Below are 72089 nucleotides of genomic sequence, written 5' to 3'. Positions count from 1 at the left end.
TGCAGTGGGTAGAGCACCGGCCCTGGAGTCAGGAGGGCCTGAGTTCAAATCTGGCCTCAGACACTTGACACTTACTAGCTGTGTGACCCTGGGCAAGTCACTTAACCCCAATTGCCTCACCAAAAAAAAAAAAAAAGGAAGGAAGGAAGGAAGGAAGGAAGGAAGGAAGGAAGGAAGGAAGGAAGGAAGGAAGGAAGGAAGGAAGGAAGGAAGGAAGGAAGAAAGAAAACAATCACTGCATAAGATCCCTGAACTTTAAGGGTTTACACTCGAAGCCAAAGAACAGTCAGTTCCTTCTTTCCTTGCTCTGTCCCCACCCCTTCCAGTCCAGTTACCATGTCATCTCTGAGATTATTTTATGCCTTTCCTTGGGAGGGAGGCACTGATCTGTACCAGGTGCAAGGGTCATTGGGGGAGGGGGCCTTCCCTCAAGCCTAGGGGGTGGGGTTGCCTATTAACTGAAGATATTATCATTCCTCCTTCTTCCCTACCCCCCCCCACCTCTCGTTCTCATTGGTCAGGAGGAGAAATCTAGGGTAGGTGACTCAGGCCTGCTTAGTGTCATTGGAGGAATTGGGAGAGTATCCCATGAGAGCCTGTTTGGAGATGGGGGAGGGATAAAAGTTCTGTGTTTGACCCTTGAGTCCTGGAGTGTAGGCCTGAAGGCTGGGCCCGGGACTGAAGTTAAGACACAGAGTTAACTGAACTTTTACCTACTTCTTTTTTGTATCCCCAGACAATACTTAAATAGAACCTAGACATGGACAGAGAAGGCAGGGGTTCTCAACTTTTTTGTGTGTCATAGATACTTTTGGCCTTCTAGACAAATCTATGGAGCCCTTCTCAGAATAATGTTTTTTAAATAATTGAGAGAAATGCTAAATTTCAGTTGAAGGTTAGGGGCAAAGATGTCATTTTTTTTCCTCATCCAAGTTCCCATTCTGAAATCTATCCACAGACCCTAGGTTGAAAAGCCCTGTTCTGTAGAAAAAAATGTATGATTTCAGAACTGAAAGGAACCTGAGACATAATCTAATCCAGTCTCTCATTTTATAGATGAGGTAACTGAGGCTGAGAGAGATCAAGTGATTGGCAGCTGGCCACACAGCTAGCCAGTCTGTGATAAAGCCAGAACTCTTAACTCCTAATCTTCTGATTCAAAGACCTTATAGTCTTTTCACTATGTCATTTAGACATTCGATAAATATTTGTTAGATGAATGTATGGCATCTTGGGAGTATAAATGTCAAAGCATTTAAGAAACATAAATTCAACAATCCAGGGGCAGCTAGGTGGCACAATGGATAAAGCACTGGCCTTGGATTCAGGAGGACCTGAGTTCAAATTCAGCCTCAGACACTTGACACTTAACTAAACTGTGTGACCCTGGGAAAGTCACTTAACCCTCATTGCCCTGAAAAAAAAGAAAGAAAAAGAAAAAAAAAACTATTCTGGGACAGCTAGGTGGTGCAGTGGATAGAGCACTGGCCCTGGAGTCAGGAGGACCTGAGTTCAAATCCAGCCTCAGACACTTAACACTTACTAGCTGTGTGACCCTGGGCAAGTCACTTAACCCCAATTGCCTCACCCAAAAAAAAAAGCATAAAACAAAACAAAAAACAACAACAATCCAGGACTTTCAAACTTAATAACCAGCAATAAAGCCGAGTGCAGAATCAGGAATAAAAGTTTACATAAAACCCTCCACATTCTACAAAGTAGAACTAAATGAATTAATAGACAACAACAACAAAATGCATTTGTGGCTTTTCATTTTCTAAATCTAACTGTTATGGGGAAATAGGTGAGGGGTTTGGGATAGAGGTAGGGGTTTGGGGTTTGGGATTTAGGGGTTTAGGAATTCCTCTTTAAAGAATTACAGCAGGGCAGCTAGGTAGTGCAGTGGATAGAGCACCGGCCCTGGATTCAGGAAGACCTGAGTTCAAATCTGACTTCAGACACTTGACACTAGCTGTGTGACCCTGGGCAAGTCACTTAACCCCAATTGCCTCACAAAAAAATAATAATAATTACACCCTCTTGCACACATATCCAATAGAATAAGATAATAATTTATGTAGGGGCTAGGGAAGGGAAACCAAGAGAGAAATCCTTGGACTTCTCATAGGGAGAAGGCATGGCACAGAGCGTGGCTCTGAGATACCAATCTTCTTGAGCAGGAGACAGGGAAATCCTTTTATAGAGGCCCAATGGTGGTCCAATGAGGTGATCATCTGACTGTGGAAAGTTCCCTTATTGAGGGAGGATCATCCCCCACTGGTGGTGGCTGGGGGAGTTGGGTGAGGGGTTTCTGGGGGCCTCTCAAGTCATCTCTCTCCCCCTCATGCCACAAAGGCAGCAGCCACACCTAATCTTATCTACCCAGAGGTGGGGGAGACTGGAATGAAGGGTGGTGGTCCTGGAGCTAGCTCAGTCCCAATTCCAGTGCCACTTATCTCTTTAGGTGTGTCTGTCCTTTGGTTTAGTTTCTCAAGGAGAAGGTTCTTTGATGTACCCCAGAGAACTTCTGGGGTGGTGCTAAGCGAATAACATTAAGTTTCCCTACTTTCCAGATTCCCCTTAATTCTAGTCCTTTTCCTCTGGAGATTATCTGCAGTTTATCCTAGCAGCTTCTTGGTACTGAGTTGTTTGCATTTAGTCTTCTTTAGATTGTGAGCTGCTTGAGGGCAGGGACTATCGCCTTTCTTTGTATCTCCATTGCTTAGCATGGCACATTGTAGGAACTTAATAAATGTTTATTGATTGCCTAATCATATATGATATATATGTGTATGTACAGACATATACACACGTTTATGGATACGGTTAACCTGAGCTTCTCTGGGCACGCCCAGTTCTCCTCTAACGTGGAGATGACAGCCAGCAGCCTTTTTAGCATGTCTGGTTTGCCTAACTTGGAGCCTGCCCTGTCCTCTGCCACGTGGGTGTCTTTGATTAGCTGCATTCCCCTTTAAAACTGGAGAGACCGTGGCATTTGCAATTTTTCCACTGCTCTTTTTCCCAAGCTTCTTTCCCCAGTGCTCTCAAAGGGGATGGGACAGCGTGCCAGACCTGCAGGGAATCCCAGGGGAGCCCAGGTTCTGAGACTCCAGCCAGAGTCGGGGGAACAGGGGTTTGGACTTGGAACAGGGATGGTACTCTTCAGAACCCAACAAAGCTGTGAACCTAATCTCCTTCCTCTCCTCCAGAGACTGAGGTGGTGCAAAACGGGAGGTGTAAAACCCCATGAGTTGGGACTTGGGAGTAAATTATGCATTTGTGATCCTAGCTTTTCTGTGTAAAAGTTAAGCTGGGGGCAGCTAGGTAGCACAGTGGATAGAGCACCGGCCCTGGAGTCAGGAGGACCTGAGTTCAAATGAGACCTCAGACACTTGACACTTACTAACTGTATGACCCTGGGCAAGTCACTTAACCCCAATTGCCTCACAAACAAACAAATAAATAAATAAATAAGTGAATGAATGAATGAATAGACCAAAAAAGAGTCATTCCAAAAAAAAAAAAGTTAATCTGGCTGTTAGTGCTTAATGGAACTGGAGTTCAGGAGAACACAACTGAGGAAACACCATGGGGAAGGGGGAGAACCATTTACAGAGACCTCCAATTTCCTTAAGGATGCTGGGGGAGGGGGAGGGTGAAATCTAACACATCTGGCCTTTAGGCAGTGAGGCCAACATGGTCTGTGTTACACATATGTGTGTGTTTTATTTCACCACATCATAGAAAGCTCATTGTACAATCAGTTGGATCCCTCACAATGTACAATCCCTGAAAACATTTAAGCAAATCATAAAGACTGAGTAATCTAGTATTCCAGCAATGTTCCCTACTTCTGAAAAGCAGGTTGACAGAATCATAATGTAGTGCCCTCCAATGGGGTCAGGTGAAACAGAGGTGACCCTTAGCAAAATGGTACAGTCAGTGAAGTTTGTCTCTACTCCTTTCCTCGAATCCTTCCCACATGCCCCACTCCTTGGAAGCTCAGGCTCCTGATGGGGAGCAAAGCCCAAGAGCCACTAATTCACCAGACTTGGGTGCTTTGGGGACTGGTGGCTTAATCCAGTTGGAGCTTCCTCCACTTGTACATACTCAACCTTTTATGCCTTAGAAGTCTTCATGAGTTTCTGTAATTTAAAGAGAAAAAAAACCATCACACCCTCCCTGCATCTTTGCACTAAACTAAGCTGATTCTTTGACAGGTGCTCAGGCAGGCTTTCCAGCTTGATGGGATGTGCCTTGGATGCCAGTCCAGGGTCACCTTTATACCACAAAGATAAAGGAGGTCCTTAGTGGAATTAATGTGACCTCTCCCGAGACTGAGCACTTTAAAAAAAGATGGTGCTTATCCCAAAGGAATATATTACTAAGGTTGTATTTCAGAGCTAATTGTAGAGGGTCTTACAGGTGTTGCATCAACATAGCAATAATAATGGCTCACATGTATATAAAACTTTTATTTTACTTAGATGTTTTTTATTGATGCTTTTGTCTTTGCAGTTACTTCTGGAGAAAAAAAACACATCCCTTATAGGCGCTTAATAAATGTTTATTGACTAAGAAAAACAAACCAGGACAGCTGATAAAATGATGACATCTGACAATATCTGTAACACTCTGTCCTAGTAGTCACACTCCTTTTGAGGCCAGTATGTTTCATTATTGATTCTCCAAATTGCCATTGGTTTTAATTACTTAGGGTTCAACTCCCTTTTAGTAAACATTTTCATTGTTGTAGCTATTATGTATATTGCTTGTTTGGTTCTGAATGAATTCCTACAACTCTTCCCACATTTCTTATTCACCCATTTCTTGTAGCACAATAATATTCCAGTACATTTACAACCCAAAGTTTTTTCTTGCTTTTTCTTCTACATATGACTTTTCTCATAATAGTCCTTTGAGGTAGGTAATACAAGCATCTATTTTTATAGAAGAGTATACAGTCTCAGATGAGTAATTTTCTCAGGGCCACAGAACTAATAATTAGTGGTGAAGGCAGGATTCAAACCCAGATTTCTGGGTTCTGAGATCAGCAGTCTTTCCAGTATGCTCAGCTGTTGAATTCCTAGGTTTGAGCAACAACTACCATCCACATCTGGGGCTGGGGTACATCATAAGATCATAGATTCAGAGCTGGAAAGAACCTTAGTCCAATGCCTTCATTTTATACATGGGCTGAGACAAGTTAAGAAACTACCCAAGGTTGTTGTTGTTCAACCTGTCCAACTCTTTGTGACCTTGTCTTGGGTTTTCTTGGCAAAGCTACTGGAGTGGTTTGCCATTTCCTTCTCTAACTAGGGGAAACTGAGGCAAACAGAGTTAAGCGATTTGCCCAGAGTCACAAAGGTCCGAAGCTGGATTTGAACTCAGGTCTTCCTGACTCCAGGCTTGGCACTCTATCCACTTTGCCACCTGGCTACCCAAGGTTACCCAGGTAGTAATTAACAGCTCTTGACTACAAATCCTTGTTCTTTGTACCATACCATGTTGCCTCAAATGGCAGAGAGACGCAAAAGACTCGTTACATCCCTGTACTAGACTGAGTCAAAAGACCTCAGTTTTAGTTACTTTTACGATCTTGAGTAAGTCATGTAACTTGTTTCAACCTCAATTTTCTCATCTGTAAGATGGGGATAATACTTGAACTATCTATAGCCATTTGTCCTAGGAAAGGAACCTCTCATTTCAACTGCTTTGGAGTGAATTTCCTTCATTCTAGCTAGAGGCAGTTAAATGGTACCATGGATAAAGCCTTGGATTTGCAGCTAAAAAGATCTGCATTCAAATACTGCCTTAGACACTTACTAGCTGCATGATCCCAGGAAAGTCACTTAACCTTTGTCTGTCTCAGTTTCCTCATCTGTAAATAGGGATAAAAATAGTGTGCCTACGTCCCAGGGTTGTGGGGGAACAAGCTTACTTTGCAAACCAAGCACTTTGTAAACTGTCATGGGCTATTCAACTATGAGTTATTATTATCAGTGCATGAGGAGGGGACTTGAAACCATTCTATCTGTTGATTGGCTCAAAAATATGGAAAAAAAAGGTTTAGGTTTTAACAATTTGTCTTTTCATTGAGCATCTGTTAAGGCACTCAGCTTTCTGAAGATGGAACAAGCATTCCTTCCCATGCTGTTTTTAAGTCTTCTCTCTGCCCATCTATAAAGCTTGTGGCAGGTGTTAGGTGCCATAATTTTCCCCCACTGTCTATCTCTATATAACTTTTTTCATAGTAGTCCTTGGGCTACATACACATCTAGGAGCTTGTGTTTCTTGCCCTCGTAGAATAATAGTCATGTTGATAATGGTCAGGACTTAGGCAATGGACATGTGGACAATTCAGCTCTTAAATAGCTTGGATAAAGCCCCTCCAAGTAACTTTGGCCACTAGCAACTGGGAAAGTTCCATCTTCAAGTCATCTACCTATTGGAGGAGCAGCTCTTCTTCCTCCTGCTCCTTCTCATCGAGATCCTTGGCCTTGGAGATCATGGTGATCCATGAACACCACATTGCTACCAGCTCAGATGGAAGAAGTAGAAATGTCTAGCCTGGAGATGAGAGGGGCCGTGAGAGCTGTCTTCAATATTTGAAGGGCTATCTCTTGGAAGAAGGATCAGATATGTTCTGCTTGACCTCAGAAGGCTTTATAAAAAGAGCTCATGATTAGAGCAGACCAAAAGTGGAATGGCTGCCTTGGGAGGTAGTGAGTTCACTGTCACTGGAGTGGAGGCTGGATGATGTCATCCCAGCAGGGGATGCTGTCAAGGGTATTCATGCATCAGATAGAAGCTGAGTTAGATGTGCTCTGATGTCCCTTTTAGTTCCCCAAGCTGGTGCCAACAAAGAAGAGATCCATTTATACAATCAGTATTGTACCCTCTTCCCTTTCAAGGGAAAACAAGATGGATTATGTTGCCTCTCCCTCACCTTTCCTTTCAGCCTTTCCTCTCACCCCAGGCTGCATATTTTATGACTTCTTCAAAGCTGCCTTCACTGTTTATTTCAACCTGGACAAAATGTAAAGCCATTTCTTTAAAATAATATTGAGGAGAGGAAGAAAGCCTGGTATGTTATTTGTGCTAAACTTGTCCTCTGGAAGGACAACTCTGGCCTCTCTTCACTGGACATTGACCCTGCATGTCCTCCTCTTCTCCTCATCTACCTCCACTCTATTCCCTTTTCCTATTTCAGTAAATTTCAGAAGGAAAAGTTGCGTATGATCCTTTGCTCTGGTTTTATATTGCCCTCTATAGGAGCAAAGGAACCTGGTCTGAACTTCCTCCATTCCTCCTCAGAGATTTACTGGGGACATACTAGCCCTCAGCAAAATTGCCAAGGCCAAAAATAGTTTGCCTTCATATCCCTCTCCAATAACCCTCCTCATTTTAGTTTCTAGACTCTTACTAACTACCAGGGCTCCCTGATCCCCTGAAGGTCACAGATCTCAGATATATTAAAATACTTCATAAATGACATAGTTGGTACTCTTGGGAAATCAAAGTAGGAGAAGACCTTAGAGGTTATAGAGGATGAATCCTTCATTTATGTATGGAAACTGAGGCCCAAAGAAGTTCCCAAGGTCTCATAGTTAATGGTAAAGCTGGGACTGGTGGTCAAGTCTTCAATTATAGGCCATTGTTGTCAATGAACACACACACTCACAAAACTTTAGCCAATCAAAAAACGTTAATTAAGCACCTACTATGTGCCAGACACTATGCTGAACACTGGGGAGACAAAGAAAGGTAAAAAAATAATCCCTGCCCTCAAGTAGCTCATAATCTTTAGTGAAAAAACTTTAGAATTTCCAAGATAAGGGAGTCACTTTCAATAACATGCAACTCAGGTGAGATTTATCTTAAGTTCTTTTGAGTTTGTATTATTTTTTTATTATTTTTTTAAATTAAAATTTATTTTAAAAAATGTTCTCTCCGGTTTCTGCCCCCACACCTCACCCCATTGGTGAAAAAGGTAGGGGGGAAATCCTTGTCACAAATATTTATAATCAAGCAAAACAAATCTCCTCATTGGCTGTGTATAAATTCCTGTTAATAGTGATAGTGAAACTGTATCAGAACAGTGACTACAAAGAAGTGATAACAGAATAAAAGGCATATAGCCTTTTTTTTTTTTTTTAGTGAGGCAATTGGGGTTAAGTGACTTGCCCAGGGTCACACAGCTAGTAAGTGTTAAGTGTCTGAGGCCGGATTTGAACTCAGGTACTCCTGACTCCAGGGCCGGTGTTCTATCCACTGCGCCACCTAGCTGCCCCCATATAGCCTTTTATCATAATAAAGTTAGTACAACAAAAGGCACATTGGGAGTCAGAAGACTTGGGTTCAAGTCCCAGCTCTCCTATTGACTAACTGTATGAGACAATTAAAAAAAAATTTTTTTTTGAGGGGGGTAAGGCAGTTGGGGTTAAGTGACTTACCCAGGGTCACACAGCTAGTAAGTGTCAAGTGTCTGAGGTCAGATTTGAACTCAGGTCCTTCAGACTCCAGAACCAGTGCTCTATCCACTGTACCACCTAGCTGCCCCATTGACTAACTGTATGACCTTGGGCAAGTCCATTTATTTCTCTGAGCATCAGTTTCCTCGTCAGCAAAATGGGAATAACAAGGCTGTTGTGAAGTGCTTTGTAAAATACTATATAAATTTTAGTTATAAATTCAATTTAATTCAACAAACATTAAGGTCCTCCTCATGTGCAAGACTTTGGGGATACAAAGGCAAAAAACCAACCCCGAGTCCCTGCCCTCTCAGAACTTATACTTGATTGGGGGAAATACAGTACATACAAAGAAGCATAGTAAGTCAATAAGCACTTATGAAGCACCTACTATGTATCAGGTACTGTGCTAAGTTCTTAAAATACAAAGAAAGGTAGAAAACAATCTCTGTTCTCAAGAAGCTCGAAGTCTAATGGTGGAGACAAACAACTATGTACCAACAAGCTATAGAGAGGACCAGTTGGAGATAATCAACAGAGGGAAGAAGGATTGGAAAAGGCCTTTTATAGAAGGTTGGCATCTAGGATATTTCATTCAATGCAACAACATTTCTTTGGGACCTACATGTTAGGTAGGTCTTCTATGGAGAATTTATGGGAGAATGTGAATAAGAATTCAACAAGATGAGAAGAAAGTGCATTTGGGTTGTAATTGGCATTGATAAAAGAGTACCTGAGCAGCTAGGTGGCACAGTGGATAAAGCACTGGCCCTGGATCCAGGAGGACCTGAGTTCAAATCAGTCTCAGACACTTGACACTAGCTGTGTGGCCTTGGGCAAGTCACTTAATCCTCATTGCCCTCCCCCCCTCAAAAAAAGTAATATTTGATAAAAGGAGTACCTATATCACTGAGATCATAGATGCATTGGATTGTTGAAACGTAAGGATGATAATTCAACATTGTACACAGTATCAACAACATTGTGTGATGATCAGCTATGATAGACTTAACTCTTCTCAACAATACAATGATCCACGACAATGCCAAAAGACTGATGGTGGAAAATGCCCTCCACGTCCAGAAAAAGAACTGGAATCCGAATGCAGATTGAAGCATACTGTCTTCACATTTGTTGTTGCTTTTTTGTTATTGTTCTTGTTTATTCTTTCTTGCTTTTTTTTTTCCTTTTTGTTCTGATCCTTCTCTTACAGCATTACTAATGTGGAAATATGTTTAACATAATTGTAGTAAAACCTATATCAGATTGCTTGCTGGCCTTGGGAAAGGAGAGGGAAGGGAGGGAGGGAGGAGAAAAATTTGGACCTCAAAAAAAATCTTTATATGTAACTGGAAAAAAATATTTTAATTAAATTAAATTTAAAAAAAGAATGATAGCTCATCTTTATATAGCTTTAATTTAAAACAACCACAACTTTCCTTGTGAGCTAGGCACTACAAATCATATTATTCCCATTCTATAGAGGAGAAAACTGACATCAAGTAACTTGCCCAAGTTCCCATGGTTAGCAAATAGCAGAAGTACCGCAGCCCAATTTATGATTCCCAACCCTTTTCACAATCCTTAACCCAAAAGAATGAATTTCTAATGGTGGAATGTCAAGCATTAATAATTGTTTCCACCATAGGCAGGCAGCCATGTATTTCAACAGCTGCCATTGATGTTGTCCATTCCTTTTCAGCCTCATCTGCTTCCTCCCCAGAACTTAGTTTCCTCTGCTATAAAATGAAGGAGTCAGACTATGTTCTCTCAGTTCTCTTTCATCTGTAATAATAACAATAACAAAACATCCATTAAATATTTATGCAATGCTAATTAGCTATGAAATATGATAGAAATGAAGAAGCAACATGGAAAAACTGCTGGATTTAGAGTCAGAGGACATGACTTGGCATCTTGACTTTATTAGATCTATGACCTTGGACAATTCACGTCATTTTTCTAAGCCTCAGTTTCTTTCTTCAATATTTTAAGGATCTATGATTTATTTTATCAGTGGCAGTCAATCAACAAGCATTTATTAACTGCTTACTAGGTACCAAGAACTACGTTATGCACTTTAGTTACATAAAAGGACAAAGGGGGTGGAAACCTGTAAATAAAGTACAAGATATTTATCGTGTAAATGGAATGTGATCTCTAAGAGGGAGGGCACAGGCAATTAGGGTGATGGGAAAAGCCTCCTGGAACTTTGAGCTGAGTCTTGAAGGAAAGCCAAGAGATTAACAGGGGAAGGTGAGGCAGCAGAGCATTCCTGCCAGCTGGATGGGGGATGTTCAGTGCCATGATACAAAGATGAGAGCTGGTGTTGTGTTCAAAGAACAGCGAGTAGTAGGCCAGTAGAGCTGCCTGGTAGAAAATGCAAGAAGATGGCCAAGGTAGGAAGAAGCAGGTTGTGAGGAACTTTAAATGCCAAACAGAGGAATTTCTATTTAATTCTAGAATAGAATATACTTGGAGTCTTTCAGTGACATAGACAACAACAGCTCTGTACCTTGGAAAATGGCTTTCATGAGCTAATTTGGTCAGAAAAATTGATTACCCGGCAGCCAACCTTCTAGTAACAGTCCTCACTGGGTTTATTTGGGATGTAAAGCACATGTGACTACATAGAAAGGCAATTGGGGCTTCATGTGTCTCCTTGGAGGGTGACTGAAATAGCTCTTCAGAGTCTGGTACCTACCCAAGCCAGGAGGTGGTGGTCCAAGCCTGGGCTGTCCCAGTTTGCTCCTACTGTCCACATGCGAGTATCACCAAGCTTCCAGTTTTGAACAATTTCTTCACCTCCAACTGAACGTGCTCAGTGCACCCACCCCCAGGTTTCTCTCCCTGACTCTATATAAGAATATGTATAAGTGTCTCTAGTAACGTAGTCCCTCGCTGTATTGGAATTCTGATATCTTTCTGTTAAATGTAACCGATTATGAGCTGGCTGAAGCTGACCTTGTCCTGTTTCCAGACCTATGAATTGCCTGAGGCTGACCAGGTGTCACCCCCCTCCCTATCCCTACTCCCCAGCTTCTGGCTATTTTGTAAAACTCTGTTTCTGAGCTTGGGACAGTTAAATGATGCAGTGCATAGAGCACTGGGTCTGGAGTCAGGAAGACTGAGTTCAAATCCAACTTCAAACACTTACTAGCTGTGTGACTCTGGGCAAGTCACTTAACCCTGTTAAGTGTTGCCTCAGTTCCTCATCTGTAAAATGAGCTGAAGAAGGAAATGTCAAACCACTCTAGTATCTATGCCAAGAAAACCCCAAATGGGGTCACAAAGAGTCAGACACAACTGAAACAACTCAATAACAACAACAAAAGACTGAACAAGAAAAAAGGTTACACAGGTGAATTACCATTAACTCTGATGTCCAAAAAACCAAACCAAACCAAACCAAACCAAAAAACAAACCTCTGATGTCAAGGTGATGTTCCTAAAGCAAAAGTCTGAACCTTGACATTCCCTTGCTCCATAAAAGTCTGTGGCTCCCTATTCCCTCTATGATCCAATTTGACATTTAAACCCTTCACAACCTGCCACAGCCTGCCTTTCCAGCCTATTGGTAGTGTCTATATTACTCCTCTTTGTGCATCCTATAATCCAGCCTATTTGGCCCTCCTTGCTGTCTCCTACCCCCTGCCATTTGCACTGGCTGTGCCCCACTCCACGAGTACACTCCTTCCTCACCTCTGCTTCCTGGAATGCCAAGTTTCCATTGTAACGATTGGAATAACGCCACCTGCTGGATACTTACTGTAGAAGAGTTCTGCCCATGAAGGGAAGGTCTTTGAGGGCAAGACCAGAGTCAGGAAGTGACGCGGGCTAGTGGGAGGAGGAAGGAAGAGACTGGCGCTCAGTCTCGTTCTTTTTCTTTGGACTCTGGTGGAGAGTGGAGCTTGAAATGTGCTCTCCCTTTAATAGTAGGAATCTAGGCCTTTCTCTCTCTTTACCAAATTCTTATTCTCCTTAATAAATGCTTAAAAGTCTAACTCTTGTTAAAGCTTATAATTTATTGGCGACCACTCACTAGATATTTTAGACAGACTAGCTAGAATTTTAGCCCTTAACACCATCAAAGCTCAACTCAAACACCCCCTCCTTTGGGACTTTCCTAATGCTTTCCCACACTGTCACCTTATTTTAAAAATACACTTTTGTGTGTGTGTGTGTGTGTGTGTGTGTGTGTGTCTGTGTGTGTTGTTTCCCACAATAGAATGCAAGCTCTCTGAGGGCAGGGACTGTTCATTTTGTCTTTGTATCCCTAGTGCTTACCATAGTGCCTGAGGCACTTTAAATGCTTTTGGATTGATTGATTTCCTGACTCCTCTGTACAGTTTGGCCATGGACAAGCTATCAAGTTTTATGAAACAACCTTGGTTTCTTTATAGGAAAGATATTAAAATTTACAAATAAACAGATCAATAAGTTAAACTTGGGCTGGAAAAATAATCTTGAGGCATTCATACACATATCAGATCTTAGTAGGTTTAGGTTATTTTTAATTGCTCTGTACAAAAGTCGTTGCTCTTCCGGAGACCTTGAGTTTGAGACTTTGAACAGAGAAATTATGCCATTTCATCAGAACCAAAATTGAATTCTTCTGCCTGAAGACAGCTTATCATAGACTGAAGCAAAAGTTGGTGACATAAGGAACCAGCAATATCACTTTGATTGCCAGTAGGTTAAGAGGAAGTGAAAGGTGATTAATTCCACAATCATAATCTCAGAATAGAAAGGACCTCAGAGGTCATATAATTCAATTTATACTCATATAAGAATTTCCTCTACAACAGTGCTGTCAAACTCAAATAGAAACTATCCCTGAGGCCAGGAGCAGATTCATTTAGAAAACCACAAATTAACATTATCTACGTTATATCATACTTTTATTTATTTTGTTAAACATTTCCTAATTACATTTTTTTTTGGTGGGGCAATGAGGGTTAAGTGACTTGCCCAGGGTCACACAGCTAGCAAGTGTCAAGTGTCTGAGGCTGGATTTGAACTCAGGTCCTCCTGAATCCAGGGTTGGTGCTTTATCCACTGTGCCACCTCATTGACCCCTCTCAATTACATTTTAATCTAGTTCAGGCAGACTTGGGAGTTTTGCTATTGGTGAGTTTGACCCCTTTGCTCTATAACACACTTCAAAAGTGGTCATTCAATTTTTCACTGTTGTTTAATGTTTTAGTTATATCCAAATCTTTGTGATCCTGCTTGGGATTTTCTTGGCAAAGACACTGGAGTGGTTTGCTATTTCCTTCTCCAGCTCATTTTACAGATGAAGAAACTGAGGCAAACAAGGTTAAGTGACTTGTTCAGGATCACACAGCTAGTAAAGTTTCTGAGGTTGGATTTGAATTTAGATCTTCTGACCTCCAGGCCCAGTGTTCTATCCATAGCATCCCCTCAACTTCATAAGAAGACCTAGGGGACTCAGTGTATAGAGCACTAGCCCTGAAGTTCAGTGAGTTCAAATCTCACCTCGGATACTTACTAGCTGTATGGCTCCTGGTCACTTATGGCTCCAAGTCACTTAACCTCAATTGTCTCAGACATCCAGAGCTATATCCAGCTTTCCTGATGTATATCTTGCCACTGGACCCAGATGACTCTGGAGGAGAGAGTGAGGTTGTTGACCTTGCACAACCCTCTCTCACTTAAATCCAATTCACTGCAAGTCATGACATGATATCACCTAAGTAAGGGGAAACCTATTTACTACCTCTGAGGCATTAATCCAGTGACTTGAATTGCATTTACCGATAGTAGACTGCTTGAATCACCTTTTTAAATTCAGAGGGTCATAGAATGTTAGAACTGGAAGAAACCTCAGAGATCAATTCTAGTCCCCTCATTTTACAGATAAGGAAACTGAGGCCCTGAAAGGAGAGGAAGTTCTACCCAAAGTTACAAAGTGAGGTAATGATGGGGCTAGAACTTACCCAAATCTCCTGATTTCCAGCCCAGGTTGATTTCTGCTGTCACAAATAATTCCAGTGTACAAACATCCTCTTCTAAATAGCTTTTTAAATTTTCTGTGATCACAGAATGTGTTTTGGTATCTAGGAAACTTTTGACTTATCTGAGTGTTTCATTGGGCATCAGTACAGAGAGAATGATTATGCTTTGTAAGACCACATGCAAAGCAACATGTAAATGATCTTTTGCCTGACTCCAAAAAGCAAATGGGCAGTCTTTCAGAGCCAGCCCCCAACTTTGGACTTATGTATTATAAGAAGACCAGGGTTATAGCCACATATACTGGCACCTAAAGTCTGCCACTGAATTCTGACACATGCCTGGGCATCACCTTGTGCAATGATGCACTTTGATAGATTAAGAGCTAGAACACCAACTCAAGAAAGCTCACAAGTTTCTTGTGACATATCAGATCCAATTTCAGACCAAACAGAAGGCCTCCGAGAGTATGGAAGAACCATATTATTATTATTATTTTATTTTATTTTTTGTGGGGCAATGAGGGTTAAGTGACTTGCTCTGGGTCAGACAGCTAGTGCCAAGTAAGTGTCTGAGGTCGGATTTGAACTCAGGTCCTCCTGAATCCAGGGCCAGTGCTTTACCTACTGCACCACCTAGCTGCCCCCAAAACCTTATATTATTAACAATAATAGATCGCCAATAATCTATTGTTAATTAATATAATAATCGATTTTGATGATAAGGATAATGTTCTCATATAATTGGAGTGTTAATTACAGATTATTAATAATAATGAATGAATAAAGCTTTTATTAAATAGTGTAAAGCACTGTGCTAAGCAATACAAAGAGAAAAGCAAGATAGTGTCTGCCCTCAAGGAGCTCACATTTCAATGAGACAGATGATTTATATGGAAGGTTTCAAGCTGTAAGTCAGATGCAACTATCCAATGATATTGAGTGTACACTGGCAATGTTTCTATTGATAAAAAGCACATTAGTTTCTGATACTGAACCTTTTGAATGCCAAGGACTTTGGTGGCAAGAACTTTCTTTTCTGGGTCTTTAATAGCTATGGCTGTAGTTCCTACAGAAGCAGCTGCCAGGCCGTATCTACCTATGAGTCACTTCCCAGGATGATGGCTGTGGGTATCACACTGAACAAGAAGAGCTACTATTCCCAAGGCTCTTGAGTTCTGAGTCTGAGAGATGGTGGTCTTAGTGATGGTAATGGTTCAACTCGCATGGCACATGCTGCCTCCTGTCTTTCTCCTCAGGGTATCCTGCTGCTTCAGTGTGGCTGGCTTCCCTGCCCTGTTGAATGGTCATTGGTAATGATTATTGGCCTCTTCTCTACAGGAATTGTTTTACCTAGATGCTGGTTGTGAGGGCTGGGCTGGAAGCAGGATTGATGGTATGAAAGGTGCTGTCCCTCCCAGACAGGGATGTGCTGGTAAATGTTTAACAACTGAATTTTACATATATACACATACAAGTATGTATATATACATACATATAGATATACAAAATATATGCATATGTCTATGTGTACATGTATATTCCATACATACACATACCTATATACACTTAGTTCCATTTGCATCATTAATATTTTCCTCTATCACTTTCTTAAATTTATACAATCAACAAAAACCACTGATCAAGCCCTGATTTGTATCATTTGCCAATTTCTGAGGTATAAATGCTCACACTGAATATGTAACAATCAAGCCTCCCAACCTGGTTTTAGCTGACTCCAGCACACCCCTGCCAGGGTTCCTCTCTGCCTCAGAATGTGGCACATTCCAAGTGTAATTCCTTTTCTATTAATCACCAAGTATTTACTAAGAACTTACTTCGTGCTGGTAGAGGAGGCAGTACAGTATCCAGATAGAGGGCTAAACTTGCGACAGGAAAACCTGTGCTTGAATCCTGTCTCATACACGTATACATCCCCATGGGGCAAATCCCTGAACCCTTCTGAGCCTCAGTAAGTCCTAGGAGACTTATGTTATAAATGGGTTGGGGGCAGCTAGCTGGCACAGTGGATAAGTACCGGCCCTAGATTCAGGAGGACCTGAGTTCAAATCTGGCCTCAGGACACTTGACACTCACTAGCTGTGTGACCCTGGGCAAGTCACTTAACCCCTCAACTGCCCTGCCAAAAAAAAAAATTATAAATGGGTTGGAATCTTTGTTGGTATAGGGAATTCCTATACTTACAAAAACTCACAGATTTTTAATGTATAATAATAACAAAACCAACAATAATATATCTGGCTTCCAGATAGCTTTGTCAATATCATTTGACCATACTTTCATGGATCCATGATTTCAGTGCTTCAAGTATCATTGGGTACAATTCTTTCACTATAGAGGATTTGCCCAACATACTGGAGACCTTAATCTGGTTTTTTAAATATTTTATGTGGTACCAGTATAAAACCTCAATAGGAATAATAAAATAATATTAGCAACAGCAATAATAGTAGTAGCTGTTATTTGCACAGTGCTTTATACGGTTTACAAAGTACTTTGCAATACTATCTCATTGGATCTCAGAACCACGCTGGGAGGTAATGTGAGGAAACTGAGGCAAAAAGAAGTACAGTGACTTGCCCACAGTTTCGTGGCCAATAAACGTGTGGAAGGCCAGATTTTAACTATGTAGGCCCAGCTGCTGGCTCTGTGACCTTCCCACCACCCTTTCCAGTCATACTTGTTGTTGATGATGTCCTTGATGTCACACACAAGACATTATTGCTAATAGGTGACAGTTTTCTTAGGTCTGACCATACTTAATCCTGAGCAGCAATTAGAGACTGCCTAACAGTGAGGTCCTTGAAGCTGTGGCTCTGGCCAGCTGTGTTAACAACACTTGTTGCAACACATTTTTGGATGGGCATAATGTTCCTTATTCATCAGATGTTTATTGAGTGCCAGCTGAGTGCAAAACATTGGACTGGTGCTGAGAGGGACACAAAGGAAACGGAAGACATCTGACCTCAAAGAGCTGAAGTGCCAGATGGAAGATAGAATCATATAAGGTAGCACACCTTACAAGGCCTCTAGTTTTGCTCCTTCAATTCCCCATGGAGCTCCGCATTCAGCCTGCCCACCTGCCTCCTCTGACTTGCCCCTGCATTAGCTCCAATTCAGTCCACCTCATCCCCCGCCCCTGCCCATTCTTCCCTCCTCACTCTTGAGTCTCCTCAGGCTACCCCTCCATCCCAAAGAATCCTCCGGCTCCAGCCCACAGCCTTCTCCAGTGAATTCTCAGACCAGACCCACCTTGCATTGCCTAGCTCTTGCTTTGTGTCTGGACTCCCCCAGGCTACACCTTCGCCTGCTCCTGCCTATTGTAAGATGGGTCCCCTGGGCCTCACAAGACTCAACATTACCATCTGCCACAAGGTGGAACATCTAGGGAGGGCCCTGCACAGTCTAATTGCCTCTCACATAATGGTACCATGCTCTGCACATAGCTGGCATTCAATAAAATATTTGGTGAATAAACAACATTCTGCATATCCAAAATGTGTTGCCATAAGTGTTGTTACTTTTAATCTACCAAGTCACTGATAATCTTCCTGACCATCATTCCTCAATCATTAGCATACGCTAACCCCATCATAGTCACCCATCCCTTTCTCCATCTGTCATATATACATACATACAAACCCCATTCTCCACTGCCCTTTCTCTTATTCCCATTCTCCTTAATCCTCTCCTACCCCTCAATGTCCCATTCCAGATCTCCCTCCCCTTTGTCTTGTGCTCTTTGGAAAGCCTGCTCCATAGTGAACAAATCTCAAACCTCCTTTCTCACTCTTTCCGTCTTCTTGCACTCACTGAGACCTTTCTGATAACTTGATCCCCCAGGCCACATCCTTCTAGTACCCTCTCCTATCACTAGGCATGGGGGTAGAGTGGAGAAAATAATACTCTTTGTTCCTGATGGCCCAATTCCAGGCTCTCCCCATTATTTGGATATATAGCCCTCATTTAGCCATGTCCATATAGTCAGTCATTAGAAATTCTGAGTCCTATATTTCTCCAGTGTGTCATCTCTTTTTTTTTTAAATAAAATTATTTTATTATTTTCCAGTTACATGTAAGGATAGTTTTCAACATTTTGTTTTCATAGGATTTTTTGGTTCCAAATTTTTCTCCCACCCTCGCCTTCCCTCCCTACTCCCCAAGATGGAAAGCAATCTGATATAGGTTATATAGTGTCATATTTCTCTTGGTCTCAGTTTTCCTCAGTGAAAAAATGGAGATAATGATCAGCAGGGAGTCTAAGATGTCCTGCCAATGATCCCTTTTACTCTCAAATATCTTCAAGGGAAGATTTAATAATCTTCCTTGGTCGGCCTACCTATCCTGTGCAAGTGGACTAATGTGGATAAAGTTCACAGTGTACTATGAATTCTACAGAGAGAAGTACAATGTACACATAAGTTTACTAATACCTCCCTAAACTGAAATAGATAAATGTTATAGCCTTGGATTAAATTTAATCTCAAAGCAATTAAGATTTTCATTTCTTCAGAAGGAAAGTGTCCCTGGAGACAGAGAACTAAGATTTTTTTTTTTCTATCAGCAATAAATGAAAAGATAAATAATAGGGAAGGGTTATAGGATCAGAACATTCTCAGATGAAAACATAGAAAAGAGGTCGAGGGAGCTTTTGTACCTTGAATGACAATCTACCAAACCCCCATAAATCTACAACAAGCCCATAGTGGATAGGGCATTGGACTTGGAGAAAGGATGACCCAGTTTCAAATTCCACCTCAGACAGTTCCTAGCTGTGTGACCCTGAACAAGTCATTTAACTTGTACCTTAGTTCCTAGTGTAGTAAAATATGGTTAGACTTGATGACCTCTGGGGTCCCTTCTAGATCTAAAATTCTATAATCTTAAAATCAGCCAAACTCCTGGAAATCCGGTACACTTGCTACCTTCATCTTCTCTCACTTGGTTCACACCATTTGCAATAGGGCTTCGTGATTTCATTATTCAACTGAACCAGTTCTCTCTAAAGTTGCCAATGATCTCTTAATTGATGGATTTGATATTTTTTCTCAGTCTTCAATCTCTTGACCTCTCTACTGCATTTAACACCTATATACTTTCTCTTTCTGGCTATTCCTTTCTCTAAATTGTCATGACACTATTTTCTCCTGGTTCTCCTATTTGCCTGACTGCTTCCTTCTAGTTTTTTTTGCTGAACTGCCATCTATATCACACTCACTATCTGTGTTACTCAAGGCTCTGCCCTGGACCGTATTCTCTCTTGGTGATTTCATCTGTTCCCATTAATTTAACTTATATTTATATAGTCTCTTCCTCAGCGTAAGTCCCATATCACCAACTGCTTATTGAAACATGTCAAACAGATGTTCTCTAGGCATCTCAAACTTAACATGTCCAAACCAGAATTCAGTATCTTTTCCCTCAAGTCCACCTTCTTTAGAACTTTCCTATTTGTATAAAAGGAACCAACCATTTTCCCAGTCTCCTAGGTTAATAATCTCCGTGTCATCCTCAACTCCTCACTCTCTCTAGCCCTGTGTATCCAATCATCGGCAAAGCATGCCAGTTTTGCCTCTACCTCTCTTGTTTAAGTTCCCGTCTTGCTATTTAGCTCAGACCTGAATCACTTCTCACAGTGGGGCTCTTATTTTGTCTTCTTATTCCATCACACCTTCACACCGCTGTATATGTGATTTTTCCATAAGTGTCGATGTGACCATGTTGGCTACCCTACTCAACAAATTTCTGTGGTTCCTTATTGCTTCTAGTGTCTTGGCCCCAACTTTGTCTTTTCAGCCTCCTTATACATTGTTCCTCTTCTCCAAGTCCAGTCAAATTGGTCTCCTTCTCTCTGTCTTGGGGAACTTCCCTTTCTGATCCTTTGCAGTGGCTTTGTATTTATTTATATTTATTCTGACTATATATGTATCACACACATGCACACATATTGTTTCCCCTATAGAGTATAAGCTTCTAAGAGTAGGAATTGTTTCTTTTTGGCTTTGTACCTTGCGAGCCTAGCACAGCAGCTGGCACATAGAAGGCACTCAAATCATTTGGGTGTACTCCACAGCCCAGTTTCTAGGCTAGGTAGAGTTAACCCTACACGGATTCCCTCTTGGGGAAGAGGCATCTCTTGTCCAAGTTTCAGCAAGAAGGGCAGTGTCAAACAGTGCAAAGGGACCAAGGACTTGGGATTCAGGAGACCTGGGGGCTAGACCTGCCCCCAATAAAACAAGTGGCTTAGTTCAGCTCTGTTCTATGGGGAATGTCTCGTGTGCTTGCCGGATACATGCTGAGGGGGAGGGGGCATAAAATGACCAGAGAGAGGGCAGAGAAGGCCTTTGAGTAATTGGGTTTTCCGACTCTAGGAGGGAATTCCCCCTAGAACTGAGACGAATTCAGTTACTCGGGTGACCTCTGGGCAGATCAGGAGGCTGACCTCCATTGCCTGGGAGGCCCCTTCCGGCGGGAAGACCCTGAGACCAAGAGGCCGCCGCTTTCACTGTCCTTCTCCTCTTCCTCAGCTCCCCCCACCCACCTCCGGGAACTGATTCTGTCTTTCTGGGTTCACACTCAGGCGGCCCCAAGTCGCTCAACTAGGGAGCTCCGTAATGGACTCGGCCTTGGCCTCCGAGCCCTGCCCTCTTTCAATCCTCCTCTGTCCCTCTACACCTCCCCAGCTGTCCAAGCCTGACAGCCGCCCCCAGCAGCTGCCCGCTTCCCTAAGGCGCGCGAGCCACAGCTGTGCCGGCGAACATGCGCAGTGAGGCTAGAGGCGGGCGGGGCAGAGGAGGGAGGAGCGATGGGGACCTTGGCTCAGATGCGCGGCTCTCGCGAGACTCTGAGGCGGGCTCTTCCCCTCCGCCCCCTACCTCCGCCTCCCTCCCCTCCAGCTGCAGCGTCAGCCTAGCTCGGCCCCGGCCCCAGCGCCTTCGAGCGGCGGCTCCGGCTCCAGCTGGTCCCGGCCCCCGGCCCCAGTTCCCGTGTGGGTCCGGCCTCTGCAGCCTCCGTGCACCCCCAGCTCCCTTCGTGAGCCGCCCTCTCCCGCTCCGTTCCGAAGGGCCGCTGGCCCCAACCCCGGGCTCGCCTAGGCCGAAGGTCCCCGCGGGGCCGGGGCCGGAGCCGGAGCCGGGCCGGTTCGGGCAGGAGCCAGGGGCGCCTCCACCCCTATGGGCCCCGGCTAGAGGCGCTAAAGCCGCGCCCACCCCCGCCCCCGCCCCCACCCCACCCCCCGCTCCCCGGGAAGCCCCGATGCTGGCCAAGAGGAAGCCGGTGCCGCCGGCGCTCAACATCACCCCCACCATCGCCGAGGGCCCGTCCCCCACCAGCGAGGGCGCGTCCGAGTGAGTGCCCGGGCCGGGCGGGGCCGCGAGGAGGGGCCGGCGGGAGGGGGGCGGGAGGGGAGGGGAGGGGGCAGCGAGGGAGGTGGGCCAACCCGCCCCCTCCCATCCCAGGTGAAGGGCACTGGGGCCCACCGGGAGCGAGGGAGCGGCCCGACGTGACCCAGCCAGGATTCGAGCCCGGCTCGTGGCTGATTTCAGCCAGTGTTTCCCCACACCTGGAAAGGGATGAGGGGCGGTCCTGGGAAGGAAGAAGCAGCTGGAAGGGCAGTTGGGAAAGGGAATATGTGTTTTTTTATGAGTCCTAAGGGGAACAGGGAGTCAACTCCACTAGCAAAGTCAACATTTAGTATGCGCCTACTAAGGTACTGAGGAGGGTGACCCGAGAAGGAAAAGAATAGAGAGGGAGGGGTGTGTCTCGTGTGGGGAGGTGTCCTGAATGGGGCTGAAGTGGCTCTGGAGTAAAAGAAAAGGATAAAAGTATATAGAAACTTAGGGAAGAGGGGAAGGGGTGATGGAGATAAGTTTAGAGTTAGAGGACAGACCTCAGGTCATCTGAACCAATCCCCCCCTCATTTTACAGAGGAGGAAAGGAATTCCAGAAAGGTCCAGTGACTTACTCAAGGTCACACAGGTAGTAGTGACAAAGTTGGGATTTGAACCCAGGTCCTTTGAGACTTCAAACTAGTTCTCTGTCTCCTGTAGTGTCTTTTGTTTTGTTTTGTTGTTTTTGTGTGTTCTGTTTTGTTTTGTTTTGCAGGGCAATGAGGTTAAGTGATTTTGCCCAGGGTCACACAGCTAGTAAGTGTCAAGTGTCTGTAGGCCGGATTTGAACTCAGGTTCTCCTGAATCCAGGGGCTGGTGCTCTAAGCACTGCGCCACCTAACTGCCCCATTTGTATTGTCTTAATCCAAGCACCTTCTTTCCCTTTTCCAATTTTATAAATGGGGAGACTGAGGGAGGTTATGACTGTGCCCAAGGTTGAATCACAAGTAGTAAATAGTAGATCTTGGATTGAACGAAGGCCTTCAGACTCCAAATCAAGGAATCATTTCCACTAGACTACCTTGCATAGGGGGCAAGAGAAGGAGGAGGTGTGCAGGGCTTGGGCAGAGAAGTGAGAGATTAAAGGAAAATGGGGGGGTAATGAGAAGAAACACATGCCCACATGGGTATGGATAAGGAGGGTAAGAGAAGAGAACATGGGTGGGAGCTGTGAAATGGGGTTGTACTTGTGAAGGGAGATGAAGAAATCTGGGGACTTTGAAAGGGGACAAAAACAATGGAAGATGTTTGAACAGTGATGGCAGATGATCATGGAATATGGGCAGGGAGGGACTCTTCATGATGAATTTGCAGCGTCCAGGGAAAGTCACTGGGTTGGACTACCTCCCAGGCAGTGAACAGTTAAGCCCTTCTAGTTCAGGTGCTGGTGGAGCTGGGCGAATCAGACAGGTTTATGGTTTGGCTTGTGTGAATGAATGAGCTGTAGTGTGCACAGGAAAAGGCTAGTCTGTTTGGGGCCACTTCAAAGTGCCAGTCCTTTTTTATAAATCCAGCCTCTTAGGAATTACCAAGGCTGAAATAGAGCATGTGGAGATAAGTTACTTGAGTTCTATCATTATTGCTCCATTTGCCTCTAGTATGTAATGTGAATGATATTCTTACCTTGCTATGGGAATATTGAGAAGAAGGCCTCTCTCCATTTTCTTTCCCTGGTCTTGGCCCTCTCTTTTATAGTCTGTCTTGCAGATTTTAAACTAGAAAGGGATTGTAGTATAGTAGAAATAAGACTATACTTAAAGCTGAAGATCTGGGTTCAAAAACTTGGTCCACCACATATTTGTAGTATGATACTGACAAGTCACTTACTACTTTGAGCATCCATCTCTTCATCTGTAAAATGGGAAATATTCATATTACCTATTTTGCAGGGCTGTTCTAAAGGGTCAAATGAGAAAATATTTAAAATGCTTTGCAAACCTTAAACTGCTATAGAAATGTCATCTATTATATTATTAGCAGTAGTGTAAGCCCCTTGGATCCAAGGCTTTTTATAGCCCCTGGTGGCGCCTTTAGACAAGGAATGGAATGATCTACACTTCAGACAACTGACCAGTCTTTTTTTTTTTTTTTCTTGTCTCCCTCTTTTCCGACATCCTTCGCTCTGGTATGTGTGCAGGGCAAACCTTGCAGATCTGCAGAAAAAATTAGAAGAGCTAGAACTCGATGAGCAGCAAAAGAAGCGGCTGGAAGCTTTCTCCACCCAGAAGGCAAAGGTGGGGGAGCTGAAGGATGATGACTTTGAGAGAATCTCTGAGGCTGGGAGCTGGCAATGGTGGGGTAGTCACCAAAGTGCAACATAGACCCTCAGGCCTCATCATGGCTCGAAAGGTAAGCAGGCTGCTGGTTCTCTTAGAGCCCAGAGGACAGAGAAGCTTCTCCTGGGTATGTAAAGGAAGCAGCCTGTCCTTTGAAGATGTAGTCTGATTTATTGATGGTCAGATTTTCTTTTGTCCTTTGGTGTCAGGCAGCAGCATCTGGTTTCATTGCTAGAAACGAGCACCTTCTTGTTGATGACAGAAAGTGGCAATACAGGCTTCCTTGGTTTGGGTTATCCTTCCACGTCTTGACTTGAGGACTCACCAGTTTTGTGGCCCATGGGTCTCCTTTCTTTGAACCTAAGTTTTCTCCTCTGTAAATGAGGATAATCATACTTGAGTGCGTATACATGTTGTAAAACGATAAAACACTATGGACATAGAAATTGTTACTTTTAACTTCCCTTCAAATCTTGAGCCGTGGCTTCCCCTAAGATATTAGAGGACCGTGGGAGGCCTTCAGTGAATGGGTGGCATTCTTTTTTTGATGACTTATGACCAGACATGGACGACTTGCCGAGGGTGAAATGGTGGCATGAGGTTGCCTTCCATAATGATGGAAGGAGTGTTTGTCCCAAAGAGACCACCCGTCATCAAAGTATCTACAGAGAATAGGAATTAATGCTGTTCTCCAGCAAGGAGGAAGAGAATCTGGTCAAATACATTTTAAAAAATTAATTATTATTTTTAAAGATATGCCTGATCTCCCTTTTACTTCCCTTCTTCTCCATTGAGAGTTTGAGAAAACAAAACCCCTATTATAAACATTTATAGTCAAGTAAAACAAATTTTTATCATGTGCATAAAAAAAATGTAATCTGCACTCCATTTCCATCACCTGTCAGGAGGCGGGCAGCATGTTTCATCTGATCCTCTGGAGTGCTCAAAGTTCCCCAAGTCTTTCAAAGTTGTTTGTCTTTACAATAATGTTGTTATCATATAAATTGTTCTGGTATGCTCATGCTCACCTCACTCTTCAACAATTCATACAAGTCTTTCCAGGTTTCTCTGATGGTCATCCCCTTCATCATTCTTACAGTACAATGGTACTCTATCATATACCATAATGTGTTCAGTTATTCCCAAAGTGATGGGTACCCCTTCAGTTTCCAATTCTTTGCCACCACAAAAAGAAATACTACAAATATTTTTTGTCCATATGGACTCAAATCATATTTTAAAAAGCTATTTAAAAGTTTGGACTTGACATTCATCTCACAACGGGGATTGTGTAGGATCTGTGGACCTGGGACTTTGAGCTCTGCTGGGGGATAGATTAGTTGAGTTTATTGGACTGGTGGAACCCACATACACCAAACCACTTTTCCAGGGCCATTGAACTTCGATGGTAAAATATTTATCATCTTTTAGAACCTTGCTTAACACTGTTTGATGCCCTTGCTTTCTACTCTATAATATAACCTCTTTAGAACCTATTATTAATAATACCTCATGGCTGCATAGTGCTTTAAGGCTTATAAGCACTTATTAGCCTTTGGGAAATTTGGGGGAAACGATTTTTTTTTTAGAGTGACTCTAATCACATCAATTCTGGTGACTTTATTCTAAGTTGTGCATGTTGTGGAGGTTGCCAGAGCTTTGTGGGAAAACTACTTTTTTGATCAAGAATCTATCTTCTAAAATTGTTGCTCTCTAAATATCAAAGTGGTTCATTTGAAATCTGACTATTCCCTGCCCAAGTGGATTTTTACAGATCCAAGCATTAGCTTTTAAGGGTCTTGCTGTACTTGGAAATCACATGGTTTCTTCTGCTCTTAGCTCTGCAGATATTATCTTTTTCTCCTGAGGTACTGTTCCCTCTTCTGAGGGAGCATAGGACTTTTGGCTGCATGCATTCTATTTTTGTTCTCACTGCAGGCAGTCTTGTCAAAGCCAAAAGTAACATTTCAAGCCTTTGGCTTGCTTTAGGCTAGAGCACAGTGAAGAAAATGGTTAGAAATGTGATTGAGGAGGAAAAAGCTAAGAGTTAAAGATAGGCAGCTTGTTACTTTGGAAGGTTTAAGGATCTTTGACATCCCAGGATCTAAAAAGGCCTCTTACCTCAATGCAGAAGGATTGTTTTTAGGTTATTGAAGGACAGCTCAGGAGTCAATTAAGCTTGAGAATACTCATTATACGAAATTTGTCTTCAGCTTTATTAGAGCATTGAATTCTCTTACCATGGTAGCTATAATTTTCTTGAACCACTTAAAACTGGAGGAAGACCCAAGAGGAGGTCATACATTTGGTCTGTGACTTAACAGGACCTTTTTCTCTCTCTCTCTTTCTCTCTCTCTCCTGCTGCTGTTCTGGAGCTTGAAGCCTAGTTCTGTGCCTGCTTTCAGTCTAACTCTTCTCATCCTTCCTCTCTCCCACCTACATTTTAAAGTTGAAAAAGATGAAGCCTAGAGACAAATGACTTGTCCACATTCACACAGAAAGTTAGTGGCAAAGCCTTGACCTGACCTCAGGCCTCTGGATCATCCTTCTGTCCTGCAGTGCCTCATGGGGAAGCCTGTGCAGTATCTTTTTTTTTTTTTTTTAGTGAGGCAATTGGGGTTAAGTGACTTGCCCAGGTCATACAGCTAGTAAGTGTTACAGTATCTGAGACTGGATTTGAACTCAGGTCCTCCTGACTCCAGGGCTGGTGCTCTATCCACTGCACCATCTAGCTGCCCCACCTGTGCAGTGTCTTTAGCACCATTTGGCTTATGCATCTATTTCTTGTGTTGTGTTAAAAACTCAGGCTCAGTTGATGAACTTCAAAGGGCCATGTTGGACTGGAAAGGATTTAAAGGTGGATCATCTTGTCTTTCCTACAGTAATGGGGCCTAGATCCCAAGTGGAATGTATGAAGGGTGAGGGCTGCTAAAGAAAAATTCATGGGTTTTCTTCATCTCAATTTCTTAATTACCTCCAAAGACCTGGGCACAAGTATCTTCTTTGGTCACATCTTCTGCAGCACAGCTTCATCCATTTTCGCATGCTCTTGGTGCATGGCCATCTGTGCTGAGGAGTGCCATAAATCCAATGGTCTTCCCCTTTTTTTGGGTCATGGACTCTTTCGGCAGTCTGGCAAGACTGTGGACCCCCTTCTCAGAGCCATGTGTTTAAATGTATAAGGTGTATAGGAATACACTTAACCAAAAAAATATATAATTTTTTAGAAAGTTGGAGCCCAGGTTAAGCACTGCTTCTATAAGGTAATTCCACAGAATCTCTAACATATAAGATAATGATTCTCTTATTTGTGCACATCATGAAGTAGCTTCCTTTTTAAAATGCTTCTTGACTTGAGTGTATGTTAAGTTTCTTTGTTCTTCCCAGATCCTTACGTATTTGAGTTTGTGGCTTTTTCCTGTCACACACTGAGTTAGAACCAGGATGAGAACACAGATTACTGCTCCTGGAGTCCAGCCCCTCATATGTGAATGTTTACGTGTGGGCTTTTTGCATCATACCCAGTTCAGATAAATGGAATATTTTTTAATTGGACTGAAAATCTTTTTTTATTTGAAAGGTATTTTGGAGGTCAGCTTGAGGAAGAAGAGATTAAGCAACTTTTCTTTGGTTACATAGTGACCTTGGCGAGCCAGACAGGAACCCAGATCACCGACTAGGTGTTTTCCACTACAGTATATTGCTCTTCTGTCCTAGACTCTCCTGTAGTTGTCATTTCTTGAGGATGCACGATATTGATGTTCCCAGGTTCTATGGAGAGAGAAAGTCTGAGTTGTATCATTTATCCCACTCTCACTACCCCCCCTCTCTCCAAAATGTGAATATTTCTGTGTTCCTCCACAGCCCTTCACATCATATCCCAAATCAGCGCGTTCTACTTGGCAATAATTCTGGTGGTTAGTTTTTCCTTATATTAAAGGTAAATAACCACAGCTTGTCTTTCCAGCCTGTTTATATACATTGTTCCCTCTCCTATACACAAACCGTGCAGCCAAGCTGTTTATCCTCTATGCTTGGAACGTGCTTTTCCTCCTCACCTCCACATCATAGAACACCTCAGTTACAATCATGAAACCCTTCCTCACCCAAGCGTTAGTGCCTTTCCTTGTATTTATTTTTTCATATATTTAGATATATACCTCTTGTCTTTACCAAACAAATGTAGTAATAGTGATAGCATTTTTTGCAGTTCTTACTATTTGTGAAACACTTTACAAATATTAACTCATTTCATCTTTACATCCACCCTGAGAGCTAGGTGCTATTATTAACTCCATTTTCCAGGTGAGGAAACTGAGACAGACAGTGGTTAATTGACTTCTTCGGGGTTACACAGCTAGTAAGTATATGGGTCAGATTTGTACTCAGGTCTTCTGGTCTTTAGGTCTAGTGTTCTGTCCACTGCACCACTGAGCTGCCACATAAGCTCCTTGAAAGAGGATATTTCCTTTTTGATCTTGCTTTCCCCAGCACATGACAACACAAGCTGGTGCTTCCTAAATGCTGTTTCTTGGAAATATTGCCTTCTGGTGAATGTTGAATGTGAGAAAGTTCAGAGAAACATGGCCTAATGCAGTAGATGATGCAGAGTAAAGCAAGCCAAAGCATGGTGATATTTGTTAAAGCACTAGGAAGTGGCGCCCAAACTCCAAGAATAGATAGTAAACCAGGCTTCTTCACCTCCCTAGTCTGGGGACTCTTAAGTACAGAACGTTGCACACCATGTAAATGGTTACATTGTCAGTTTTGATTTTTGCTCAACAGTTTTCCTTTGTTACAAAGAAAGGGGTCAATGGGGCAAGGGGGATACATTAGGAAATGACTGGCTGTTGGGGGGTTTTTTTTAAGGCAACAATAAAACAAATGTCTAAAATACTCCTTCCATGCAGGTAACTTTCATCCTTATCTTCCTCTTGAATCATTCACTGATTCATCTGTGACTCCTGTCTCCTTTGTTCAGAGCAGGGTTTGAACCAATCAAATCATTTTCCTTCTCTGGCTCCCATTTTGCATTCCCATAAAACAAGAGGATTGGCCTTCCAACTCGAAATCTGTGAGCCTGTGTTCTCTAATGCATCTCTAGTGCAAGTATCAGGATCCCCGTTAATGACAAAGAATGGTGGAGGTATGGTGTATCTGTTGGTTAAGGAAGTGCATAATGATAAAAATACTTAGGAGTTTAGTGACACTTTAATTATATTCTATTCATCATAGTAGTATTTATACACATTTAAAAAGCAATAGCAGGGCAGCTAGGTGCTGCAGTTGATAGAGCACCGGCCCTGGATTCAGGAGGACCTGAGTTTAAAATCTGGCTCAGACACTTAACACTTACTAGCTGTGTGACCCTGGGCGAGTCACTTAACCCCAATGGCCTCAGCAAAAAAAAAAGGAAAAGCAATAGCATACATGAATGTGAAACTTTTATTTAGTCTACAGAAGACCTTATACAATAAATTCTGCAATCTACAGATCTGGAAGTATTGGTTTAGTGTATACCTTCTCTGTTGTGCTGGGGCATAGGTGTCAGTGGGAATGGGCTGTTGAGTTGGGTGAGGGAGGCAGGTTGGATTTGGCAGAAATTATGGTTCAGGCCAACCCAAAGGGTCAGATAAAAAAAGCAAAAGGTCTGGAAGGATCAGGTGAATAGTCTAGGTCTGGAAGGAACATCAGAGGTTATGCCATCTCCACCTAAAGTGGAGAATTTCCACTGCTTGTTCCTTGGTTCTGCCATCATTAGCCAAGTGGAATAAGCCCAGTTCTTTGCAAACAGTCCTTCAGAAGCTTGAAGACCAAGGTTATGGTCCCCTAAGTCTTCTCTAGGGTAATATCTCAATCCTTCCACTGATCCTCAGGTGACATGGTTTTGAGAGCCCTTCCCGTCCAGGTCCTCCCTATACCTCCTGTCACCCCCCTTACATTTCTTTGTTCCCTAGCTTGTTAATATCCCCCTCCCCCCAAAGCTTTGTCCAAATTAAGGCCAAAGAGAAGGCCCAAAAGGTCACAGAATCTCAGAGTTGGGAGGAACCTGGAGGCCATCTAGTCTAACATTTACTGAACAAGCATCCCCTCTACAGCATTCTGCATCATAGGCCTCTGGCCCTGCTTATAAGGTTGAAGTAGAACCACTAGCTCCCAAATCAGCCCCTTCTACTTGACAGTAACCCCAGTTGTTGTCTTTTCCTTAGATCAACTTAAATGAACCATTTCGTAACATCTTCCTGTCACTCCTTGCCCTTTGGGACCGAGCTGAGCAATCCCCCTTCTAATCCCCCTTGCACATGGCAAGCCTTCAGCTATATACAGACTGCTGTCATATCCCCTCAGAGTCCTTTCTTCTCTGAGGCAGACATTCTCAGTTCCTGGTTCTGGTCACCCTCATCCAGGTGCTCTCCATCTTATCGATGTCTTTCCTGACATGAGGTGCGTGCTGCTGAACACAGAAGTAGAGATGTTGTCTGACCCAGACCCAGCACCAAAGGACCATTGCTTTGATTAGTCCTAGACACTCCTTTTAATGCTGGCCAAGATTGCAAAATCCCAAGATCCAGAATTCATAAAGTCAGCAAAAGCAACACCCTGTATGCAACACCCTGAGGCTGTAGGTGGTGGTTTTCATAATGATAGCCAGCATTTATATCCCACTTGCTATTTGTCAGACACTTGCTAAGCACTTTGTGACTATCATCTTATTGGATCCTTGCAACATTATCCCATTTTACAGTTGAGGAAACTAAAGCAAACGAAAGTTAAGTGATATGCCCCGGATCACACACAGCAAGGCAGTGTCTGAGACCAGATTTGGTGTTTGTTTGATGAACGATGGAGGTGACAGCATCACTGGACGTTCTGTTCCGTCACCCCCTCTTCTCTATCCTTCTGACTTGTCGTTACTTTTGCCTTACTCCAAAAAAGGTGTGGTATTCCATAAGGGCATGTTCAAGATGAGAGTAGAGCTCCATGGGAGCAATAAGTGTGCTTCAGCCTTACTTGGATTCTATGGTAGGGATTTTGCCTGCTTTCTGCATATGAGAATAAGTATTTATTGAATGGAATTCTTGTCCCTTTGCAGTTGATTCACCTAGAGATCAAACCAGCAATTCGGAACCAGAATATCCGTGAACTCCAGGTCCTGCACGAATGCACTCTCCTTACATCGTGGGTTTTCTATGGGCTTTTATAGTGATGGAGAGGATTAGCATCTGCATGGAGCACATGGTGAGTCCAACCCTGGGAAAGGGGGTGAGTGAAAAAGATAAAATGGAAATCCTTAATGAGTATTCACATCCAGTATTGTTAGTGGCTTGTAGAAAAGCCATCATTTAATATGAGTTAGGGAGGGCTTCTGCCTAGGTCTCTGATCTAGGAACTCTTTGGCTAATTTGGAAGATATAAAGTTAAGCAGAAGTGTTAAAAGCAGAAGTTGGTCAGAACTAAGAGCCCTTAGGAGGAAATGCTGAAACACTGCTCTCCCTGCCTCTCCCCACCCCCAACAGCCTGCCCTACTCTGCATCTGCCACTGAGGACAGCTGTGAAGGCCTCTGGGCTTGAGGGGCATGATGATATTAGCTCACATTTCTTGAGTGCTTTATAATTTATAAAGCTTTTATTCCTCTTAGTCTTGTGGGGGAGGTGGGATTGTAGATACTATGATCCTGTTTGGCAGGGAAGAGTCTGAGGGTCAGAGAGGGTAAATACTTGCTTTGTCATCACATAGCTAGTAAGGAGGTAAAGGTGGAACTTGGGGCAAATTTCTGACTCAGATCCAGCTTTGGTCAAGTGTAAGAGTTATGTGCACTGGTGTAATGTTGGTTTTTTTACAGCGTTATGATAAGACAGACAGCATGGTATTTCCTAAACTTATTTAGCCAAAAGACACTTTGGGACTTAAATTATATTGGCAGAACCTAGAAATATTTGTCCGCTTCCTTGTCTTCCTAAAGTCTGACCCGGGATGAAGCAGAGGTTGGAAATTTGGGAGCAAAATGGAGAAATTAAACTTCTTTCCTATACTGAAAATTTGCTGAATGGAAGAGATATTTTTGATAGAAAGCAGCATGGCCTAGTGGGGAAAAAACATGGGGTTTGGGGTCCGAGTAGGGCTTGTTATCCAGTGCCAGGCTTTTTGCTCTTGATTACTTGTATAGCCCTGGACAAGCCTGAGCACGGTGATTCCAGAGGTCTTTTACAAGTCTAAAGCCAATAATTTCCCCTTTAGAATTTTAGAGGGTTTGAAATCCACGCACCAGATACTTTCTTCACCCATTACTAATTCATGTTGTATGCAAGGCCAGGGGACTGTAGAACTCAACTTGGGAACCAAGAGAATGAAACAAACACTAAACCAGGAGTCTGGAGATAGGCTCTGCTCATCTACTTATGGGCTGGGTCACCTTGAGCAAGTCACTTCCTCCTTCTGGGTCTTAGCTTCCTACTCTGTGAAAGGAAGGACAGAACCCAGTGATCTTTGGGTATCTTCTAACTATAAAATTCTTTGAAATAATTTGAACATATGTGTTGTAAAGCATTCATGGTATATCATGTTCTAATTCTTGTGAATTGGGCCCTATCCTCAAAAAGAAATTCCGTTTGTCTTTTTAAGTACTGATTAAGCATTTGCACTTTAACAGATTTGGTTCCTGGGTGATCACCTCCTCTTTCTCAGGGACCGCTGTCACACAAAGTGGAAGTGATTGTTCTGTGGAAGGTAGTTTTTCCAGGGGATGCTCTAACCATTTAGGTGCTTTTTACCTATTGTCACCAGGCTTAGCCCTAAAAATTCTCACTATTAGCCCTGGAAACATTTGCTCTTCAATACTTTGCTTGCTAATGACAATGTTTACAATTGAAAATTCCTGGTCAACTTACTTAAAGCAATCATATTTTTAAATTTCATTTGTATTCTACCAGTGATTCCTGTCTTCTTGTCACCTGCTTTTGGAATATGAAGTTATGGTATAGGAGAATTGATCTCCTTTCTCTTTGCTCCTCCCACAGCCCTGTTTGACTGGGCTAACCCAGAGATGAGTCATTTCAGGGCTGGCGTATAGATGGGTCTCCAGAAAAGGTTAATATGCAAAGTGACCTCAGTGTCCAGGACTACTGTCGACCAACATTAATGGTAATGATAGTAGCTGTCACATAGAGCACTTTACTTCCTGGTTGACAAAGTACTTTATCTACCAAGTCTTATTTAAAAGCCCAGAACCCTGAGAGGTAAGTCCAGATGAAAAAACTGAAGCTCGTATACAGGAAGCTCCTCATCCAAGGTCACATGATCTCATTTGTTCCACACCCTAACCTTAGGAACCAAGTAATTCAAACATTATCCCCATTTCACAGATACGGACATTGAAGATTAGAGAAATGGAGCATGGCTAGTAAATGGGTATTCTGGGGCTTGGCCTGCTTCTCCTAGACTCTTCCCCCCTCTCATGTCACGTCCCTTGGATGTATGTCAGTGGGACCCACCAGCAGTCCTGACCTATGGCCCTAGCTGCCTGGTTTGAGGAGCCAGCCAGGAGTGCAGGAGTGCCTTTGGCTGGGCCCAGGTGGCTTCATAAGCCTCTTATTAAAGTCTTTTTCACTCTTCTGGGAAACAGGACAATCCATAGCAGCAGTCAGCCTCCCCCAAACCAACCTTACCTGAACACCTGCAGCCCTAGGCTTTGTTTGAAGTTTTACCTTGGTCTTTTCATCCATACCGACACCCAGATATATTTCCCTGCCATTCTTGACAGCGTTTAAGGTCAAAAGAGAAATAGCATTCATAAATATAGACATATTTTAAAATTTCATTTGTATTCTACCAGTGATTCCTGCCTTCTTGTCACCTGCTTTTGGAATATGAAGTTATGGTATAGGAGATAGCTCCTTGAAGGTTTCAGTGTTTTTTGCTTAGCATAGTGCCCAACACAGAGTAGGCACTATTTTTTTTTTTTTTGCAGCGCAATGAGGGTTAAGTGACTTGCCCAGGGTCACACAGTTAGTTATGTGTGAAATGTCTAATGCCAGATTTGAACTCAGGTCCTCCTGAATCCAGGGCCGGTACTTTATCCTCTCCGCCAGCTAGCTGCCCCAGAGTAGGCACTTCTTAAGGGCCTCTAGTGGGCTGACTGTTTATCTGAAGTCTCAGAGTATTGGTATTCTTTTTAAGTGACCTTCTCTCATAGATTTTCCCGTTATAGATGCCTTAGAAGGAGAATCAGGGGGCAGCTAAGTGGCGCAGTGGATAGAACACCAGCCCTGGAGTCAGGAGTACCTGGGTTCAAATCTGGGCTCAGACACTTACTAGCTGTGTGACCCTGGGCAAGTCATTTAACCCCAATTGCCTCACTTAAAAAAAAAAAAAAGGAGAATCAGCTTGATATAGTAGACTTAGACATTTTTCCTGAACCTTTGAAACTCCTTCTACAGATGCAAATCAGCATATCTGTAACAAGGTTTGAGAGGATTATATGGAGCATTGTCTGGGGTTATACAGCTGGTATGTCAGAGACAAGACTTGAACCCAGGTTTTTTTAACTTCTTAGCTTGGTTTTGTGTGGATTGTACCATATTGCCTCTCCAAAGTCAGAAAATCACACATTAATTTAATATATTGTGATTCACAAAGCACTTTCCCCACAACCTAGGGAAGGTAGATAGAGAATGAAGTAGATAATCTGAAGAATTATTCCTATTTTGTAGACAAGGAAATTGAAGTCCGGAGCAATGCTGTTTCTAACTACTTTGTATATACTTAGATACGTATTATGTGTCCCTCTACAAATACCTCCTCCCAAAAAACCCCCACATATTAGGCACTTAATCAATACTTACTGATTGAGGTGAGCTGACTAGTCCAAGGTCACACATCTAGTAAATATCAGAGGTGAATAATAGCCGGTCTCCTGATGCCAGGTCAGTGCTCTTTCTACTACACTATGTTGTAGCTAAAGACTTGGATTTAAGTCCTCACTTTGCTACTGACCTTGGACATCTCAGAACTCTTTTTGGGGCCTTTGTAAAATGCCAGTATGTTCTCGTTGGCTTTTGGTTTATTTTTTTTCTGCAAAATGAAAGAGATGCATTAAATGATTTCTGAGGTTCCTTCCAGCTTTACAAACATTTTGTGATTCTGTAATGAGGAGAAAGCTGCTGAAAAGGCAGGAGCTCAGAAATCCTGGAAGTTGTAAGTTTTTAATAAACAAAATGTCCAGTTCTCTGAAAGACATAATGTTAACCTGGATTCCTCATAGAATGGAAATGTGCCTGTGTATTAGGAATGAATGGGGCAGCTAGGTGGCATAGTGGATAGAGTACTGGCCCTGGAGTCAGGAGGACCTGAGTTCAAATCTGGCCTCAGACATTTAACACTTACTAGCTGTGTGACCCTAGGCAAGTCACTTAACCCCAATTGCCCCACCCAAAAAAAAAAAAGGAATGAATGGAAGGTTTCATATGAAGGAAGGTACCTGTGAGCTCTCAATACCTGAGGAAGCAATGCAGCAGAGTTCAGAGAACATGAGCCAAGGGACCAGCAGCCTGAGTCCTAATATGGCCTCCTTCCTTAGCTTCCTAACCTTGCTAGGTCACTTAGCTGCTGCTTCTGAGACTGTTTCTTTTTTCCAACTGGGAATAATGCCACTTGCCCTACACAGCAGAGGGGGTTGTGAGGATCAGTTGAGATAATACATGTCAGCATATTTTGGAAAGTATTTGTGTCCTGTACAGATGCAGGGTGGTAGGCATTATATTATTATAACAATAGAAACAGTCCTTGGGTTCTCTGGTGTCTGTCTTTGGCAGAGCTTCAAACATGTCACCCACCAGGCCTCATCTGCCCTTGTACTGGAAGACTCATGGAGGATCTATGATTTCATTAGCCAGAAGCTTACGGAGGTACTGTGGAGATCATCCAGTTTAGTTCCTAGTTGTGGTGACTCTGATACTGACAGAGCTACCTCCTATGACTCAGTAGCTGGGTCTTGTGAAATGCTGTGATGGAAATAGTCATCACTTGGAGGCCAATCCTCTGGTGATGACCATCTCTTCTCTTAAGCTAGGTGGCTGTAATGTGAAGGCAAGATGGTGTGCCCATTTTACAAAGGGAGAAAAGGAAACACAGAAGGGAATGTACCTTTGTGCACAGAGCTAGGAAGGGATTGTCAGGAAGAGATCCTGGTCTTTGAGACAACAGTTCCCTTTGGTGTGCCTTCTGTTGAGGCCACACCTCCTCCAGAAACTTCTTGGGTTCCCCTTTCCTCAAACCCGCAGCTTTTATGTGAGGCAGCATCGTTTAAAGAGCACTAGACTCACAGCTATATCTGCACTAATGGGCCAGATTTATCCCTTATATTAGTTACCTGACTATACCACCTCCTTTTTCAGCCATTCACAGGATATTCATAATAGCTACCATTTATATAGCACTATGTGCCAGATACTGTGCTGAGCCTTTCTTAGTTATTTTATTAGATCTCCTAACAACCCTGGGTTGGAGGTGCTATTATTATTCTCATTTTGCAGTTGGGGAAACTGTAGACAAAGGTTAAGTGACTTGTTCAAGGTCACATAGCTAATAAGGCTAACTTTGAGTATTCTTGACCCAGACCCAGCGTTCTCTCCACATGCCATGCCACTGTAGGATGCTACTAGGGAGCTGGAAGAGACCCTCCAAGGCCATTCAGTTCAGCCTTCTAGTTTTATAGACGAGGAACTGAGGCCTAATGAGGTTGAGTGACTTGCCCAAGGTATATAGGTAGTGTCTAAAATAGGATTTGACCCCAAGTCCACTGACTCCAGAGCTTTATGTGACATTATATAAATTTGTTGCATTCAATTTTTAATTCATCCTGGGCAAGTCATTCAATTTGTCTAACCTCACATTACATCAGTAAAATGATGATAATAACTCTTGCACTCCCTACCTTACAAGGCCATCACATCTGGATTGGATGGGTAATGTATGTAAAACACCGTGTCAGTTGCAAGAAGCAGTGAGGATGCTGCTGCCTGTATACAGAGACTGTTGGAGCTAAAGACATTTGTTCCTTCTACCAGCTTTCCTTGCTCTATTTACACCTGTACTTATTCCAAGCCTGACAGTCAGCAGCTAGTTTTCGACATTGCCCAGACGGACAGAGGCTACTTTTATCTGTGGCATGACTTGTCTGTCTTAACATCTTCTAGTGGAGCTGACTATGGTTGTCAGTGCTCTCCAAATGACCAGAATTCCCTGCCAGGTGTTAAAGCATTAGAAGGAATATGAACTAAAAATAAGTGACGCCCAGGGAAGAACAAGGCTTCTCTACTGGCATTGGTTTCTTCTCTTTCAGGTGCAAACACGTTTGTGTACATAGAGATCTTACAAGGGAGACAGAGTAAGAGGCCCTTCAGTTTGCCAGTGTGTTTGGCCCCTGAGTTGTTCACTATTCCTGTAGAGGAAGTAGAATAACACCTTGCAGTGAACCGGGGAAGTGCTTAATTTTTTATGCCTGCCACTAGGGTGTTCCCTTGGGAATGAAGGTTCGGTGTTGCCAAGGCAAAAGGAGAAAAACAGCATAACTCCTTCGTGGCTGTCTTGACAGGGACTTTTCTCTTTTATTTTGGGGATTTAGGATGGAGGCTCTCTGGATCAAGTATTGGAAAGAGGCCAAGAGAATTCCTGAAGAAATCTTGGGGAAGGTTAGCATTGCGGTAAGTGTTTTCTTTTCTTGGATTTTTGTAAGGAATCTGACCTTTAGGCCTTAGGAACTCCTGATTCCAGGAGGGGGGTGTTAGACATTTAAATCCTGTATTTATCTTCCTTATGTTCCTCTCCATTAGTAGCATTCACTCGTAAGTAGTAATGACTTACATTGAATACCTATTTTCAGTTTCATTCTTTCATCTGGCAAAAATTGAAAGGCAAACTATGAATCTTTTGGTATATATTGTGTGATGAACAAGTAAGGATATTGACTTGGTATCTGAAGACCTGGATTCTCCCTCTGGCTCTCTCTGCGACTGGTCTTGGGCAAGTCGTTAACCTTTTGACCCTCATTGTAGACATCTGTAAAACAAAGCTATTGAAGTATATTACTTTTAAGGTCCCTGTTAGCTTTCTGATTTGTTTTTTTTTTGTTTTCTGTGGGTTTTTTTTGTGAGGCAGTTGGAGTTAAGTGACTTGCCCAGGGGTCACACAGCTAGTAAGTGTCAAGGGTCTGAGGCCGGATTTGAAACTCAGGTCCTCCTGAATCCAGGGCTGGTGCTCTATCCACTGCGCCACCTAGCTGCCCTGATTTGTTGTCTTAAAAACACTAGATGGTATCTATGGGCAACCATTGCTGCTGTCCTCTATCATAGCAGGAAGTCCCTGAAGTTGGAACTAGTGGCAGTGATATCAGGGAAGGACGTGTGTGTGTGTGTGTGTGTGTGTGTGTGTGTGTGTGTGTGTGTGTGTGTGTGTGTGTGTGAGAGAGACAGACAGACAGACAGACAGACAGACAGACAGACAGACAGCAAAGTGTTTATGTGGCAACATTGGTTTGTAGAACAGGAGTGAAATCCTACAAGCCAGCCAGAAAAGGCATCCTGGAAGCTTGGAGTATTTAAAACTCAGAAGCTTCTTGCTACTTCTCCCCAACCTGTCTCTTTTCCCCCATCCCCTTATCGGAAATGCCTTTAATAGGGGGCAACAGGAATGAAAGGCAACTCAGGCTTCATTCCCTTCCTTGCAAGGTTCTAGAATAGGGTGTCCCTGTTAGATTAATCTAGTGATGAGGGGGAAAAGATGCCACAGAAACATAACTCAGTAGCACATCGTACCTTCTCTCCTTCTCTAAATACCATCATTTACTAAACATAACTGAACAGTAGATAATGCTTTTTTATAATACCACTTTTTGCATCTTGACTGATCTGAATAACAAAGAGGGAATGAAGATTCTTGGCTACTTTATAATGAGCCTTCAAGTTCAAGTATTTACTGAATACCTTCTATGTGCACTTTGGGAAAAATAGATAACTAGACACAGTTCAAAAAGCTTGAAACCGATACATTTACATGGTGGGTGATGGCATTTCCTAATTAGGAGATTTGGTTCACAAGGTCCATCTGTAGAGCACACTTAAAGGTAATCTTTGGACTATTACATCTCTCACCAGTATACTGTACTGTGTGGGGAGACTTTGTGCTGTGGTGGGTGACAGGGAGGCACAAAAGACAGACTTATTCCCAGGAACAGTACAGTCATGCATCCAGCTTCCCCTGCATGGCTGATCTTACTCTGCCACTATTGTGGGTGGTCTGGCACCAACAATTTGGCCCCATGCCAGCAATTTCCACAGCTGCTTGGTCCCTGTAAACTTGTCACTTTGATCTATCAAGTCTCTCCTGCACTGTAATCACATGGGTTAAAGGTACTGTTATAGTGAGCACTGCTGAAAAGGAGTTTAGGCTGTTCCTGTTCATGAGCCACCCCATCCCAGAGTCCATCTGGAGAAGACTGCTGGCATGTTGGGGCCTGGGCGAGCCCTCCCAAATGGACAGTGTCTGCTTCCACAGGCCAAGGGCCTATGTGTTCACCTCTGATGTCTCCTGTGCCAGAGGAGAGGCAGCGAGATGACATGGTGGAAAGAGCCTGGGGGTTCGAGTCAGAAGACCTGACTTTAGATCCTGTCTCTGCTGCTTACAGTTGTGTTACCTCGAAGAGGGCAGGGCTCTCTCCCTCTCTGGGCACTATTTGTCTGTAAAATGAGAGGCTGCACCAGATAATCACGAAGGGCTCTTGCAGCTCTAACTTGTGTGATGGGGTGAGTCGAGATGTGTGACAGCAGAGAGAAGTCTGGTTTGGGAGTTAGGAAGAGGGGGGCACAAGCCCCTGCCTTTGTTGCCTGCTTAGCATGCCCAGAGAGCTGCAGGTGAGCTGTCTTTAGGCAGAATGGAGAGGAGTCTCCACATCAAGAGTGCCGTACACTAATGAAATCACCAGGTCTTTACCTCTTCCTTTACCCTCCTCCAAAACATAAAGGCAGCAACCTAATTGCCAGGCCCCAAGAGCACTACAATTGCACACAGTGAACACATGGTTTGGATACACCTTAAATCTGCCCTTCCCTCTGTGTTTCTTAGGTTCTTCGGGGTCTGGCTTATCTAAGAGAGAAACACCAGATTATGCACAGAGGTAAGAAGGAAATGAAGTAGCCCTCCCTGGAACTTATCCTTAGGCTCCATTGGGCAGGTGCCATCAGATGCTGTTGCTAATATAATATCTTTGTCTTGATTTACTTTTAGATGGAAACCATCTAACATTTTGGTTAACACTCGGGGAGAGATCAAGCTCTGTGACTTTGGAGTGAGCGGGCAACTCATCGACTCTATGGCAAATTCCTTTGTAGGAACCCGATCCTATATGTCCGTGAGTTTCTTTTGGTTGGTACTTTAAGCAGATAGTCGTGTACCAGGTACTATACTCATTGCTAGAAAAGCTACAGTTGTTGCCCACATGGGAGCTTATTGTCTATTATGAAATACAAAGAGAAAAAAAAAAGAAATACGAAGACATAGAGTTATAGAATTAGAGAGATTAGACACAAACACAAATTAACTCTGAAACATAAATGCATTGCAGTGTGAGGAAGTTTAAACAAAGACGTCCAAAGGAGAAAGTTTTACTGATGGAAGATCAGGGATGAATTCATGGAGGAAGTGGCATAGCTTATGTTTACATAGCAGCAGGAACTTCATTGACGGCAAGGAGAAGATATTGCATGCACTAGGAACATCATGAGCACAAGTGTGGAAGAAAAAGTGCAAGTTATATATTGGTGACAGTGAGTATCTGGCTTGTCTGCAGCATAGATTGGAGCCAGGCTTGAGTGCTAAGCAGTAAACAATAAGTGATCAGTGAAGTAGATTCACCAGATAAGAATTAAGTATTAATTTAGCCTTAATAGGAATCTGCTTAATCTGAGCCTTTGTACCTCATTCTTCTTTTTTATTGAATACTTTGGACAAAACATGTTGGTTATGTTTCCTCCAGCTTCCTTGTAATCCCTTTCCTTGAGTTTCTGTTCCTTTTCACTACAATTCTGAATTTCTTCTCCCCTTACTAATATTTTCATCTATCTTTAAATGCCTCCTTGGTTTCCTGATTATAAAGATCAAATTGAGACTGGTAATTGTGATAGTTGATTTCTCTGTCTTTGCAACAAGGACACTTGGATAAACTAGTTTGGTGATCCAGGCCTTTACAAGTGGATTTTCTGCTCATTTTAATAATCTTCCTCTTTACAGTTAATATAGAGCGACTTTGGTAAATTGTCCAAAAATGGCCAAGCTACCAGAATCTACACTACGAGAAGTCTATAATAGAAAGGACAAGCAGCATCTGCCCTAACCTCCTTATACCCTACCCAGGATTGTGTCTTACATAATAAATCTTCAAGATCTCACTATTCTTCTTCTCATTTCCTTTCAACAAATATTTATTAAATATCTCACGTTCAGAACACTGTACTAGGCATTAGTAAATCCACAAATGAGTAAGACACAATCCCTACCCACATGGAGATTACTGTCCTGTATGGGAGTATATTCCACATGCACACATACCTGTCCTGCAGAATGAAACATTGATAGTCTAGTTTGGCTGGAACTGGGATCAGGGAAGGACCAAGGAGGGAACAATCACTTCTGCCTCAAGAGGATCAGCTTCTTGAAGAAGGCGGTGTTTGAGCTGAGTTCCTTAGGCAAAGTCAGAGAGTGGGGAGAGGCCAGGACGTGTTCCAGGAACAGTGAATAGTACAGTGTGGGTTAAGTGTCAAGAACCTAAGAAGAAAAGGGAATAGTTGAACCAGGAAAAGTGAGGAGCTCTACCCTAAAGTACCAAGTACCTTTCCCTCATCCTGTTATATTTTGTACATAGTGAATTTTCCAGGGTATAGAAAATCTGGAGGAGGAAGAAGCAGGGAGCTTGTTTTTCTCAGATCTGTCATCCCTGAAAGTATAAAGGATTCTAAGACTTCAAAGAGGGTTCTAATGATAGGGAATTGAAATTTGTCTCTCCCAATGTGTCCAAAAGTAATTCACCCCTGAGAATTAATTAACCCACAGGTAGTGGGGAAATTAAGGGTTTGGGATGAGGGGAGAAGAAATTGCTTTGTTTCTTTCATTTTTGGTCTTTAATATTAGAAAATGGGGTTGAGGTTTGGAACAGAATTGATGCTAATTTATCTGCTTATATGATACTAAAGGGATTGAACCAGTGTTATAAAACACCAGAGCTTTTGTCAGGAAGAAAAAAACCTGTCCTGCCATCTGATTGTTTCACCCCATTTTCTCTCCACTGAAGGCATTTTGTCTTTTTCTCCACTACCAGCCGGAGCGGCTACAAGGCACCCACTACTCTGTACATTCAGATATCTGGAGCATGGGCCTGTCCCTGGTGGAGCTGTCCATTGGGAGGTATCCGATTCCCCGCCAGATTCCAAGGAGCTAGAAGCGATATTGGTCGGCCCATGTGTTGATGGGGCAGAGGTGAGAACCTCACAGCGTCTCGCCACGGGCCACGACCCCCAGGACGCCCCATCAGTGGTATGGTCTGGGCCTTCTACCTTGGAAGGGCGGTAGAAAATCTGGGCAATATCTCACTCAGGCAGTCAGCATTTTGTAACTTTTGTATTAGACAAAAAGTAAAGTCTGCAGCCTGCTCACTGAAAGAGGGTAGAAAGAGTAAACTAGATATGGTCCTTTACCTCATATCTGTTACAGGGAAAAGACACACAGAGATAACTGGAATTCACTTTACGTCAGTGCATTACAAAGGTACAAACATAGTTGTCAGGTCCAGTGAGGAAGTCCTTTATTGTGGGAGTCAAGAAAGGCTTCCTGCTTTTCAATTTTTTTTTTTTTGGTGAGGCAATTGGGGTTAAGTGACTTGCCCAGGGTCACACAGCTAGTAAGTGTGTAAAGTGTCTGAGGTCGGATTTGAACTCAGGTCCTCCTGAATCCAGGCCGGTGCTCTATCCACTGCGCCACCTAGCTGCCCCCAAGAAAGGCTTCCTGAAGGAAGTGGTGTGAGGGTGGGCTTTGCCAGATGAGAGACACTCGAAGTCCAAGAAGGAGAGGGAAAAGCTTTCACGCCTGGCAGCAGTGTGGCGAGCACAGGCTGTGTTGGGGTCTAGTTTTCAGTGTAGAACCTAGGCAGAGGATGACTCTAGCAGGTCTGGTGGTCCCTGTTTGTGTAGGAACTTGAGGGCCAGGCAGAGGAGTTTGAACTTTATTTGATAAGCAACTTGGAAAAGACTTGGAAGAATGGATTGAAGCAAGGACTGAGCAGAAATGGGAAGGCGTAGCTCAGGATTATAGACTTAGCTCTTAAAGGGACCTCAGAAGCCATTGAGTCCCACCCTCTTGTTTAGAGCAGAGGAAACTGGAGCAGCGAGAATTAAATAACTTGTCCCAGTTGCCGTGTAGCTCTAAGCATCTTGAGGCAGGATTGGAACTGTTGTCTTCCTGACTCCAAGCCCTGGTTCTCTGCCCTACTGTATGTTAAGCTGTTATGGCAATCCAAGCATGTGGTGATAGGCCCTGTACTAAGGCAGTGGCATTGGGAGGATAGGTTGTTACAGAGGTGGAATTGGATTTGATTGATTGAATATGAGAGGGGAGAAAAAGAGCCACAACTTTGAAGTCAACAGGGAGGGGGTTTAGATAATGTTAGTGTGAGATGCACTTGGGTACACAAAGAAAGATCTCTTGTATCCTGGACACCAGCGGGGGCCCCCCCCCCACTCCCCCATGCTAGCATTGATAGCTTTCTGTTTCTTCAGTGTTTGGCCCATCCCGCTACTCCTTTGATCTAGAAGTGGGGAGATAGATGCAGCAGTAGAGATCAGCTTTTGGGACTCAGGGTAGTCACACACACACACACACACACACACACACACACACACACACACACCCCATTAGACAGGAAAAGCAGTCATAGCTTCCCCCAGCAGGAACTTTCAGCTTGAGATTAGACTTCTTAGGAGACAGCTGAATCACTTCCAACCCAGTTGTACTTTGTCTAATTGTATCTTTTGGCACCAATTTCGTTACCTTTTCTGGAGGGACCAGAAAGCTGTCTTTTTTTTTTTTTTTTTTAGTGAGGCAATTGGGGTTAAGTGACTTGCCCAGGGTCACACAGCTAGTAAGTATTAAGTGTCTGAGGCCGGATTTGAACTCAGGTACTCCTGACTCCAGGGCCGGTGCTCTATCCACTGCGCCACCTAGCTGCCCCTAAAGCTGTCTTTTTAGTGAAGGCATTTTGAAATAGCCCCCAAAACTAAAGCAGCCTGGGAAAAAGGTTGCAGTACATGAGGTAAAGTTATAATTCTTGTTTCTGGAGCACCTCAAGATTTACCAGGCACAGCGAGCCTTTAAAATAGAGCAAATGTTGTCAGGCTCACCTTATGCACAAAAACAATGAGGCAAGGAGAAAGTCAGACTTGTCCAGGGGCCACACAGCCAGTACATGGAGGACGAGACTGATTTTCTTGTGAGACTTGGGAATTCACCCTTACTGATTGACTCAAAAGGGCTTTTGGAAGTAGAATTAAAGTGGTCAGGATATTTTGTGCTACAGAGGCATAGGAAAAGGACTAGACATTGACCTGGGTTTTTATCTTGTCTCTGCCACCTGCCACCTCTGTGACTTCATTTATTTGACCCTTAGTTTAATTTCTTTTTTTCTTTTTTTTTTTTTTTTGGTGAGGCAGTTGGGGTTAAGTGACTTGCCCAGGGTCACACAGCTAGTAAGTGTTAAGTGTCTGAGGTCAGATTCGAACTTAGGTCTGCCTGACTCCAGGGCTGGTGCCCCTTAGTTTAATTTCAATTATTCATCAAGCAGTTATTAAACACTTAATATTTGCCAGGCCCCAGGAACATAAAGATGTGCAAAAAACCCTATGCTGTAGTCCCTGCATGGTCATCTGTAAAATACCTTTGATGATATTTGTTTTGTCTATCTCAGACCTGTTGTGAGAATGGAAGGAGAAGATGTCTCTAAAGCCCATTTAAACTTTAAAACACTATGGAAATGTGAGAGGATTAGAATACAGCCCAAGGACATGGCTGGAAAGTGTAGTTTTCAATCAGTTTGAACACCTAAAGGGATGGCCTTCCAGTCTAGATTCTTGTTAGTGTTTTCGCCAGTCTTCCTGAGGAAAGCATGATATCGTTAATCCATTTTGGGCTTTATGTTCCCAACAGCCTTTTCCCTCCAGTTTAACATTTGCTTCTTCCTCAGTCCTTTCTCCCAGCCCCAACTTCCAAATGGATTGTGTCCATATTAACAGAGCCAGCTTTGCTTAGAGACACTAAGACTGCTATATAAGCATTCCCCCCAACCCCTGACTCCCCACCTACCTCCCACTATAAACCAATGAAACTCAGAATATAGCTGCTTCCCTACTGAGCTTCTCTGACCAGTTCAGACCAGAAGGAAGAAAAGCAAAAACTGTTTTCCCTGTGCAGTGTCTGGTTTTATTGGTGGTGTTGAGGATGGCAACTTATGGCAAACCCTACTGGATTTTGGCAACAGGTAGGGTCTATTTCCTTGACCACCAAGCAGCTCATTGCTCCCACTTTTAATGAGCATCCCTTCACAGTGTGCGAGAAAGAAAGGCCTTGTGACCTTAACAGAAGATTTTTCTGAGTCTGTAGTCAATAGGACACTAAATGAATGACATATTTAGAGAAAGAGTGAGCGAGCACACACACGTGTGCCCATGCACATTTATAATAAATACACAGAGTACTGAAGTAGAAAGAGCACTAAAGGTAGAGACCTAGATTTGAATCTCAGCTCTACTCCTTACTGTGTAACCTTGGGTAAATCCTTTCTCTTCTTTGGATGTAACCCTTCAATGAAGGGTCTGGACCACATAATTTCCAAAGTCTTTGACCAAAAGCCCAAAATGAAACTGCAGCAGGGTTTGAAGCAGCTAAAGAGTCAAAGAATCTTTCCTATTTAGATCAGTTTGAGCTAACAGTGGGTGAAGAGTTAAGCTTGTTATGTGTGTTTAGCACGGGCCTGCCCTTGCTACCAAAATTGGGTGTGAACAACTATAACCTCTGTCTGTGTTTGCAGGGCTTTACTCTTTTACTTCTTTCTGCCCACCTCACAAGCAACTATTTATCTCTCCTCTGCAGGTCATGGAATGGACAGTCGACCTGCCATGGCCATCTTTGAGCTACTGGACTATATTGTTAACGAGGTCTGTATGCTCCCTGAAATCTCCTTCCTTCATCTGAACCAAATCTGTCTTGCTTAGGTGTCTAGTCTGTTGCCCAAATAAACAGTGAACTAACCTATATTTTAATGTAGCTTAATGAGACAGAAAATAGATTTGTATTCTTTACTACTAAATTGGCGTGAAGCTTTTCAGAGAAGTGCATATTGACAAGCCTGAGGTAAGAATTTCACTAGTAGTTTCTTTTCTAGGTCACATTTCTAGAAATGCTGCGCCATCTGAATTTAGATCATAGAATTGAGGACTGGAAGGTCCCAATCCAACTGAATCTTAGGGACCCAGCCTTCTTTATAGATCACTCTGATGAAGCAGCTTATCTGAACGACTCAGAGTCCAATGTATGTGAATGCCTCAATAATTGCTTCTTCCCTAGAAGGATGGTCCTCAGGGAAAGAGGGCCTGAAAGTGAAGGGATTCACCTTCAGCAAGTCATTGAAAGATCTAAGAACAGGTAGACCCCTCTTCTTTTCTTGGACCAGTAGAACACTTCCTTTTCTGTTTTGTCTTGCGTGGATCTTTGCTTTGATTACACAGGAATGACACATGATGTCGCTTGTGTCCCAGGACCCTTGTATCCTTGCGTATCTCTCCTGTAGCCACTTAGGGCCAAGGGTAAGAAGAGACAGTGACAGTGCTGCTCTGTAGCACTGGGCTTGGCTTAAGATTGATTATACAAAGTGAGAAGCAGGGAGGATAGTTTAAGGAGCAGATGGCAACAGAATAGGGTGGGGCTGCCATGACACATCTTTTCCCGCCTCTGCTAGTGGCACCAGAACCACGAGTTCTCCCCTCAGATCCACTGCCACGTCCACAGTTTTGAGACCAGTGCCCCCTCCTCTGAGTGGGAAGAGGTTACGGCCCCAGGACTTGGAATCAGAGAGGACGTAGGTAAATGAGAATAAAAGCCTAATCTGGAAGTTGAGTCATAATACTGCCTTCTCCATTTGCTTCCCACACCAGCGCTTGACCTTGTACCATTGCAGCTTTTACTTGTAGCACTTTTAACCCCAACACTTTGTACACCTGCCCAGACATTGTGGGATCCCCCCATTGTTTGAATGTATTGGCTCTTTTCCCCATCTAGGCATGTGGCATTCCTGCGATCAAAAGACTTAAGTAATATTCCAAGGAGAGAAATCCTGTAAAGCTCTAGCGACATGGTTTGTGGCTCTTTTAAAACAATTGGAAAATTACAAAGCAGTGTGCAAATATTGTTATTACTAAACTCTCCCCTAAAGGAAGAGACTGGCATATATTGCATGTTCAGTGGACACAACCCTCCCTTTGGAAGGCTGTTGCAAGGGGAGAAAAGTTACCTAAACCATGAAGGAAGGATGATGGTCTCTTTCCCCATAGTAAATGGCTTCAGATTGAGAACCAAAGGAAGATATGTGAAGATAAAGTTCAAGTGTGATCTGGTGACATTCTGTGTGCCTCGGTGCCACTCGTACACTTTTTTTTTTTTAGTGAGACAATTGGGGTTAAGTGACTTGCCCAGGGTCACACAGCTAGTAAGTGTTAAGTGTCTGAGGCCAGATTTGAACTCAGGTACTCCTGACTCGAGGGCCAGTGCTCTATCTACTGCGCCACCTAGCTGCCCCCACTCGTGCACTTTTTTGAGAGATGGCTAATGTTTTACAGTGACTGATGCAAAGTGATCTGTTTTCTTCCCTAGCCTCCACCTAAGCTGCCGAATGGTGTTTTCACACAAGATTTCCAGGAGTTTGTAAATAAATGGTAAGTTCCACAAATCCATTTCATTGGCATGGTTTTCTTGTTAGGGCTAAATGCCAGATTGTCAACCTGGAGGGTAAAGTAGCCATCCTGTCAGTGCCCTGGGACCTGCCCACACTCCTCATCAGTCACCCAGAGAGGGCAGTTGCTTCTTGATTCTGGGAGGGCGCTCTTCATTCCAGACACTGCTAACCCTGCTAGCCCCAAGTCCTATTGGGAGTTAGGACTTGGGTAAGATGCCTAGATCTCTCTTCCCACAGTTGCTCGAGGTCATGGTCCCTTGACACTGTAACCAAAGATCTGAAGGCCTACAGAGTTCATGCTTTCAATCTGGAGCCATCATCTGCATTTTAGAAATAACCGGTTTTCCTTTTTTCTTTTCAAAAGTTAGTGATGGGGGCAGCTAGGTGGCGCAGTGGTTAGAGCACTGGCCCTGGAGTCAGGAGTACCTGGGTTCAAATCCAGCCTCAGACACTTAACACTTACTAGCTATGTGACCCTGGGCAAGTCACTTAACCCCATTTGCCTCACTAAAAAACAACAACAACAACAAAAAGTTAGTGATGTCTAAAGGAACTAGATGACAATTGGACTTATCCCAAAAGACCTATAATCCAACATGTTCTAACCTTCTAAGAAGGTTTCTTAGACAACAGGATTCTTGGTCCTCTTTCAGTCTTAGAGAATAACTAGTGATTCTTTTTCTAGCTTGAAGTGGTGACCTTACCATAGCCATTTTTGGGGTTTCCTTGTGGGAAAATTCCTTTGGGGATTAAGGAGTGATTATAATGTTTGACTGTTCAGTCAGAAGAAAGGGTTGGCTTTATTTTTTTTTAAATTTAATTTGATTTAATTTTATTTTATTTTAGGCGGAGCAGTGAGGGTTAAGTGACTTGGCCAGGGTCACACAGCTAGTAAGTGTCAAGTGTCTGAGGCCAGATTTGAACTCGGGTCCTCCTGAATCCAGGGCCCATGCTTTATTCACTTTGCCACCTAGCTGCCCCTGGCTTTATTTTTTTATTTTTGGTGGGGCAATGAGGGTTAAGTGACTTGTCCAAGGTCACACACAGCTAGTAAGTGTCAAGTGTCTGAGGCTGGATTTGAATTCAGGTCTTCCTGATTCCAGGGCCGGTGCTTTATCCACTGCGCCACCTAGCTGTCCCCCTGGCTTTATTTTTTAATGTAGCCTTGCAAATAATTCAGATCCTTCCTTATAAGCCTATCTTCACTTTGAGAATGCTACATAGTTTAACAACAAAAATCATTACTTGATCTGAGCAATTGGACCAGTAGCTATTTGCCAGACTTGTAGTTTGAATTTTAGCCAGTTACATTTGCTTTGTTGTTCTGAAAGAGTGGGAAAACACAAATTAATCTGGTTATTTTTAGCTAGGCAACTTTGAGTATAAAAATTTTACAATTATTTTTTTAACCATTGTCCATTCTTTGAGCAGCTATTTGGAGTCTGTAGTCAGTTCTGCTTTTAGGGTAAAGCTTTCATTTTGTAACTGTGATACCCCATTTTGAGAAGAGAGTTTTCATTAAAAATGTAGCTGAGGTTGTTAACTAAAGTTCCTGTCAGGACACAGGGTGGGAATTTCCCTCCCTTCTCTCCTCCCTCTCCCCCCTTCCGGGATCACTTCCTGTTTTCAGACCCTAGCCCTTCCCTGCCTTCAGGGGGTCCTGCCCTCTGAACCCTGACAACATGCTGGGGCCCCTCACCCAAACAGCAGCTCTGCACAGCTGCTGCAGAACAGGTTTTGTTCTTCATGGTCAGGTTTCCTGATACACTAAATTCTAGGATAACACAGCTAAGCAAAAGTAGGTTTGGAAAGAATAACTCACCAATCTTTTCTCTCCCTCTTTCTCCCTGTTTCTCTCCTTCATAAATTACCAGCTTAATTAAAAACCCAGCCGAGAGGGCAGATCTGAAGATGCTGATGGTATGTATCTGACTCAGGTTGGGGAGGAGGAATGGCAACTTCCAGAGTCTTAGGATCAGAGTTCTTAATGGTCATAGAATCTCACCATTAGTTTCTTACTGCCATCCTGGGGTGGTTCTTCCTGAGCAGAAAAGATCTAAGAGAAGTCAGGCTCTACCCTCTGACAGAGGGCTTTGTTGCATAGAAGCAGAAGGCCCAGTCAGACTCTTCACTTTGTCCAATCTCCAAGATGGGCATAATTTAGGCTCGTTCCTTAGGATGTGAGTCTAAAACCAAGCTTTGAAAATGTCCTTGTACTGAATGATGACTCTTGGATCGGTTGAGGAATTCACTGTATCTGTGTTCTTTTGACCTGGAGTAATCAAACTATAGGTTAGTGATTACTGGGAAAATTTCCAAATGTATTTTAAAATGCACATAGTTTGCGATCATTTCTAAAGGGAAGCAGTTCTCATAAAGAGCCAGCTGGGGTTGTTCAAGAACAGGTCATGCAAACTAACTTCCAAAGAACCTGCTGCTGATCTAGTCAACAATAGGTAGGAGTTATGAAGGGACAAACTTAAATCCCATGTAAGGACAACATAAAAATAATTATAGCTGTCCAAAAGCCATGTACCTCAGGGGTTACTGGTTTCCCTGTCCCTTGAGAGCTTCAAGTTGAAGCTGGAACTAGGAAGGAGATTCCTCTTCTGATATGGACTGGACAATCTACCCTCCGAAGTTCCAGAGTGGTGTGACAGCTCTCCCACAGCTAGCAAGGGCACTGAGCCCAAGTCTTCAGACTCCAAGCTATCCATCTTTTCACCTCAGCTCAGTGTCTCCCTTGAAGCATTTTATAAAGCCAGCTTATCACAAGAATGCTCAGGGAGGCAAATACATTCTTGGCCTTCCTTTTCCTCTTTGTGTCCCCTTACAGAGGAGCCGGCTGAGGTCCACTTAGAGTCACCTTGCCTGGGCATTGGCATGCTCTGAAGACCCTGTCCCTTTGATTAATCTTGGTGTTCATGTTCTTGCTAACTGCCTTTCTGTGATAGAATCTCTGTAGTATGAAGCTAACCCCCACATTCCCCTCAGCCTGGGGAGCTAGTCCTCATAGTGTTTGTGACACAAGTACCACATATCCCCATCTGCACCACTGAGTCCAGCTTTTTTTCGTTTCTGTTCTTTGTCAAATCCTGCCCCTTTTGTAGCGTGATACAGTAGGGAGATCATCTGTTGTTTCAAAGGTCCCAGGCATTAGTCCCACTCAGTTTGGCCATAGAATTATTGTGGCAAGTCATTGGTCCTTAGTCTTTCCACCTATGAGAGAAAGGAAAAATTTAGATTTGGGGAGTATTTTTTTGTTTGTTTTGGGGGAGCTTGTTTTTGAAGTTTATGATTTTTCCCCCTCTTTAGACTTTTCACTGTTAATGGTATTAAAGATGGGAAGTTAGAGGAGACCCTCAGTGCCCTAGTAGATATTCTTTTTTTTTTTTCCAGTGAGGCAATTGGGGTTAAGTGACTTGCCCAGGGTCACACAACTAGTAAGTGTTAAGTGTCTGAGGCTGGATTTGAACTCAGGTTCTCCTGACTCCAGGGCCGGTGCTCTATCCACTGCGCCACCTAGTTGCCCCGCTAGTGGATATTCTTACTACTTAAATGACCAGTGAGTTTCTAATCTGTACCAGGTGAGGGCATTTCCACTCCAGGAATTCCTTATACTGATGAAATAATTAGTCTGACAAAGAAAGAGACAGAGAGACAGTCTTAGTTTGACTCCTTTGGGCCAAATGCTTGTTAGATTTATTAATGTCTTTCATTTGTTCTTTCAGAATCACACTTTTATCAAACGGTCAGAAGTGGAAGAAGTGGATTTTGCAGGCTGGTTATGTAAAACTCTGAGGTTAAACCAGCCCAGCACCCCAACACGCACTGCCATGTGATGGTGAAGCAGGCTGTCCTGTGTCCATCGTCTGTCTCCCTGTCCATCACTGTTTCCTGCCCTTTGGGCCAAAGACAATCTCCTCCCCAGTTCCTTCCTCTCTCCCCACTCCTTGTCCCCCCCTCTCCTTTCCCCACTCAGATCCTGACCTGGACAACACCATCGAGGGAAATGTCTGTTGCCCCTTATGAACAAGCCAAAACCAGCTTGCTTTATTTTGTTAATTCTCCTGCACGCCTACTGCAGTTCAGTGCAGCTCTTTCTCTGATATTTGGGAATTGTGGTGCTCCTGTTGTTCACTTAGGGTTTTTTAAAAAGGAAAAAGAGGCAGGGGAACCAAATTGTGTGCATCATGCTTTTCCCCGTCCATTGGGTGTTTGTCCTTCCTTTTAATCCCCAGGTTGAAGGGCTTGCAGAAGCCCAGCCCTAGAAGTAGTCTGCAGACCGCTGAGTGGTAGAGCCAGGCTGAAGGAGGAGGAGGGGTGGAATTCAGAGCTAGATTTAGCTCTTTTAAAAAGGAACAAGTGACTGTGTAAATCCTACATGTTAGCATATTAAGCCTTTTCAGTGGTCACCTAGCCCCATGTTTCTTCTGCTCTACCCTATGGTGGTTTTGAACATGTTAGAAGGTGTCAGAATCAATGAAGATTATTTTATTAGAGAAACAGCAGAACCCTAGTCCCTCCCCTCCCTCCAGATCCTCTCTTTCTTCTCATTCAGGACTTGGCAGCAAAGGTCTTTCCAGATCGCCACTCGCTTAAGCAGGTTGATGTCGGAGCACGGCTTTGCCCCACCTCTGTTCCTTTAGGGAAAGAAGTTTTGACTTGTTCTGCCCTTGGATGAGTTTATATCCAGCTTCCCAGAAGGGAAGTGTCAGTGTGATTTATAAGAATTCAACCTCTACAGTAAATAAAAATGTATCCAAATTTTTAGCAGGTGTTCAGGAGCAGGTCTGGCTCGTTGGCCTTTCCCAGCCCACTCTGACCCAGCTTCTCTTGCACAGTACACACACAAGGGACCTCAAATCATTCACACTCAGCCAGATGGAATTTAGATCTGCTGTAACTGGGGACCTGGCATGCCCTTCCTTACCTGGGCAAGACTGGTTTTATCTGCCCGTGATTAACACTTTAAAAACCATACAGTGTCAGAAATGGGATGCCTGGCCTCCCCAGTGCAGTGAAAGGCAGAGTATTGAATGGGCAAGAGATGCCACCAACCTTCCCTAGATTGTAGCCCAACTTCTTTGGTGCTGAGTCACCACTGAGGCAGCTTGTTTGGCTGAGAGTGGGTAGGAAGCAGTGGACTTTGAGGGGTGTTTTCTGACCTCTGATTCTTCCCTAAGAATTGTTCCCTTCATTTCCTCCTAGCATAAGCCAATGTTAATATGCCTTTGTACAAGTTGCATGCAAGTGGCAGTAAGAGAATGGTACTTGTCATGACCCAGGTGATCAGCATTTGTGTGAAGAAGAGGAAGTGAATAATAATATTCCCAAGAATACCTTTTTTTTTTTTTAAGTGACTGGAAATCGTGCCTCATGCAGACCAGTTGAAGGAACTTTGGAACTGAAAAAGAGAAGAGACTGGGGGAGAAGGAGATCCTAGTGGGAAAACGGGGAACACTAAATGGGTGAATTTTGAAAAACAAAACAAAGCAAAAACCAAAAACATTTAAATTTGATGTAAGAAAAGACTGTTTATGGAGCTGTCCAAAAGTGGAATGGACTGCCTCAGGAGGTATATGTCATCCGTGTTGTGGAGGGGGTTCCTTTCAATTATGGGTTGGACCAGATAACACCCAAGGTCTCTTATAATCCTATAATTTAATGATTTGCCCCCCCCCCATGAGTGCAGTTCTTTACTAGTCCCTCTGTGTGACCCCTGATCCCAGAGGGTAGACTTCCCAAGTGATGTCAGGCTGCAAACCACTAAGCACACTGACTTTGCCCACATACTTTTTGGGTTCTTCTTGGAAAACCAGTTTGATATCTCCCTACACTTTCCCCAAGTCCGTCCCCCCACCCCCCCACCCCCGAGTAAACAAAGGAGAAGCTACTTTTATTCTTAATTTGATTTTGACAAATAACTAGAACACATTCTGGTTTTTGTCCTTCAGGGACTGAAGCATATACAGTGTTGCAGGTTTTAAAAACAAACCTCTCTCAAGCTGCTGTTGTGTAGGTAACCAAGCTCCCTTAGGAGCATCCCTCAGAGGGGAGACCTGATGTCTGTAGGACTAGTCTATGCATTAGCACATGCTTGAGTTTCTTAGCAATGCCTTCTTTTAAGGACATTGAGCTCTTCTCTCTTCCCAACTGAAGGGTTGAGTATTAGGGTTAAGGTCTACGTGAGTTTGGCGTCTGAATACTGTCCTGTCTGAGCTTCCCAGGAGAAGCAGTATGGTATAGTGGAAAGAGGGCCAATGGGTGCAGTGAGCACCGGTCCTGGAGTCAGGAGGACTGGAGTTCAACTCTCACCATAGAAGCTTACTAGCTGTGTGGCTAGTATATATGCTAGCAAGTCACAGCCCCAGTTGCCTCCCCAAAATGGGATGGAATTGGTGAGGATAAATTCAGGCTCACCATCGAGAACTGAAGTTATTCTAAATCTTCTGAAGTTCTCTAGGAGGGAAGTGAGACTGTGCATTGCATAGTCTCTGGATGAATTGGGGATCATTGGGAAGAACAGCTGGAACCTCTCCATCTGAACCTGTGTTGTTGGTTTGATCCTCATGCTTTCCTGTTTGTCATGCTTAGAATTAGAGCAGTGGAAGTGGCTGAACCTCCCCCCTGCCATGCAGTGTGCTGGAGCAGATTTACTTCGTTCTGGGGTGGAGGGAGTGGCCTTAGGTCTCCAGATTTGGCTGTTCAGTTGGTTTGGGTCTGATTTAAAACCTGAAGTACCGACTTGGCTGGGCAGGAGCTGTGAGTGAAGAAGGGATAGAGGGAGACCAATTGGACACCAGAAACTTTTAGTGTGCAGTGCAGTGTGTATTTTATGGCAGCAGAATGATTATTCTGTCCCCCCTTCCCCTTCGGTGCCTCAGTTTCCTCATCTGTAAAATGGGGATAATAATACTTGCACTACCTACCTCACAGGGTTGTTGTGGGGAAAGTGCTTTGTAAAGCTTAAAGCACTATAGAAATGTGAGTTATTATTCCTGTCCCCATCCCCTAAAAAAAAAATCCCCCAACTTTATTGTCCTTTAATCTGCAACTCCTAATTCTGTTAGATCTGTCAGAAAGGGAGGGGCTTTCAGTGAGGACTAATTGCTACTGGCACATGGCTGTCTGAGGTCCAAGAAGAGGCATGGACTGTCCATTAACAGGTTGGCAAAGTGTGATAATTTAACAAAGGGGTACCCTTTTTTGCCTTCTCATCCCCATCATGCTGCTGATTTGTAATTCATATATGCTGGTGTGTGTGGTTTGTTTTTTTTTTTTAAGAAAATTATAATGGATCGTGCTTTTATTTTAATTTAGTTTGCAATGATTCTAGCCCAGAGAACCTTTAACTTTGCCCAGGAATTTTAGGTAGACTGCAATGCTAACTCAGTCTCTGTAGAAGCTGGGAAGTCTGCTGTCTCACCTACAGACCTGAATTCATCCTGGTTTCTTTCCCTTTTGAATGAGGTTACCTTTGCCCTCTGGGGAGAGCTTCTGCTTTCCCACACCCAAAGGACAGCATTGAAGTGCTCTCCCAATTAAAAAGGCCCTGGGCAGATCCTACCCCAGGCACTCAAATCTAATGGGTATTTTAACCAGGAATTGGATATTAAAGATGGTTAGCTTTGGGGAGGGGAAGAGGAAAGTGCGCTGTTAACCCCCTTAATTTGAGGGTTCTTGACTTAGACATTTCTGGGCTTAGTGACTAAATATCTTGTACAGACATGGGATAGGGAAAAGTTTTCTAAAATATGGATGAATCTGTGCGATTGTGCGATTGAAATGACTACTGGCTTCTAGGGTTGTATGGGTCTAGACACACCTGGGAATTCTGAAACTCAGCTGTGAGTATTTTATTTCAAAAATTAGGTCGGAAACTCCAGTCCTAAAACTATAATATTTTGGGGTTGGTTACACCCCACCCCACAGTTGTTGCTATTTTTTTGTGCTTGGTTTTGAAGGGGAAGGAGAAAATGTATCAAACATTTTGTTGGTGCAAATTTTTTTTTAACTCGATATTTTCATCATAAATAAATGGCACTTTACATGATCAGATGTGGTTTCCTTTTAAGTCCCAAATGGATGGAGAGGGGTTGGCAAGTGTTTCTCATTTAAAATACAATTTTCTTGGTTTAAACCCTGGCAGAGGCTAGATGTAATGCTTAAACTGAAATGTCCTCATTTCAACTGTATTTTCCCTCCTTTTTAATGTTTCTTGTACATATGAACTGTAAAAGAATTACGTGGTTTAATTAAAATGCCGTGAACCTCAGCTTTCTCCCAACCAATTGACAGCAGCAGGGTTCAGTAATTGGCATGTTAGATTCCAGAAACGTGAGGGCCTCTGGGAACAAGCGACATGTCTCAGATCTCTCTTGGGGTCAGAAAAGCTGCATTTTGAAGCTCTGTCTTTTAAAGTAGGAGCTAATATTCTTGGTTGTGGCCCTATCAGTCCCCTCTGCCTCAGTTTCATTTGTGGAAGGGGGTGGGGTGGTTCTTCAGCTCTCCGGATTTGTGTTCTGAGAGCATGTCTCCTTTTGAATCACTATATCCGTAGCACTTTGTCCTTACCCAGTGAGGGAGGGAGTGTATTATTTTACAGATGAGGAAACTGAGGATGAGGTGAAGTGACTTGGCCAGTATCCTACAATTAGTAAATAGAAGAGCAGGGATGCGAACCCCAGTTTTTTGTTGTTGCTGTTGTTTTGTTTTGGTTTTTGGTTTTTGTTTTTTTTTTTAACTTAAATCTGGGGTCCTTTGCACTGCAATGAATTCCCTGCTTTGGATAGTCACATCTAAGATAATCAGAGATTTTTAGAGCTAGGAGGGTTTGGGGGGTCATTTCGTTCAATCCCCTCCTGTTAACAGTTGAGAAAACAGACCTAGAAAGGGAAGGAAGCCCACCAACTTACAGAGGCAGTGAATGTTAGGGACCTAGGTCCTCAAATTCCAAATTCCCAGCTCTCTCCACTATCTACCTCCTATGCCTCCCTCTCTCTAGCTGAATTCTCTAAATTGGCTGAACATAAGACTGTCATGAAAACTCCAGGGTGGGGCAGGGAAAAAAAAGGTCAGCAAGACCAGTGGGATGTTTTGAGGTTTTTAGATAGAAATCTGTTTCTGCGCCTTGTCAGAGTTGATCACAGCATGGAAGCTGCTCACGGCTGCCCCTTTCCCTACAAAGAGAAGGCAGCCAGGGAGAATCAGTGACTGAGGAGTCCCAGCTGGGTAAGTAACTGCCCCTTAACAAGGTCCCTGTCTCCAGGAGGTGGCCATTGCCACTGGAGGTTACCTAGAATATAGGACGAGTGTCAGGAGCATGGGGACACCTGGGCTGGAAATGGAGCTAGAATTTCTTAGAGTTGGAAGGGACCCCAGAAATCTAATCCATAGATTAGATTTCCACTCCCCTCATGGGGTGGGGAAACCAAGGCAGGGCAAATGATTTGCCCACAGTTATGAGTAACTTCTGTCCAGATACAATTTCTCGTTTGTTTTCTGCCTCCTAGTCCATTGCACCAAGCCGGTTCCTGTAGAAAATCCTGACCCAGGGAGGAGATAATTCTGTTATTTTCGAAGAGAAGGGTTGGGAGAAGTGGGGGTGGGAGGGAAAGGAGAGAAACAGAAGAAGAGAGGAAGGAGGAAGGGGGAGAGGGAGTGGTGGAGAGAGGAAGAGAAGGGGGAGGGAGAAAGAGAAGAGAGACAAGGAAGAAAGGAAATAAGAAAAAAAGCAGAGACAGCTATCCGGAGGGGAGGCTAGAGCAATGCAGCCTTTGGCTAAATTGTTAAGCATGCTTCAGACAGGTGACTTGCTCTGGGGCTTCAGCAAGAATTCAAAGCAGACTGAGGAGTAGGGCGTGCTCTGTAGATGCCCCACCAAAAGCCTGGACTGCAGACAGGGGTGTGAGTCGTAGTCATGGGCCCAAGTTTAATCTAGTTCCCAGGAAAGAAGTGGTCTGCTTTCCCAGAAGCCTGGCTACTGGAGTGGGGAGGGGGAGGGCCAAGGAGGAAGGGAGCTAACTTCGGCGTGGGTCAAAGTGAAACTAACCCGCCACACAATAGAGGCCTCAAGGCCCTGCCAGCCAGAGGCCAGTTCAGTGTCGTTAGAAGTTTGAAAGTGGGATCAGACGTTTCAGAATTGGAGGAAACGTTACCGACCGTCTAATCCAGCCTCAGAACTGGGCCAGAGAGGGTCAGGGCTGTTTGGGAACAGAGGAATTGGTGTTTTACTCCTACCAACCCCTGAAGTTCAGCAGAAAAATGACTTGTTCAAGGACACACGTCCAACCCAGGTCTCCATTTTGTTTACATAGCCCAAGGTGGCATTCCCGTTTGGCAACAGCACGCATTGAGCAAAACCCCAGGCCTCTGCTGCCATGACCCCGTATTAATAAGCCAAGGCTCCTAGGGGAGGAAACATCACTGTTTTTTTAGGACCAGGAGAGTGAGACTGGTGATGATACGTGCTTGATTTAAGGGCTTATAGGTGCCTAACTTGAGCAGCAGGCCAGGTGGGTGGAAGGTGCTAGGGTGAAGCTTCTAGTTCTGTAATTGTAATCTCTGGGGCAGCAGGGTTGGGCCCAGAGGAAGGAGGGGCTTGGGAAGCAGGGGCCAGAGGGAGGGGCCCTAGGCTCAACAGCCTACACTGGGAGACCAGAGTCCCAAGGGCAGGGGACTGACTTCTAGATCAAAAAAACAACAGTCATGTATTTCTGAAACATTTTGCAATTAAGACCTGGAAGAGCCCTGGAGATTACCCCTTTAATTTTTCACGTTACAAATACAAAAACCGGCCCAGAGAGAAGTGGCTCATCCAAGGTCACAGCTAATAAATAGTGAAAATGACAGTTGAACCCAGGTTCTTTGACCCCACGTCCAATGTGCTGCCTCATGGAATGTGAGAGAAAATGTGAGATAATCAAGGAAATTGAATGTAGAATAATATAATTAGGAGAGGGCCCTCAGAACACAGAATGTTTGAGGTAGGACTTTCAAGGACATTATCCTTATTTTACAGATAGAGAAACTGAGGCCCAGAGAGAAAGTAATTAGCCTAAAACTACAGAGAAATTATAGAGACAGCTAGGTGGCTCAGTGGATAGAGTGCTGGGCCTGGAGTCAGGAAGACTTGAGTTCAAATATGGCCTCAGATATGCACTAGCTGTGTGACCCTGGGCAGGTCACTTAACCTCTGTTTGCCTTAATCCACTGGAGAAAGAAATGGCAAACTACTCTAGTATCTTTGCCAAGAAAACCCCATACAAGGGCATAAAGAGGCAGACATGGCTGAACAATAACCTTGGGAAATTAAGGTATCTCCCCAGTCTAGGGGTTATAAGACAGGTCTTCTGGGCCAATGGAGAAGTGAAAACAGTCCAGAAGAACAACTGGTTTAGAAGTCATCGCTTCTTGGTTTGGGAATGTGCTGTCCTTCGTTTGCTCAAATTACCTTCTTAATTGTGCCTTCAGTCTATCAACAAATAATCATAATAGCTAGCACTTATATAACACTTTAAAAATGTCAAAAGTTCTTTGATACAGGTTATCTTGTTTTGTTTGATATGTACAAATGCTTAGTATACTTCTGTTCAGTTCTGCTTAACTTCCTTTGACTGGTAACCAGGTACCCTGAAAAAATGAGCTGAGATCCCGGGAAATAGCCATACTCTGAGGTGATGGAGCAAAGAAATTAATTTAGCTGTAAGCTTTTATTGAGGGTCTACTATGTGCCAACTGTGTGACCCTGGGCAAGTCACTTAACCTTGTTTGCCTCAGTTCTCTCATCTCTAAAATGAGCTGGAGAAGGAAATGGCAAACCACTCCAGTATCTTTGCCAAGAAAACCCCAAATGGGGTCATTCACAAAGATTTGAACAAGATTGAAAGGACTGAACAACAAAAATGTTCCATGCGCTGTGCTAAGTGCTTAACAATTATCTCATTTGATCCTTACAACAATTCTTCAAGGTAGGTGCTAGTATAATCCCCATTTCATAGATGAAGAAACTGAGGCAGAGACAGAGGTTAAGTGCTCAGGGCTAGTAAGTGTCAGGCCAGATATGAATTGAGTCCTTCCTCCTTCCAGGCTCAGTGCTCTATCCAATGTCTCACCCAGCTGTCTCCAGTAGTATCTGGACTAAGGAGTCAGGAAGTCTGGGAAACTGGATTCTGCTACTTACTGGCTCTGTGACCTTGGGCAAATCCCTTCCCAGATGCCTTCTGCTACTATCTCTGCATTCATCTCTCTTCACAAATTGATGTGGCCCTTTTCCTTGCCCAAGTGATGCCATTCTAGCCATTCAGGATCAGTACCTTGGTATTTCTCTATCATTTACTCTCTTACCTGCCATATCCAACCTGTTCCCGAGGCCTGTCAATTCTATCTTTGTAACAGCTCTTCTATATCCCTTTCCCCTCTGACATTGCCACCATTCTGGTACAGGCCCTTACTATTTCATCTCTAGACCACCGCAACAGCCTCAGGTCTCTCTCTTCTCTTACCCATCTTCCATTCAGCCACCAAACTGATTTTCCCAAATTGGAGATCCCACCACGTCACTCCTCTCCTCAGTAACCTCCGTGGCTCCCTGTCACCTCAGGATCAAAGATAAAATTCTCAGTGGGCATTCAGAGTCCTTTGTAACCTGCTCCCTGCTACCTTTCCAGTTGTCTAATACCTTACACCTTCCCTCCCCCCCTCTCCTTGTACACTCTGATCCAGTGATAGTGGCTCCTTGTTCTTCCTCCCACAAGACATTCCATCTCCTGACTCCAGGCATTTTCTCTAACTGTCTCTCATGCCTGGAATGTTTTCCCTCTTCATCTCTATCTCTTGCCTTCCCTGTCTTCTTTCAAGTCCCACCTAAAAACCTGTCTTCTACAGGGAGCATTCCTGATCCCCCTTAATTCTAGTTAGTGCCTTTCCTCTGGTGATCCCCCCCCCCATTTATCCTGTGCTTGTTTGTAGGAAATTGTTTGCATGTTGCCTCCCCTGTTAGATTGTGAGCTCCTTGAAAATTATCTTTTGCCTTTCTTTGTACTCCCAGTTCTTAGCACAGTGCATAGTGGTACACACATTAGGTGCTTAATACATGCTTATTTTTTTTAATAAAATAAGAATAATAATATTTATTTCATAGGGTGATTGTTAGGATGAAACCATCAAATCATAAAATGCTATATACATGTCAACTAACATTACTTATGAAAACAGTGATGAATTAAAAATAATGGTGTATCTATAACCTATATCTGATTGCTCACTGACTCAGGGAGAGGAGAGGGGAAGGAAGGAGGGATGGTAATACGTGCTTTTTTTTTTTTTTTGCGGGGCAATTGGGGTTAAGTGACTTGCCCAGGGTCACACAGCTAGTAAGTATCATGTGTCTGAGGTCGGATTTGAACTCAGGTCCTCCTAAATCCAGGGCTGGTGCTCTATCCACTACCTAGCTTCCCCCGTAATACATGCTTATTAAGGACTGACTTCTCCGCTGTCTGAATTTTCTTATTTTTTAAGACGAGGGGGTTGAACTAGAGAGCAGGGGCCATAAGAAATCATCCTCATCTGAGCCCCTTTGTCAGCGTCCCCATGTTCTGTAAATATCGATATTCCAGTTTTATCATCAAGCATTTCTGATAAGTAAGAAAGAGCTGTCATCCAGGTCCTGTGGAAAAGGATCGAAGTCCCAGAAAGGTTCATTTCTTTGTCTAAATCCAACACAAGTTCAGGGATGGATCTGATATTAAAATGCTTAAGGCATGTTTCTTGATTTGTACTAGGTATCTTAGATATGTAAATGAATCCTCAGCCACATTAGTAGGGGTGCTTTCCTATCTGATGGAATTCTGGGCAGTTAGCGCCTACTATGGGCCAGGCAGTGTGCTAAGGGCTGGGGTTTCAAAAAAAAGACAAACAGTCCCTGTCCTTCAGGAGCTTACCATCTAATGGGGGGAGGGGAGAATTTGCAAATAACTAGATACAAAGAAGATACAGAATAGATCAAAGGGGCTTAACCTTTTTGTCTCATGGACCCCTTTGTCAGCCTTGTGAAACCTGTGCACCCTTTCCCAGATTCATGTTTTTAAATGCATAAAATACATAGGATTATAAAGAAAATCCATTATGTTAAAATAGTTACCAAATTAAGAAAAAAAAAGTTCATAAATTCCAGATTAAGAACTCCTGTGGTAGATAGAGTTCATGTGAAAGGTAAAGGAATTAACTGCTAGGGTCTCATTCAATAAACCCTTCATAGAGGAGATACCCAATATCCCACTTCTCAGGCAAGTCAGTATATGTTAATCCAATTCAATGGACTTCTGCTCCTCCAACTGAAGGTTACCATTTGGACAATATTCTTTCTTCACTTACTCTGGTTTAATCATCCACACTAGAAAAACAATTTTTTCTTTTAAAAATTATTTAAATTTTTTTCAGTGAGCAAAAAATTCACCTTTTTCTCCTTTCTATCTCCCTTACTAAAAAAGAAAGGAAAGGGGCAGCTAGGTGGCACAGTGGATAGAACACTGGCACTGGAGTCAGGAGTACCTGAGTTCAAATCCAGCCTTAGACACTTAACACTAGCTGTGTGACCCTGGGCAAGTCACTTAATCCCAATTGCCTCACTTAAAAAAAAAAAATGTATGTTTCAGTCTATAGCCTCTGTCAGGAGGTAACATGTTTCCCCATGAATCCTCAGGAACTGTGGTTGGTCATTTCCTTTATCAGTGTTCTTAAACCTTTCAGAGTTGTTTGTCTTTATAATGCTGTTTTTGTATAAATTGTTCTCCTGGTTCTGCTCATTGCATTCTGAATCAGTTCATAAAAGTCTTCCCAAGTTTCTCTGAAACTGCCCCCTTCATTCATTCTTTCCATCCCTTCAGTTTTATTTTGGGTATGTCTTTATTTTTTCAAAATGTATTTCAGGAAGAAGAAAACTCAAAGACCTTGAGCATAAGCAGATAAATCAACAGGAAAAATACTAACAACAACAAAAAATACCAATATATGGCTTCCAGGTCTAGTAAATAAGTTCAGGTATCTATGATTGTAGGGTTTTGTTTTCTTATTCAGTCTGTCACTCTTTTTATTGGATCCTTTAATTCGTGCATATTTAAAGTTATGAGTTAGATTTATATTTTCCTCTGTTTCTAATATTGGGGTTTTTATGTTACGATTTCCCCCACTCTCTTTTGCTGTAAACACAACATTATGTTCCTTCAATTACTTTAATCTTTTTTTAAAGTGGCCCTGTTCTCACTGGCTTTCTTCCCTTCACCCTCTCCTTTCGTTTGTTACTTTTCCTTTTAGGGTTCTATTTATTAGTTCCTCTTTTTCTCCTGTTTTTATGTGGTTATATAATTCTCCCCCTCCTTTTTTCCCCTCTTAGTTGATCAGTTAGATTCTCCCTTTTCTCTCCCTCCCCTTCAACTAGTCTGTTCATAGTTTTTAATATTTCATTTTTATACCTCTTTCCAAAAAGGATTCTTTTCACTTTCACCACCCATCCTCCCTGTCTATTCTTGACCCTTATTTTCTTATTCATGATCCCTATAATTATCTGGTTTCTTCTTCTTCTTCTTCCTTCTTCTTCTTCTTCTTCTTCTTCCTTCTTCTTCTTCTTCTTCTTCCTTCTTCTTCTTCTTCTTTTTCTTCTTCTTCTTCTTCTTCTTCTTCCTTCTTCCTTCTTCCTTCTTCCTTCTTCTTCCTCATGTAATCAAAGCTTGTAAGATAGCCATTCTAATCTCTCCCCTCTGGGCAGTTTCTGCCACTGCCTTGTACGGCTTTACTCACAGATTTCCCTTTTTCTATGTCTCATGCCCAGAAATATGTCAATTATTGCAGGTGTCAGAGAGGATACTACCCCATGATAAGACCCCTCCCCTACCACACCCTTGTTTATGCAACCCAACACTGATTTTCTGGTCACCTTTTCCCCCACATTTCCTCAAAATCTCAAAATCCCTGGGTTCATCCTCCACCATTTTCTCAAATGTCAGTTGCCCTCTTGTGAGAGAGGACAAGAAAACTTTTCAAGCAGTAAATGCTCCAGGTCAGATCCAGCATAAGCCATCACCCCTCATGGACCATCTCTTTACCCATAGAAGCATTCATCAATGCTAACCCCCTCCCAACACCAAAACATGACCTCCTTCCTTTCCCTCCTTTTCAACCTTTCCCTTTCATCCTCACCCACTCCCTTGTAGGTTCTTCTCTTTCAGAGGCCACAGAGATCACCTTCCCCTTATTGCTAGCCCTTGATTTGACCCCAGCTTGTCACACACTCTTCTCTTTCTACTTGCTCCTTCTTCCCCTTTCGTGTACTCTCCCATGTTGTAATGTAGGAAAAAAGCAAACAAACCCAACAACAAGCCATTGATTTACCAGGTACCTGGTGTCACTGTTATAATGGTCCCTGACTACCTCTTCACTATTGCCTCTACCAGATTTTTTCCTTCACTTCTGTCTCTTTTTGTACATTTAGAAAGCAAGCTCTTCTTGGTCTCTCTGTCATCCCTCTGTTGCTGTCCTTGTCTGCTGCATTTATTGGCTTCACCAGCATTTTTGTTGTTTGGGGTGTTGAAAAAGCAAATAATCTCTTCATTTCTGGTTTACTTTCTAAAAATGTTTTAAACTCTTTATTATTGAATGTCCATCTTTTTTATGTATGATTAAGCTCAGATTTGCAGGGAGGTCACCCTGGGCTGTACCTTGACCTCTATTGCTGTTTGGACCACATTATTCCACTCTCTCCTACATTTTCTAGTGGGTACAGAATAGTCTTGTGTTATTTGAATGTCCTTTCCTTTGTATCTGAAATTCTTTCTCCTGATCAGTTGCAGAACTTTTTGTTTCTGAATTGAATTGTTAAATTTAACCATTATGTATCTTGGACTGTGAAACCTTGAGGTTTTTTTTCCCTTGAAACAATCTATGAGTTCTTTCAATTGGTATTTTATTTTTATTTTCTATGTTCAGAACTTCTGGGGAGTTCTCTTTTATTATTTCCTTCATTATGGTGTTATGGTTTTTGTCATGCTGTGTTCTTTTGGGAGATCTATCATGCTAAGGTTTTCTCTATGCATCCTGTCTTCAAGATTAGTATAATTTGCTTGTTTAGTGCACATATTTCTTTTAATGTTATTTTTTTTGTTTCTTTTCTTTATTATTATTTTTTTGCAGGGCAATAAGGGTTAAGTGACTTGCCCAGGGTCACACAACTAGTAAGTATCAAGTGTCTGAGGCCAGAACTCAGGTCCTCCTGAATCCAGGGCCAGTGCTTTATCCACTGTGCCACCCAGCTGCCTCCTGATTGTTTCTTTTCTTCTAGATTGTCCTTCATTTCTGTGCATTTGCATTCTCTATCTATTGTTATCTCTGTTGTTTCTTTGGTGAGGCTTGCCATTACAGATTCCAGTTTTGTTTTTCTATTCTCATTATTTTTGCTGTATAGGCTACAAAGTCTGCTCTCATAATTCTCATTACTTTTTTGAACCACTCAGGGTCAGTGTATTGTAGTTCCATGTTCTCTTTAAATTCCACAGGATCTTCTTCAAGTGTTGGATCACTTTCTTTTTTCTTTTCTTCCTTTCTTTCTATTTTTCTTCCTTTTTTTTTTTTTGGAGTATTTATTCACAGATATCTGAACTCATTTACTAGATCTAGAGGCTATCTTGAGTATTTTTCTGTTATTAGTATTTTTCCTGTTGATTTATCTTCTTATATTCAAGGTCTTTGAGTTTCATTTTTCTTGAAATCTTTGATAATTTTAGTCTTTAAATTTTTTTTTCCCTTATATTCTTCTATTGCTCACTTTCTGACTCCCTCCCCTCTTAGTGGCAGTTTCCTTAGAGGCTGGATCTCAAAGTAGCTCAGATTCCTCACATGCTGGGCAATTCATGGTTCACAAGCCTAGGTCTCTGTCCCAGTTAACTTTTGGGTAATCCAAACTTGTCCCTGCTAGATGCTATGCTCTTTCTCCTGAGGCTTAGTGGAGTGCTACACAGCACCTCCCCATTGTCTTGTCCTGGTGTTCTATGCCACTCCTTTGTTCCATTAGTTATTTGACCCAGCACTGGCAATTTGGAGCTTTGCAGCAGTGGTGCTACATGGTTGTCCACTCTAGCACTGGCTTTGCTAGTTTTGCAGAGTTGTTGCTCCAATTCTGAATTCTGCTGATTCTACTAGATTGTCTACTCCATCAGCAGAAGTTCAGAGATTTGAAGCACTGGTGCTACAGGGTTGTGATTTCTGGCAGGCTTTTGCTCCTAAGGGGCTTCAACCCTCTGCCTGGCTATTGTGGCCACAGGTAGTGGGAAGAGGGATTGGGGACTGAGGTATGGAGGTGTTTCATTGTAAAACTGTGTCATGTCTTTGGGTCTGCTAGTGTAGCCTTGCTACCAGTATCATGGGAAGTGGGAGAAGGGCACTGAGTGAACTCAGGATCAATGGGTGTGTCAGTTCATGGTTTGTTTGTTTGGGTTTTTTTAAACCTGTTTTGGATTCTGGGTGTCCTTGACCATGGAGACAGCTGAAGTTGTGTTATTTTTGATACAAAATTTATGTTTTGGAGAGGTTTTAGATGTCTTGGGGATCAGAGAAAATGTCTGGTCCTCCATCTTGTTGCTTATTCCATCAGCCAATCAATAAATAAACATTTATTAAATACCTACTGTGTGCCAGGCACCATATTAGGTGCTGAGTATACAAAAAGAGACAAAATTCAGTCCCTGCCCTCTAGGGCCTTGTGACTTAGAAGTTCCCCTTCTTACAGTATATTATGTTCTCATAATATGGTAATATTCCATTATATTCACATGTCACAATTTGTTGTTATTCCCCCAATTGATGGGCATGCCCTTAGTTTCCAGTTCCTTGCCATTGCAAAAAGAGTGGATATAAATATTTTTCTATTTATGGGTCATTTATTTTACTTTTAAAAATTAATAAGTTTTATCTTGTCTTCTATTTCTTATATCATATTTATTCCCAGTATCCTTTCCCCTTCCTCACCCACAGAGCCATCTTATATAACAAGTAGTATTTTTTTTTGCGGGGCAATGAGGGTTAAGTGACTTGCCCAGGGTCACACAGCTAGTAAGTGTCAAGTGTCTGAGATCAAATTTGAACTCAGGTCCTCCTGAATCCAGGGCCAGTGCTTTATCCACTTTACCACCTAGCTGCCCCTATTTTTTTATCCTCTTAAAAATACTACTTGTTGGGGCAGCTAGGTGGTAAAGTGGATAAAGCACTGGCCCTGGATTCAGGAGGACCTGAGTTCAAATCCAGCCTCAGACACTTAACACTTACTAGCTGTGTGACCCTGGGCAAGTCACTTAACCCCAATTGCCTCACTAAAAAAAAAAAGAAGAAGAAAAATAGAAAAAAAAAAAGAAGCAGTGTCAAAGGCACAACTTGATCCCAATTTCAGGGCTAGCTCTATATGCCACCTCTCTGTAATCATTGCCTAGAATACCCATACTTTCAACATTTAAAAGCAATTTGATGAAGATAAGAGAAAAATAAAATAAAAACAACTTGATGTAAACTGTAATAAAGAACTGAAGAAAGTCTATTTATCCCTAAGCCTTACTTGCCTATCTGGACAGAGAATTCCTTACCTTTTGAATTCCTGACCCTCTTTTGTATTTTTTTTTTTTTTTTTTTTTTTAGTGAGGCAATTGGGGTTAAGCGACTTGCCCAGGGTCACACAGCTAGTAAGTGTTAAGTGTCTGAGGCCGGATTTGAACTCAGGTCCTCCTGAATCCAGGGCCGGTGCTCTATCCACTGCGCCACCTAGCTGCCCCCCTGACCCTCTTTTAAAGCACATTTTTCATGTTACCTCTTCCATGAAGCCTTCCTAATTTTCCTTTCAGTAATCATCCTTCTCTCCTCTCACTCCCCCCACCCAATAGTCCTAGTTCATGCTTTCCTAATGCTCTTGTATCTAATAGGTTGTTATCTATAAATGTCATATTACCATAGTAGTTTATAAGCTCCTTGAAGGCAAGAATGGGTCTTATCTAAATATATTTTCCTTAGCACCTGACACCCTAGGGGCATATTCAAGGTATTGTGGGACTGTGGAAAGAGCACTGGCCTTGAACTAGGAAGCCCTGGGTCTCCTGAATTATGCCATATGACTTGAACAAGTAACAACTTCCCTTACTTCCCTCTAAGATGCTGACAATGATATTCATACTACATCCCCCCCCCCCCCATGGGGCTGGGCCAAAGAAAACTCCTTGTAAACCATAAAGTTTGATCTAAAGTTAACTTAATGATCTCTAAGATCCCTTCCAGTTCTGACATTCAAAGATGCGTCTTCCTCACACCTTGGCCCTCCCAAGCCCAATCAGCATTAGGACAACACAGTGATGGGTGAGTAAGTGATCTTACCTGAATTTTTACAGCATCTGGAAAGGCAGCCTCATGATAACTCACATTTCTGCATAACTTCAAAGCATTGTCTTCATGACAGTGTGAGGTAAGTTGTTCAGGTATCACCATCATACCCATCTTGTAGCACCTGAGACAGTCTGAAAGAGGTGAAGTGGTCTATCTGTGATCACATAGCAAGTAAGCGAGAGAGAGAGAGAGAGAGAGAGAGAGAGAGAGAGAGAGAGAGAGAGAGAGCACGAGCGAGCGAGCTGGGATTCAAACTTGGGTCTTTTGACTCTAAGTCTGGAACTCTCTTCATTATATCTTCTGGCCATTTTTAAAATTATGAAAAACTTCCCCCAAGACCGCTTCAAATAAGTGTTGAATTGAATTGAATTGAAAATATTTCCAGGCTATGAGATGTCATTCACCCACCTCATGTGTACCCGTTCTACCCCCCACACACACCCCTCCCGGCCCCAGAACATAGGAACACAGAATATTAGAACTAGAAAGGACCTTGGAATGTAGAACCTGAGTGACAGAGCTGGGAAAGGCCTTGCAACATAGAATATCAGAGCTTAGAGGGCCCTTAGAACTGAGAATGTCAGAGCTTGGAGGGACTTTATAACACAGAATGTTAGAGCTGGGAGGACCTTTAGAACATTGAATGTCAAAGCTGGGAGGGACCTTAGAACACAGAATGTCAGAGCTGGGAGAGATTTTAGAACTAGAATATAAGTGCTAGAAAGTACCTAGAACATAAAATATTAGAGCTAGAAAGGCCCTTAGAACCTCATTTAGTCAATCACTCAGGAAAATTGAAGCCCAGAGAAAGTTGACCTTGCTCTCATTTTCTAGGAAGGGAAGTTTATATTAGGGCTTTCTGCTGACCAAAGCAGCCGATATCTTGTTCTGGTTCATAAATAAAAGGTGAGGGAAGGGTTTGGGGAGGGGCGGGGGAAGCAGGGGAGATGGAGGTTGGTGAGGGAGATGGGGAAGGACAAAGATATCAGGGGGATGATGGAGCTTTTCTTAGGGAAGGCAGTTTTGGATCAAGCTGTTGCTGCTGCTGCTCTGGACACAGACACACTGACACACACACCACCCACAGACACACACCAAACACAATCGCCCTCCTTCCTTCCTGAAAGTGAAACTAGCATGATACCAAAATGAAACTAAAGCCGAGGATGGCCTCCTGGCCAAGCCCAGGGCTGAATGTGAGCAGCCCACGTGGTTGCTGTTGGAGGCAGGCTCAAGAAGGGAGGAAGAGAGAAGTTGGCTTTTTCCTCATGGATGTTGATAAGGATAACACATACTCTAGCTGGGTCAGTTTGAGTCCTGACGCTCCTGAACTTTCCTTCTGGACCCCAGGCTCTCCTCCCCCCAGAGTTCTCTTTGAAGGTATGACTCTCAATTCTGGGATGGCTCCAGAAGAAACTGGGACATGTGCTCACAGAGAACTATTTTGTAGGTTCCACCCCTAACTTTCGAAAGGGTGTGGGTCATGGACTGAATTATTAGGCCCAGAGTCAGGAGACCTGAATTCAGATCTCAAGCCTGACACTGTGGAATGGGGTGGAAGCCAGCCACTTAAGCTCTTTGACCCTTATTGTTCTCATTCTCATCTTATAGTCAGTGGAGGTCCCATAGGAATGTTCCTGGGACGGATCACTAGCCTACTATATCTTCAAGGTTCAGTGAGCTATGGGGCAGGGGGATAAAGTGATTACTTTTTCTAACTGAATAAAAGCATTGGGACAGAAATTTCTGTAGGCCTCCTTAAAGCATCTTTGGGATAATTTACTAATAACAGACAGGACAACACAGATGCTATGTACTTCATCTTGGTCCCACGTGATTTTGATTTCTTCTGCCAGGTTTCTATATTTTGGGGAGCTTTTCATTCCACATAGTCTGGAGGTCATGAGTATCTATAATGGCAACATCTTATGGAAGAAAGACCCTGCAAGGTCTAGAGGAGCTGACAATTTTGCCTCCCATGTGACATCTCACCTGATTTCCCTCTCTTGATAAATCAGACCTCACCTAACACTTTGTTTTATTCCTCTCTTATACATTTAACTATATTATGGGAAAATCATAGACATCCTAGAGTAGTGAGTAGAAAGCTGGCCTCAGGGTCATGAAGACCTGTGTTCAAGCCTGGACTCTTTCCTAGCTCAGCTGTGTGACCTTTTACTGCCCCTATGCAATTTTCCATCTAGACATTGAAGAGAAAGTACAGATATTTATTGGGAGAGGAAGTTCTTCACCAAAAGCTCCCTGCACTGGTGGAATCATGAGTCTGCAAAAAACAAAACAACCAACCAACCCAACAAGAAAATGACATGATATTGGCCTGTATATCTTTTCTCCACTACTAAACTCCATGAGAAAAGACACCGCCTAATTCACAGAATCATAGAATTTAAGAGTTAGACCTCAGTCGCCATGTTATCCTACCCATTAATGGAGAAGTGGTTGGTCATCCAGACTCTGCTTGAAGACCTTCAAGGAGGGAAACCCATAGTCTTTTCAGGCAAGCCATGCTCCTTTTGGAGAGTGCTCATCCTTGGGAAGTTTTCCCTAATATCAAGCCTACATTGGCTTCTTGTTCCTCTCCCTGCCTTCTGGAGCAGCACAGAACAAGTTGAATCCCCTTCTCCTTACATTCAGTAGAATGTAGGCTCCTTGAAGGAGAAATTATTTTTTTTTAATTAATAAAGTATTTTTTTCTGTTACATGTAAAGATAGTTCTCAACTTTTGTTTATACAAGCTTTCCAATTTCAGATTTTTCTCCCTCCCTCCCCTCCCTCCCCCCTCCCCTAGACAGCAGGTAATCTGATATAGGTTATTTATATATATATATATATATATATATATATATATATATATATATATACATAATAACATTAATCCTATTTCTGCATTAGTCATGTTATAAGAGAAAAAATCAGAGCAATGATGAAAAACCTCAAAATAGAAAAAAACAACAGCATCAAAACCAAAAGAAATAGTATGGTTCATTCAGCATCTATACTCCACAGTTCTTTTTTTTTTTCCCTTGGATTTGGAGATCCTCTTCCATCACGAGTTCCCTGGAACTCTTCTGTGCCATTGCATTGGTGAGAAGAATATAGTCCATCACAGTAGATCAACACTCAATGTTGATGATACTGTGTACAATGTTCTTCTGGTTCTGCTCATCTCACTCATCATCAGCCCACACAAGACCCTCCAGGTTTCTCTGAACTCCTCCTGCTCATCGTTTCTTACAGCACAATAGTATTCCATTGTATTCATATACCACAACTTGTCCAGCCATTCCCCAATGGATGAGCACCCCCTCAACTTCCAATTCCTTGCCACCACGTAAAGAGCAGCTATAAATATTTTTGTACATGTGGGTCCCTTTCCCCTTTCCATGATTTCTTTGGGAAAAAAGACCCAAAAGTGGTATTGCTGGGTCAAAGGGTATGCACAGCTTTATTGCCCTTTGGGCATAATTCCAAATTGCTCTCC

At 43.0% G+C, this 72089-nt stretch overlaps 1 protein-coding gene across 1 annotated transcript; it reads left to right on the top strand.

Moving 5' to 3' along the window:
* Positions 1–21346: 21346 nt before the first annotated feature.
* Positions 21347–56453, top strand: MAP2K2 (mitogen-activated protein kinase kinase 2). Its single transcript, XM_043989404.1, is given in 17 exon segments — positions 21347–21816; positions 23996–24134; positions 24136–24207; positions 31228–31297; positions 31300–31373; positions 37757–37783; positions 37785–37835; positions 40252–40303; positions 40371–40537; positions 42500–42593; positions 42596–42660; positions 42662–42685; positions 42687–42714; positions 46318–46382; positions 48094–48155; positions 50050–50095; positions 51907–56453. Coding segments are annotated over 17 exon segments (1239 nt in total). The 5' UTR covers positions 21347–21724; the 3' UTR covers positions 52018–56453.
* The last annotated feature ends 15636 nt before the right edge of the window (positions 56454–72089 follow it).

This window comes from Dromiciops gliroides, chromosome 1, assembly GCF_019393635.1.
Source record: "Dromiciops gliroides isolate mDroGli1 chromosome 1, mDroGli1.pri, whole genome shotgun sequence".
NCBI classification, from domain to species: domain Eukaryota; kingdom Metazoa; phylum Chordata; class Mammalia; order Microbiotheria; family Microbiotheriidae; genus Dromiciops; species Dromiciops gliroides.
This window is presented reverse-complemented; position numbering and strand designations above follow the sequence as displayed.